The sequence below is a fragment of the Hypomesus transpacificus genome, chromosome 12, assembly GCF_021917145.1.
Source record: "Hypomesus transpacificus isolate Combined female chromosome 12, fHypTra1, whole genome shotgun sequence".
Taxonomy (NCBI): domain Eukaryota; kingdom Metazoa; phylum Chordata; class Actinopteri; order Osmeriformes; family Osmeridae; genus Hypomesus; species Hypomesus transpacificus.
In genome coordinates this window covers 7317991-7379290 of record NC_061071.1, presented here as the reverse complement: position 1 = coordinate 7379290, position 61300 = coordinate 7317991, and the positions used below count along the sequence as shown (strand labels likewise).

Here is a 61300-nt window from a genome sequence, read left to right as displayed (position 1 = left end):
AGAGAGAGAGAGAGAGAGAGAGAGAGAGAGGGAGAGAGGGAGAGAGAAAGAGGTGGTTGAAGAGAGAGGAAGAAAGAGCCCCCCCCAAAACCACGCATCGCAAAACCCTGCCGCCTCTGCAGCGACGAGGCAGACGAGGCAGACGAGGCAGACGAGGCCAGGTTAGCGGCGTGCAGAGAGCGTGGGAGGAGGAGGGAGTGAGGGGGCGGGCCAGCGAGATGGGGTATGTGGGAACTCATCTTGGAGAACTGCACACGGCAAATGCTAATACGAGAGCGGGGGGTGGGGGTGGGGGGGGGGGCGGGGTGAAGGCAGAAACAAACCGCGTTGTTGTTGATTTATTCGCAGCTTCATTAAGGCCACACAGATAGTGTAGTGTTGCACAACCGATGCTGCGCGTCGTACCATTTATAACCACCACACACCAAGGCCAAGGCTCAGGGGCTTGAACAGAAGTCAGCCGTTTTCCGGTGCTTTCCATCTGACAGGGTCTGGACCTTCCAGCCACCACACATTGACCAATCATCGGATTAAAATAGAGCTGAATGAATTAGCCTGTCATAAATCTGCATGTTCTGTCTTGACCACAGGAGGTCTGGGCAAGCAAAACAATGACGGATTGATGTGATCGGAGACCGGGGTTGGGACTGATAACATATAAAAACGGATTTGTATCGTGCTGTCTGTGGTGTTTCTGGGCCCATCGGTCAATCATCAAATCGATACAACGTAATTGTAAATCAACTTGTCGCGTACGACCGATTTATTTAAATCCGGCATGCGCCTGACGCAACCTCACATCCTGTTTGTCACAGAGAAGCTGACGTTCCGCGAGGTGCAGTCCCCGCAGGAGTTCCGCATTGGCGAGGTGGCCGAGGTCATCTGTGATGTCATCAGCTCGCCAGTGCCCGTGGTGGCGTGGTATTACCAGAACATGGAAATCACAGAGGAGCACTACAGTAAGTGGACCACGGGAGCACCCATAATCCTTTGTGTGTGAGCCCGGTTTAGACACGACAGCCGCAACCAGACCTTAGCTTTTCCGAGAACCCCAAGTTCAAGTTCAAGTCTTTTAGTCATTTGTCAGGTAAACAAAACAACACTAGGTCAGACTGGGCACTGAAATTCTTAAGACAAGACAACGCAAGCACCTGGCATAACATAACATATAAGTAAACAGAACATAATTTACATCTATGCTGAGCTTAAATAAGTGAAACTTATTGTTCTCTGATTGTTTTTATATACTCAATTCTATACATGGACTAGCATCCGTATGCTAACTTAACACCCACGGTGTAATTAGCTGCTTTAGCACAAAAGACAAATTAAATGTGTTACTTTCATGCCAGATTCCCTCACACAACCTGATCTGACAAACTCCTTTAATGAGCATGGTGTAAAACAGCACATATTATAACCCTATAACCTATTATAACCTAGGTGGAGTACAGTACAATAGTGAAAAATGACAGATCAGTGACAATGTCAATGACCATACAGGAGCCTGATGGCGAAGTACAGTGAGGTACAGTAGTGCAATGTGACTGATAGTGCAACCAGTAGCTGAAAGTGACAGTGTATAAGTGACTAGTGTGCAGTGAATCAATGTCCATATCAATGTCCATGTCAGTGTCTAACCCTCGAATAACGTTAAACATTCGTCTTGGAAAAAACTCTGGTTGGATCAAATTGGAACAGGTAGGTTCACAGCTATGTCTGCTGCGTCTGTATTTGGCTTCAGTGTGCAATTACTGTTCTAACAACAGTGTGTTCGTTGATGCACGATGGCACAGTGCTCCATCAACTGCCTTCTAATTACACTCTAATGAGGCCGGGCTTTCTAATGGAGTTGAGTCAGTAGAGGTCTGTGGTACAGCAGCACTTTGGTACACCGCGTCCACATGAGGGTGCCATCCTGTGTTGTCCAACCCTAGCTGGACGTGTGTGGAGCCTGAGAGCCGCACCGAGCTGCCAGAGCTGGGTTTATTTACTCTGGCAGATGGGTGTGGTCACCTTTGTCACTCAAACAGATTTCCCTCTGCTGGGCCAATCACAATCATTGATCTGACGTGGGGTGGGTTTAATACAAGGGCTGCATAGAGGAACGGCGTTGAAGCACTTTGGTACACAACCAAGATGACGTTTCATAGCTCTGGTTGTTTTTATATACTCAATTCTATACATGGACTAGCATCCGTATGCTAACTTAACACCCACGGTGTAATTAGCCGCTTTAGCTCAAAAGACAAATTAAATGTGTTACTTTCATGCCAGATTCTCTCACACGACCTGATCTGACAAACTCCTTTAATGAGCACGGTGTAAAACAGCACACATCATCGACATCTATTCACAGGTTTTTATATTTACGCCAGCAGAGGGAAAAGGGGGTATACAAGGGCAGGACTGGAGGTGTAACATGGCTCATGTGAAGGCGGGACCAGAGGAGGGCAGAACTGCCACTCGCTGCTTGTTCAGTTGTAGATAACCTCCCATATTCAGTGGATATGTATTATTATGATGTATTATAAGTCACCAAATATGTTTAGAAAACATTGCGTTGACCAGTCAATGTCCTTTTGACCAGTTCCTAAAAATGTGTGGCAGGTGAAGTTCGAGCATGAAGTTGGAGACTTTATTAGACTACTGACTGTACAATGATAGACTACTGATTACGGAGGAAGGCAACTGGGACAGTTGCACAAGTTTAGCAAAAACCTCTTTGATGGACAGATTTTCATAGAGGTAGGCAATGCAGGTTCATTCACGATAACCTACTATGCCAATCAGCAGTTATTTTAATAATTAACATTTCCTCTTTAGCGACCCAAACAAACCCTCATCTAACAGTTGTGCAGACTGTCTGGGCTTATTAGTAAAAAAGAGTAATTTGCGCCCTCTGAACGTTTCATCTTTTTAAATTGAAATTCTAAAGACAATCTTTAATCCAGCTGTAGGAATGATTAAAGATGCAGATACCGGTCTCCTTTTTCCATTATTTTAATCTAATTACGGGACCGGGTTATAAATATCTTTGCTTGATAGAGGGAGAGATAGGGTCCATACCAAACTGTCTGAGGACACCATGTAGGGTGGGAGTGGAAGTCTAATTGCTGGAACGTTTATCAGCGGAGCCCCATGTTATCAGGTGGTGGGCCTCGGTGAAGATTGACAGGAGCACAAGGCTGACTTCATCACGGCGTGGGGGGGGGGGTTGTTTCTCTGTCTCTTTCTCTCGTTCTCTCTCTTTGTCGTTCTCTGTCTCTCTTCCTCTCGCTCTTTCTTTCAATCTTTCTTTCTTTCATTCTTTCACTATACCTATATGTCTCTCTCCCTCCTGAAGGCAGGTTCCAGGTTCTTCCCAACAACAATCTCCAGATCCACAAGGTGACCAAGGCTGACGAGGGGGTGTACCGCTGTGAGGCGCGAGTGGAGGCCCGTGGCGAGATCGACTTTGTGGATATCGCTGTGGTGGTGAACGGTCAGTATGCAGCTAGCCACGACCATGCTAAGCTAAACAACTCTTGTTCTGTCTACCTAGCTACTCTTAGCCTCTGGTAACTCCATTGTCCAACAATGTACTGTGGTGTCCCTCAGCACGCCCTCGATTTATTCATCCTGATATTCGAGTCAGACATAATCAACCACAGCACTGCATGAGAGTCGTCGAATCATTCATTGAATCAAATAGTCCACTCAGTGGCCTGTCCCAAGAGTGAAAAAAAAAAAAAACTGTCTCAGCGTGATTCAAAGAGGCCCTTCCTGCTTCCTGAATTGTAACGAGCTGGTTGGTTGGGATAGTCCTCAGTGTCTGAGGAAGAATTCTCTCATCAGGACAGCCTCATTATCGGGATACTTAGCGCTGGACGCATCTGTCCTCTGTCTTTTTAGTATTATTTCTTTGGTGATGGAATATTTCAATTAAGGTCGGCTCTCGTCTCCGCCGCCCAAAGAAATCGAAGAGTGTCATTTTAATTTGCTCATTTGTCCTCATTTACTGCAGAAGGTGAGTCACATGAGACTGCAGGAGTGATTGAAATGTGATCTCTCAAAGGCCATAAGCACCTGTTTCGCATGGCTGGAAACAATATTGTCCCTGCTCTCTACTTCTTCCCACCTAATGCAATAACGTGGCCGGGGGAAAAAAACATGGATCGCATTCAATTTAGAGCACCACTTATAGTTCTGAGGAAGATCCAATAAGCTTGTTCAATGAGGTGAGACCTATTATTTTGGCAACATGACACTCGCCATGCGCTACAGAGACGCGACCGTTTGTAGTCTTTCCCTCTGAATGTGTGTGTGGTGCGTGAGTGTGTGTGTGTGTGTGTATACGTGCGCGGGGGTACGTGTGTGTGCTGGTATATGGTTTGGGCGGGGCATTGTGGTACTCACCTGGAAGTATATATCCTTAGGGCACACAAGTGTGTGTGTGTGTGCCCTAAGGAGATACACTTTCAGTACCACCACCCCCCTCCCCAGCCACAACTCCCTCATGAGAAGAGCATTCTCATGGGTAACGTAGCCCGTCGTTCGACTAGACACCCTCCTGAAGTGTTTTCCAAGGAGTTGAAGTGCAACACCATGGAGATGCACCCTCATCGAGGTGGGGATGGAACACCCGCAGCCAAGACAGGGCTGCTCACCAACCGAGCTGTGGTCCAAACTCTACCTACTGCATGTATCATGAAGAACTTGTCCACTAGCAGCTGGTTAGTCGTGCTTACTGCTCGCCTGTTGGCACACAGAATGGATTTGTCCGCTGCTCTCAGCATGAACGGTTTGTCATCCCTCCTGAATAATAAACCACCTGTACCTTTCCAATCCACATCTAAGGCATCAATTAAACATAACTACCCAAGACTGCTGTGTGTGAGAAAACCACAGGACTAAAAAAGGACACATATCATTAAGCCTCTGCTTGAGTGCGGTGTGTTACTGTATAATTGAGTTGGGCTCGGGCTCTCTGGACTGAATTAGCATGCAGCCGAGCATCAGGTCTGGCTTTGCCCTTCCCGGAGACCCAGACTGTTGTTATCATCATCAAAGCAGGTGCGCAATGATGATGCGTTAAAGAGTATGGCAGCCGCTGATTGGCCCGCTGGACCTGGAGGGGGTCAGCTCCACAGGGGGTCCTTCCTTTGCAGACTTCTGGAGGCTGGAGAGAGGAAAAGATTGCAGAGGAGGCGAGAGCGAGTCATCTGTGATTACGGCAGCCATCTGCTCCCACGGTTCTCCTTGCTTTCCTCTGACGTGAGCGACCCTCTCGTCTTCTTGCTAATTTGGGTGGAACGGAAGCCTCTGGGGTCCCAAACCCCTCCCCCCCCTCCCCCCCCTCCCCCTCTCGCCCCCCTTTCCCCCCTATCGTCAGATGACCTTGAGACAGTTGAATTAACGGCAATCGACACATGAACACTGACGCCCGTTTACTGGAGCAGGATGTGAGTTGGTGAGTGGTTCTGCGTGACGCCCGGGCGCTTTCCAGCCTCCGCGGCCTTTCTCGCGTGGGCCGTTTTCGGCATCCCTCGTCGACGTCATTTAAACCCTCCTCATCCTCCTCACTCTTTCAAATTCTCCGAAACTGACGGTATGGGAATGCATGCGGCATCATTTTTGGTCTCAATGGTTCCCCTTGCTACTTAGCGCGGTTGCTGATGTCTTTGTTCGAAGTCAAGGCGCCTGGCACAGTCCCCCATTAGCACCGATGTTTCAATGAGCCTCATTGATGTGGGATTCAACTGCGCTGGAGCAGAGGAGAATAAATATCAGCTTGCAGTGAAACTCAATTATGATCATGTGAAGAGAGCTCCGGTTTGTCCTTCTGATCTTTCGCCGCTGAATGGGGGGGGGGGGGGGTTCCTGCTTTCGCGTTGTCAACTGTGATGGCGTCGCCGTTCGCGTCCCCAGAAAGCACAGACGCGTGGAGGGGATGGCGACGTGCAGCGACGTGACTCGTGTCGCTTTTTTCAAAGATACGCGTTGACAGTCTGCGCGACGGCTGCGTGATTGACGGAACCAGAGCAAAGGAGGGGTAGAAAGGGGTCGAGCGGAGAGGGATGGGGGGGGGGGGGGGGGGGGGCGGTGGAGGAGGGGAGGGATGAAGGAATGAAGGGAGAAATGTGAAGGATGGGAGGGTTGGGTGGGGGGGTGGGGGGGGGGGGGGGGGGGGGGCTACAACTGAGAAACGCCGGGAGAGGTTGGAGCCGAGGCCGATAAACATGTTTGTGTTATGGAGCCGTCATCTCGTCAGTGTCCGGGCCATCACGCCCCTGCCGGGGCTGCTCTGCCCTGGGAGGGGGAGAGGCTGACAGCTCGGGGCGATGGGCTGCCAGGGGACACAAGGCTGACTGGGCTCTTTTAACGTCCGCGGAACGGTTTGGGGGGTTTTGCAGCGGTGTTCGATGTGGCCATATCGTGTGGCTTTGTCGTGTGGTGGTTCGTGGAGAAGGGTGGAGGCCGTGCTACCCTGGACACCTCATGAAAGGGTCCTACTCTCGCCTCGGTCTGTTCAAATTCTTTGTGTGTGTTTTTCTCTCTTCCAGTATTTCTCACTCCCTCTCTCAGTCCCTGTTGGCGTTTGTTTGACTGCAGGTGGACGGCAGATGTAATTTATTTGTTAGCAGAGCCACAAACACTCTTTTTCCCCCCTTCAAAACAGACCCACCAAATGAAGAACAATGGAGCTGAATTCCAAACGAACGACGTGGCTTTTGTCTTGCGCTCCCCTGTTGTGTCTGGTTGGCAGGAGGGTTTGAGAAACCAGTCTATTGTTGTTTCATACCACAGTGTTGCTGCTACTCTGTGAAAAGAGTAAAAGATTGATCCTGGCTCCGTCCCCGCCTCTGATTCAGAATCTGACGTTGAATTGGCCTCCTCCTATGACTTTAATGCGACTGTGACTGTGTCTGGCTTTAGCTGTGACTGCCACTGCCTCTAATTGTTCTGATGACTTCAAATGGGACTGTGAATCTGACTGTTCTTAAGAAAGGGGGGTAGGTATAAGTGATTGGTAGACCCTATATACCACTTTGGATACATCACAGAGAAATAATGGTAGAAACCTTGGGGAGAGACATTCAGTGAGGAATTCCCTCCTCCAAACATGGTTGGTGACACAGAGAGATGCTGACCATAGGCTGAACAGTCATCTACACCTATAACATGACCCAACCTCTGACTGCCTCTAACATGACCCAACCTCTGACTGCCTCTAACATGACCCAACCTCTGACTGCCTCTAACATGACCCAACCTCTGACTGCCTCTAACATGACCCAACCTCTGACTGCCTCTAACATGACCCAACCTCTGACTGTGCCTCTAACATGACCCAACCTCTGACTGCCTCTAACATGACCCAACCTCTGACTGCCTCTAACATGACCCAACCTCTGACTGCCTCTAACATGACCCAACCTCTGACTGTGCCTCTAACATGACCCAACCTCTGACTGTGCCTCTAACATGACCCAACCTCTGACTGTGCCTCTAACATGACCCAACCTCTGACTGTGCCTCTAACATGACCCAAGCTCTGACTACCTCTAACATAATGGGAGTCAGGTGGCTGAGCGTGTAGAGCATCGGGCTAGTAATCTGAAGGTTGCCAGTTCGATTCACGCCCGGTGCACATGACGTTGTGTCCTTGGGCAAGGCACTTCACCCTACTTGCCTCGGGGAGAATGTCCCTGTAGTTACTGTAAGTCGCTCTGGATAAGAGCGTCTGCTAGATGACTGAATGTAATGTAATGTAACATGACCCAACCTCTGACTGTGCCACCTGTGCTGTGTTCTCCTCGCAGTCCCGCCCGTGCTGTCGGTGACGCAGCTGTCCTTCAACGCCACGGCCGACTACCAAGAATCTGTGACCTTCACCTGCGACACCTCTGGCTCACCTGACCCTGACGTCACCTGGCACAGGTACGGTACTGCGTGCCATACTCTGAGCCGTCTGTCTTTCGATACATGACAGGAGCGGGTGAAAGGAGTCCGCACATCGGCAGTCTTCACATCGCGCCAGGACCCCGAGATGTTGTTTGCTTCTTTCGTTACTTTCCTGTTTTTAATCGAATGAAAGTAAATGTGTTGAAGTCACTCCATCTAATGAACAACATCTTTCGAAGCACTGAGTACTCCTAATCTGTCAGAGAAGCAGACTTGTCGAGGCATGTCTGGTGTAAGCTTTTTTTTCTTCTAGATTTGACTCTGCCAGTGGATTCAAGATTTAAAATCAGCATATCTTCTTCAACTATTCCGATTTCAATGTGCGACACATCGTTTACAAGCTCACAATTTGCACTTTCATAATCTGTAAACAAACAGAAATTATAACCATGCACTACTTAAGGACCAAAATACCAGCTCTTTTCACATCTCTCCGTACTTCATTCATCTCTGCTCTCTGCATGCTGTCTTGTTCGAATATCTCACCATAAAAAACTCAAAGGCAAAATGACTGTCTGTCAAAGTCTTGTGTTTATGTTTGTTGACAATTTATGTAATCTGTATTGGCATGCCTGTTACTGCATTTGTAATGACATGTTTACATTATAAATACAGTATGTGTGTAAGACAAACATCGAGGAGACGTTCCAGCATGTTCTGCGGAGGGAGGTGGAAACACCAACCACAAGCCTTGTGTCATGTCCCAGCTGTTACATAGAACATCTGTTGTGGCACACTGTACAACATCTCCCATCTAGTCAACAGCTTTCCATTTGCTGTGTGTGAAAGAGTTAATTATATAATTGAATTATGTATTATATGTACCATTAGCACTTGGCTCAAAGACTATCAACATCACGGAATGAAAAAAAAAGATATGGAGCTTGCCTATAGAACGCTGCATATTCAAACTAATCTTTGCAACTTTGAGACAACCGTATCCATAAATAAAAGTGCCATTACTTTCCCAACAGTATATTCTGCTTGCTTAGATGTAACTATTCCACGGTATATGGGAAATGTCACAAAGCTTATGTAAATAGCACACTGAGAGAGAAGTATAAGGAACACATAAGAGTTTGAAAGCTATTTCGATTTTTCTTGTTAGTACTTTTGTTAGTTTTGACTAAATGTAATAGGTTATTTTGTGGCTCATGAACCTGAACTATAATTACCATTGTAATAACAGGTACTAATCTAGATGTGAAGTGCATGTTTATCAGCTGAATGTGGCATGTTTCTTTAGCTTGCTTCTGATGGATTGACTGCCTTGCAAAATCGACTGCCGTGCAGTCAAACTCAATGAATTAATAACTAAAGCAAACATGTATTTTTTATGTTTCATCTTTTACTCTGCCTTTGGCCACTGGGGCTATATTCCAATCATACGTGACAGATGCCACCATTTAGTCCCACAATGACCCGTGTTTCACTGTTTTAGGTTGCTGGGTGTGATCACAAGCAAGATCTAATTATTGTCATTCACACGAGTTGGCTGGCAGTGGAGACTCCAGCCTTAGGTTGTGACACCCAGGTTGAAAATAACTCTGTTAAACACCTTTCTTTTCTCATTTCCTTCCCTTGTGTTTACCAACGCTCGCGTCCTCCCTCAGTCGCCCTCCTACATTTCCTGTTGTGAGTCTTCCTGCATGTGCGGCCCCCGGCCCCTGAATGGGTGAGGTAGGCAGAGTAATATCCTGTGCCTGCCTCCCCTGTTCCTCAGATGAGGCCCTGCTCTTCATTTCCTTCTCCAACCCCACACTGTTTATTACTCTGCTTTGGTGTACCCATTGTAGACTTTCAATTATCCTCCCTATCACTTTCCCCTAAGAGACGGCCCCACAACCTCCGCCGCTATTACACTGTGTTTGTGCGTGCGTGCGAGTGTGCGTGTCGATGAGAGTGTGTGGGAGGTGGGGGGAGGGCGTGTGCGTTCGCACGCCAGTCTGTTCTCAAACGGGGATATGTTGTTAACACACTCTCTTCACAGGTCTCCCCTCCTGCGTCGCGGTATTGCAACGCGTCCTCAATGAGGACTCTCGTTTTGGTCACCGGTGTCACGTCTGCCTGTACTTCTTGTCTCCACAGGAAGGGGCTGCTGCTGGAGCCGTCGGAGCAGTACGTGTTCAGCGTCCAGGAGGGGGGCCGGAGCACTCTGACCATCCGCAACATCCGGCAGGCCGACGGAGGGGTGTACACCTGCAAGGCCAGCAACAAGGCCGGGGCCCAGGAGAAGGAGCTCTTCCTCAAGGTGTTTGGTAAGCTGAGCTATGTCACCCCCTTGATCGCTCCTGTGGCTGAAAATGGCTGCCACAACCCCCAGTGTTGTGTCATATGCGGAATGCTTGTTTCTGAAAATGACTCAAGTATTTTTTCCCACCCATTAAGCGTGACTTTCAGTTCCTATTTGCTTTATATATATTGATATTTTTCTTAAAAAGTTAAGCTGGTTTGTTAAGTTGTTGGCTGACGGACTAAATCTGTTTTGAGTTGTGGCCTGTCAAGGACCAGTATAGAGATGAACACTTAAAATATGTAACTTGGCATGAAGGCAGCTCTGAAATGACTTCTGGCTTCTGATGGTCTATTTATAAACATTGGAAAATAAGATTTATTTTCGAAAGGAAACCCATCCGCAGGTATTCTAATCCAATAACGTAACACGACCAATCTGATATATTTCCAGCACTAAAAGAGATACCTCATTTATTGTGCGCTTCTTGATACACCGCTCGTAAAGGTTTCCATTTATATTTTCATAAAGCTGTCTGCATATTTCATTCCTGATTATTGCAGCAGAACTATTTCCTAAATAGGGAAATGTATGGAGATTTATGCTCTAGTCATCAAGATATTTTCAAAGCACGCGGCAGCGCTTGTTTTTCAAAAATGTTTTTCACATTTAAATGAAGAAGTGAACGGAGGAGTTTTGTTTTGCAAAGCGCAGCCGAGGAAACAGTTGTACGTTAGTTTTATTAGCCTAGACAGCTGAGACACGTGCAATAGGAAAGGGGCGGAAGAAGACGGCTGGGTTGATGTGTGTGTGTGTGTGTGTGTGTGCGGTCCTATTTTCATTCAGCGTACTTACGTACATGCCTGCATGTGTGTGTGTGTGCGCGTGTGTGTAGGTTTTTATGCATGTCCGTGTTCGTGTGCATGTATTTATTCATGTAAACATATTTTGATTCGCGTTGCAGTACCCCTGAGATGTTTAGTTATGCAGATGGCGGTCTAGTAAACCTTGTGGGGTACTAAGTCCCCTGAATATCCACATCGCAGCCTGAGATGGAAACGAACGTCAAGAATGTAGAGACACAATCCCTTATGAACGGTAGGAAGTAGAAGTCTGAAACAGAAGCCTGGCATTGGTGCTTATCCACTGCCAAACTAAAGCACTGTGATAAACAGTTATGATAGGTTGGTCTAACAGTCACAGTTCCCACAAGCCTGAAATGGAGCTTTACTTGAAATACCTGGTTCGGTGCTTCCGTTTCTGCCTGAATCCAATAGTGTGTCCTTAGCTATCATGAACCATAGTAATTGGAGAGGTAAGAGCAGGATGTGACTGTGCGGTGGGAAAATAGTTGACTCCATCAATCATCCGTGAACCAAAGTAACGGTTGGCTCCTTGATCGCTCTGCTAAACATCGGTTTTGACTGACAGCCCACTGGCGCAAATGATAACCCACGCGGCGGGAAATAGCGAAGGTCAAACAAAGCGTTGTGGCTCGGAGCGGCGCACGCCCAACGACGAATCATGACCTGATGTTAGGGATCGGGAGTCAGGCATTGATTATTATTGAGGCCCGTTAAGTAACACCTGCTTTAATGGTCCGTCTAAGGCTCAACTCAAGCAGCAGAGGGGCTGTTAAGTCCTCCTCTGACCATTCAGCTGCCTTAACATGTTTTTGGCTGAAACGCATTATGCCAACAAAGATGTTATTCGGCTTGGAAAGCCATTGGTGTTTGATTCGAGATGGGGGATTCGGTTGTTTGTGCTACTGCTTCCTCGGTGGAGCCATGCTTCATCTCCATGGACGACCCGTGTCCTATGTCGTCGATTGGATGAGGATCCACCTGCCCATTGCTCAGTGAACCCCTGATCTCTCAGCATGAGACCAGACCCGGACACAGCTCAGGGGTAGCGCTCTTACACTGCGAATCAAGAGGTTGCAGGTTCCCAAAACCCCCTGGATAAAAGCATTCGCTACTGTAGTGTATATCAAATATACATACAGCTCATGTACGTGTATGTATTTAACGTGTGTACATAACTACACACACTTTGTTTGTTAGGTCTGGTATACGGCCACAACAGAGAGAGTGACACTTCCCCCGGGAATAGCCAGGCACTCGCTGCATGTTCAGGGATCCCGAAAGCTTTCGAAAGAGTGCGAGCGTTTCTGCCGTGAGTGCTCCTGAATAAATGATTCCGTGGATCTGCCTTGCTGTGGTTTCACCTTCAGGAGGATTTCACTCCGTATCAGACGCCGGGAACATTCTGTCCTGTCGTACGTCCAGCTTGCTGTAGACCCTGCCTCACTTCTTATCTAGAGCCTGCCTCCGTCCCTTCTCCCGCTCCTCCTGTCCCACACGGCTGTGTCATGATGGCTCTCTTTGTTCCTTCTCTCTCCCTCAATCTCTCTCCCTCTCCCTCTCCCTCCCCCTCCCCCCCCCCCCCCCCCCCCCCCTTCCCCCTCCCCCTCCCCCTCTCCCTCTTCCTCTCCCTCTCTCCAGTTCTGCCCCACATCACCCAGCTGAGGAACGTGACGGCTGTGGAGGCCAGCGCCGCCATGATTTCCTGCGTGGCCGAGGGCGAGCCCCTTCCGGAGATCTCGTGGAGGAGAGCCAGCGACGGCAAGACCTTCTCAGATGGAGACAAGGTGCCGCACAACTAACAATGAGTGCCATTTACAGAAAACCGCGAGGACTGCGAACCTCTCCCCGTTCGCAAAGTGTCGGGTGTCGTGATAAATCACGCCGAGCGCATTCCTGTTATTTGACGGGCGCAACCTGTAATATTTCCCTCTCAGGTCACGTGCTGTATTATCTGTCCTTTTCGAAAAGATAGCCATGCAAATGAACAATAAATCGGCGCCAAAGGGACAATAGGAAGCAAGGATTCAGAAAACACAAATGACCCGTGTGTCATATCCTCATGTTTTTCCATCATTGTCTCCTGAACACAAACCTAATGTTCACAGCGAGGCTACATTAACAAAGATTGCTGATGCGTCGCTTTCAAAAAGGTCATTGCAGAGATGAATGAATGTGTGCATTGACTACAGCCTCTTCAGGTTGATAAATCACTCCGCGGAATCAGACTCAACGCGTCCCTACCCTTGCCGTAAATGCAATTATGGAAATGCGAGCGCAAACCAACACACCTAAACATGCGAAAACAAACCAAATCCGAGGCTTCCAGCAGCTCGATGTGATGGATGGTGCAGATCATTGAAAGCGTCGAGAGTTAGCTCTCTCTCTCAATTGCGATGCACATCTGCATATCCAGTTTGCGCACTGCGTCCCTTTCTCCAGGTGCGTTAAGCTTAACAGCACTTGCCTCGTACCGAGGTAATGTTGTGTGAATGTTATTTATTTTGATTTTTTTTACCAGGCAGCTAGAGTGTTTTAGCCCACACCGGAGAACACAAAAGCTCAGTGTGCTGCCTGGAAGTAAGTGATGAAGAGCGGGCCGACTATTCTGGTTTCGTCGCTTTGTGTCCCCAAGCCACAGGCAAGGCGACGTGACCGAAGGGCTGCAGCTTTCATTCAAACACGCTAAATAAGGATTTCAAGCGAACAGGCATAACCAAGGAAAAAAGGAACAGCCGAAGCTTTAGATAAGAATGGGGGGGGGTGGGGGACGACACACGTGTATTCAGCAGCGTGATACAAGACTCACCTTCCAGAGAAAGAGCTCCTTCTCTTTGTTTCCATCTCCTCCTCTCTCTCTCTCTCTCTCTTTACTTTTCTATTGATTTCTTTTCAATCTAATTTCCTCTCTATCACAATCTTTATGTCTCTCCTCTCCTCACTCTCCGTGTCTCTCTTTCTGTCACCTCTTACTCTCTTTTCTGTCTCCATCTTTCCGTCCCCTTCTCTTTCACTCTCTCTGTAACGGTGTGAAAACCGTGAAACTCGCTCTTCTGGTATGTAGCAGGCCACCCGCGTCAACGAAGAGCTAGCTTTTCTTTGGGGTAGTTGGTAGTGGTCGCGCTTGGCAAGTCAGAGGTCGTGCGTTCGAGCCCATTGAGTGGCGAACGACACCTTGTCGTGACGGAGCGTGGCTACGTCGGTTACATACCGTCACATCTCCCTCTCTTTCCTTGAGTCTGTCCGTCTCTGCTGTGCTGTCCCCATGTGCCAGTGGATGGGGACAGACAGGAACAGGAACTCACCTCTCTTCTCCTCTCTCTAAAGCAATCCATCCTGGGAATTACGAGATCAAGACTGGAGGAGAATACACTTAGTTAGAGGCAACCCACCACAACCCCCCCCCCCCCTCCCCCTAAAAGAAAAAACTATCAACCATCTACCCACCCACACACATGTACTGTACATGATAAATAAGTCAATATATACAGATTTAAATGTCCTATGCTGATCTGTACCCACCCTCCCCATGTAGGTAGTTATTCTTCTCTCAATAAATTGACTCCTTAATTCTAATCTAATATAATCAATTGTTAAAGGCCCATTATCCAGTAACTTAAATGAGCTCAGGCGCGCCCACACACTGAAATGTTTAAACATCCTTTTACACAAATTAAGAACAACTGTGTCAAGATTAAAGCAATTCATTCCAATTTCCGAGGTAAGACACGTTGTGTCCTGAGGACGGTTGGCAGTGAGAGCTAATGTGACTAGAGTGAAGAGGGGAGATGGGTTGACACAGGGACATTAGCAGGGGCCTGAGAGGGCATCGATTAGCAAGGCAGATCTATGGAAGGGGCGTGCGGACTGTCAGATCCACACAGAGGGGAGAGGGAGGGAGGGAGGGAGGAGCGGGGGTTGCCTGCAAAAAAAGTCCTAGCTGTGACAAAAACTTTGAGTTAAGCTCGGCTGAAGACCCCCGAAAGAGCAAAGCGTGATTATGACTCACCTGCTAGAATGTTCCACAAACTCATTGACTGTCCTCAATGATGTTTTCATACTTCATTATGCATGATGGTTGATTAGAGGGATGATTGCTAGTCCCAGTCTAATTGACCCTTGGCTTTCTATTGATACCATCTGTCTTCAGACTTATCTAATTAGGCTCAATCAATTGCTGGTCAATTACATTAATCATCACCGTCAATTCAATGAACACATTATGTTGGTGGTTCTGGAGGTTGATTAAAAAGGTCAACACACACAAGAGAAGCTTCACGCTGAGGGAAAAGTATGTAATCAGTTTTCTACCCTTTCTTTTGTATGCGTGTGTGTGTGTGTGTGTGCGTGTGTGCAGAGCCAAGACGGGCGCGTGGAGGTGAGGGGCCGTCACGGAAAGTCCATGTTGACCATCAGCGGGGTCAAGCTGTCCGACCTGGGCCGCTTCGACTGCGAAGCCCTCAGCAGGATCGGAGGGCACCAGAAAAGCATGTTCCTAGACATAGAGTGTGAGTATGACTTACGAGCAAGCAGCAAACCCATCCTCCACACACACGTGCACACACACACACAGTGCATATGTGCCCTGTCAAGTCACACCAGCAAAGAATACCGAAGGAGCTAAGAAATTCTGAAAACTGTTTTTCTTTCTACTTACCCTAATGAAAACAGAGTTCCATGCCCCGTAGAAATACTAATTAGGGAGAGGATATCCTGCTTCCTCATTTATTCCCTCTCCCCTCCCACAGTTCCTGGTGGACAAACCAGTTCCTGAAGTACATGTAGTTAATGAGCCTCAAACTGCAAGCCCAACTCCGCAGTTCCTTTTGCTTAATGGCCAACCGTACTGGACCCACCCTCATTATCTCTCTGGGTTTGTTTACCAATAGAAAAGGTCACGTCGCTGCCTCAACCAATCAGGCCAAAGCGAAACAAGCGCGATCATCGGCAGCCATGCTGGCCAGATGACGCACGCTTTAGGAAGCCGCGACGATGTAATAACCTCGAGAGTGGCGCGTCCACCGGCCTCGGCGCCGACCTCACGCCCCGTCACACCTGGGCACGTCGCGACCCGGGCTGTGGGTGGCTAAGCCCACCATCGCCCAGGCCGCTAATGAACTCATTTATGAAGTGGGAGTGTCAGGACGGCCAAAGATGCATGTTGGGCCGCGCGACAGAGCCGGGCATCAATCTCTTTAATGGAACCCCGCGAGCCGGCCATCAAACACCCATAATACCTCTGTGGCCACGAGGCCTGAGCAGTCCAGGAAGCAACCGTTCATTACTTGTGCCCGCAAATGAGCCAGCCTTTTTACTCCAGCTGGTGGTGCTGGTGGCGGTGGTGGTGGTGGGGGGGGGGGTGGTAATGGAGATCTCTCTCAGCATGAGGTGCCTACAATTAAGTCAGAGCTTTGCCTTTTTTCTTTTCCACCCTTTCTCTGGGAGGCTGCATCCCGGCATTAATGAAGCTCTTTCTCTCTCTTGGTCTCTCTGGGATCAAGGATATCAGGCCAAACAAGACATTTCCTTTTTACTTTGATCATCCGACTGGGCTCCACCTCAGATAGGAGTTTTTAATTTGGCTTCCCAATTTCTGTATCGCGAGCAATTTGTCTTCGGCATTATCTAATTAGCTCTGCTGGGTCGCTCGGTGGGGTGTTTAGCATAAAAATACATTTCCAAAAGGTCAAATGAGTTACCATCTCATTGTCTGTAGATGCGCCCAAGTTCCTGACAAATCACACCATCTTTTACTCCTGGGAGGGCAACCCAGTCAACATCAGCTGTGACGTCATGTCGAACCCTCCGGCCACCATGCTGTGGAGGAGAGAGCGCTTCACCATCTCTTCAGAGGGCACTGGCAACATCCGGATCCACACTGCCGAGGGCAGGTCCTTACTGGAGGTGGGTACATGTGGACGTCCTGATTGGTTGTGCTGAACGCGTCAGCTCTCGAGCACTTTAGAGTTGTTGTGTTGAATTCCCTGTTATAACTGTCTGTGCGCCCATCTCCTCGGACGCTGCAGTTGCACTTGTCTTTTACTGTTGCTGTTTTTATCGCTTCTCCTACTTTATTGTGGTTGCTTTTTTTGGCCATAATTTTTTTATTATAATTTGCTTTTTAAAGCCTACTGTGTGGCTATGGCCTTGCCTTTTCCAAAGACGTTCATTGTCCAGAATGACCTGTGTTATACAATGCATGATATGTGAGAACCAATAAATCTCTTTGACTGGACTTTGAAAAGGTTCACGTACCAACTAGTTCTGCAGATGCTGCTATGCACGCAGGCTCACAGAAAGGGACTCACTGGACTTGTGTTTGGTGGTTGACTGGACTGACTGCTTTCCTGCAGGTCACCCCTGTATCAGACCGGGACTTCGGTCGCTACAACTGCACTGCCAGAAACAACATCGGAGCCAAATACCAGGAGTTCATTTTGGCTCAGGCAGGTAGGACACAATGCTATTCCACTCCTCTCCCAGTCCCAGAAGATGACCTATTCCTCAGAAACCTCCTAAAACACATCATCAACGATGGAATAAGAAAAAAAGGGGTTGAACCAAAAATATCCAGCGGGCTATCATGATTTCGAGTAGGTAGGTCTGAATTCTTTTGATTGGAGAAAGCGCTGCAAGGATCATTCCACCCACTCAGAGCCCTGCGTTTTGCACTCACTCTCCTTTGTTGTGGATAACTGCCCCATTTCCCTTTTTCTTTCTCTCTGGCGATGAATTCAACCAGTGCTTGCGGACCCCCTATTTAGCCTAACCTAATCTCAAATAGTGCTTGCTGATTTACCATAGAGCGTGCTATTTACTAAAGTATCCCCTAATTTACGGTAGCACTAGCTAACACGGTACACAGTAGCACAGTCCAATTCGCTTTAGTGCCGATTCAATTACTCCATCTCCCACCGTCCACGTACTGTAGAAGTGGAACAGTTGTGGAAACGCTGACTTCAGAGGTAAAATACCCGTTGCTCCCTGCCAAAAGCACCCAAAGACATTCATATTGCATGGGATGGGTACAGCACAGTGGTAGAGCATGTGATTAAACATGTAAAGGTTGCAGGGTCGCCTCCCCCACGTTTGTCGTTTTGGATGAAAGCCTACTCGCCGAACTGAACATGTTATTCGTTGGATGTATGTAAAGTTCGCCCACTTTTTCAAGTCAGCGCCTATCAATAACTTGGTACCCCTCTCCATGACTAAACAGAGATTGGGGAGTCAGAGCGTGTGATGTGAGAGAGGAAGTCTCCGCTTTTTAAAACCCATTGCTTCCCCTCCAGCTGGGCCTGATTTGTCTTCAAAGCTGATCATTAAAAGCCAGAGAAGCTGCCGGCTAGTGTCTGCCTGTGCAGCCAGTTTCCCAGCTCCGTGCTCAAACTGGATCCTCCACCAGTTCCCAGGGAAACTGAGCTCGGGAGCTTACTCACTCGACACAAGCGAGCGGTGTTTACATCCCTCTGATGATGCGGATGAAGCAGAATACCACTCCGGAACTCTTATGACGCCATGTCTTACTCCGCTATACCTTTAGATCTTACACACCGGATATAAAGTTTCACCAGCAATTCTCTAGTTTGGGAAAGGACTGGCGGTTAGGTCCTGCTGTTGTACACCGTGCCACACTGAGAGAACTAATATGTTCCTGTTGTTCTAAGAAAGGGCTCCGTAGGACGGAGTGGGCCTCATTTGATTTGCCCGTGCCCCACCGTGTGACTCTGTCACATGAAAGGAAGTGTTTGTGCGATAACGAGGTGGCCGCTGATAAACACAATGGCCGCCGTCCTTTCAACAGCGCCCCCGTGTGAGATAATATATGTGCTAGCGTCTCCAAACCACAGGGAAGGTTCCCATGGAGATATTCAAAGATAGTCTCTGGGCCCGTTGATCAAAGAGAGCGATATTACAGACCGGTATATTTCCCGGATCTCAGTTGTTTTGTTTAAATGGGATGTATTGTATCTCCACCAACGCTGCTGTTGTTTTCCCAGACGTGCCGTCAAACCCGTACTCGGTGCGGCTCTCTGCCGTGTCCCAGCGGGTTGCCACGGTGACCTTCATGAAGCCAGACTCCCATGGGGGCGTCCCCATCGGTCACTACCTGGTCCACTACAAGGAGACCGGCTCCCAGGACTGGAGGGGCGTCAAGTCCCACGGTGTTCAGAGTGAGTGCCATGACGCCATCTCGTTTGTGTCATTATCATCCTCACTCGATATCATTCGAGTACCCATGGAAGGAAAGCAAGACAGGCTCATCCCTACCCAACAGCATTTGGGTCCCTAGCTAAACACTTGTTTACACTTAAAAATGCTCACCAGCTACCCCAGTGGATTTCATCACGATAGGCCACTTTAAAAGGGAGAAAAAAAAACTATCCCTGTGGTGTATTCCCTGTCCTGTGGAGTTTGCTGGCGTATGAGGAAGGTTAAGTCAAGGTTCAATCCTTCCCTGTTAGGCTCTGCCCAGCATAGTCAGGTTAGGATACTTGATCTAGGTTTTAAGTGTTTCTGTAAGTAACCTCAAACTCCCCCCTCCCCCCCCCCCCACACACACACACACACAAACACATTGATTGGTCCACGGCTCCTAATCGCCTCTGATCCTGTTGTACCCTCTCTCCTCAACGATCTTACCCATCCTCCTCGCTGCTACATGGGTCACAAGCTCTGAGCATTGGCGGAGGACAGGGAGAGAGGGGGAGATCAAGAGAGAGGGGGGAGGCAGAGTGAGAGGAGACAAGAGAGAAGGATTTTGCACACAAAAAAGGAGGGAGGGAAGCAGAGAGGGAGGCAGAGAGGCAGGGAGGCAGGGAGGGAGGGAGGAGACTGAGCAGGGAACACAGTCTTCTGAGTTCCCTCCTTGGCTCCATGATTCCAAATTGATTTGTGAGGGTCTCAGGGGAGAGTGAGCGTGATGTGAGGGACTTTGAAAAGGGGAAACTCAGAAGGACAAACGGCCGACGATAAGGAGGGCTGAAAAACCTGAAAGGCTTATCGCTAATATCCCTCTTTTTAGAGTCAATTACAAAACAGAGATGGAGCGGCACAAATGTTAAGCAGCCAGATTCACTGAGGTGGAGGGAGAGAGAGTGAAGGAAGGAATAAGACAGGCATTAATACAACAACAAAAAACAAGTGATTTCAAGCAAATGTATTTATTAAGTTAATCAACATTCACTTAGCTTAGATTTTTGTTTATATACCCATAACGCATAAACACTTCTCTGTCTCAAGGTGACCATTCATGTTCTGAGATAGAGAATGCTCTTCATGACCAGTCTGAAAGTGAAATGTATTTAATTATAGAAGCTACTACAGACCTCAGTCGCAATGGAGAAAATTCACCACATTACCATTGAGTATAATGAGTTGTCTCCCTCCTTTCATTTAAATGGCCTTCACAGATATTGAAGGTCTGTTGAAACCGTGGCAAAACATTAGGCTAATAGCTACTCACTACCATTTAGCTAACATCCCCCCATTAAAGAACTGCAAGTCAACCAGTAGCCTACCAGTCTGTGTACAAAAGAAGCCCAGGCTAGCAAAACAACAACTGTTTCCTCAAGTTCAGAGAGTCCTTAACTTTGAAGGAACGTCCTTAAGGGCTTTCGTTGGGGTCAACCTCAAACGCTATGTAAATGTCTATCCAAGCAACTCCCAATTTCCATAAAGTAGAGAACTGTGATTTGAGACGATGTGGTCCTCAGATCCTTAGTGTGCTCTGATCACATCCACACCCTGCTGCGATGCCATACATTGTGTCCTTTCATCTGCTGCTCTAACTGATGACGGCACTGTTATTGCTACTGCAAATAGCTTACAATAGAACAGCAAACATGAATACAAAATGTCAGATAGAGTTAGCGATTAGTTGGCAAGCGCGTCTCTTGCACCCAGTCGTGTTTGGGGTATGCAGAAAGGGGGGGGGGGGTTCATGGATGTGGCTTCAAATGCTCGCTGAAAATCCACCGTGGGAGTAGCAGCAGTGAAGAAAGGAACATTTCAAACCCCAGCTAGTGGAAGAGAAAATGAGGAGGGTGGTCCTCCCACTAGCTTAACAACGGTGGATTTGGACACAATGCAGTAGCACATGAGTACAGAGGAGCTCGATGTAAAAGAGAGTGCTCTATGGAGACCAGAGCTGTCCAGGCATTCCATTGACGGCCCGACACAATGGGTTTTCATTAGCGGCGGTATTGACTTCTGCAAGAAGCAGAGTTTTAAGGGTGTTATAAGCTGTGTTGCAGGGGAGGCTTTTAACATGCTTGCTGGATGCGTTTACCTTGGGGAACGGACCAATGCTGAATAAGTGAAGCATAATAGAGAAGAATAGGAATTGGAAGAATTGGACTTGGCGTCTCACGTGAATTCTCTCACTCACACACACACACACACACACACACACAAACAGTGCTCGGAGTTGTGCCGTGAATGCAGGTGTGAGTTCTTCTTTTTTTTGTTCTACTTCCAAGCAAAAGGGCTTCTTTGCCCGTGTGTCTCCATCAGCGACACTAATCCTCTTGACACTTCCTGGTTCCCTCCCTAGTGACGGTGTTGCTAACGAGCCTGGAGCCCAACACCACGTACGAGGTGCGTGTCGCCGCCGTCAACGGCAAGGGCCAGGGAGAGTTCAGCCACACGGAAACCTTCCAGACTCTGCCCATACGTAAGCATGGCTTCACCCCTCTCCCATCCTCTCCTTCCCTCACCTCAGCCTGTACCCTCTTCCATGAGATGAAACCATTTGTTTTCTGTCTTCCCTCCCCCCTGTCTCCCCCCCGCCCCACCCCTCCACCCACAGGAGAGCCCAGCCCCCCGGCAGTGCACGGCCAGAGGGGGGTGGGCAAGGTGTACCGGCTGGGGCTGGTCAAGCAGGACGACGGGGGCATGCCCATCGTGGAGTACATCGTCAAGTATAAAACGGTGAGGAGCGCAGGCTGCATGCGGCGGGCGCCATGATGGAACAGCAGAGGGAACAGCCAGTAGGGGCTCTTCCTTAAACGCTCTGGCTGTCTCTCTCAGGGTCTTTGTCTGGAGGAAGTGTGTGAGGGCTTTTCATCCGTCTACCGGCTCTGTGGAGTGTGTGTGGGCAGGGTGCCAATTACACTTGGAAAATGACTCTGTGTCGAGGACTTTGTTGATATATATTTGTTATTATATTATATATAAAATGTTCTTTTGTGGTGGAAATGTGCCATGTGTGGTGGGCAGGGCTTTGATGTGAGTTGTTTTTTTTTTGTTAGAGAAAGTGGGGGGTAAGAAATGCCTTTCAAAAAGAAAAGAAAACATAGCTACATATTCATTTGTTTATGAACACAAATAGCCATACCGCACAGACGAAAACAGACAATAGACCCCCCTCACACACACACACACACACGCACACAAGCCACATGAGTAACGGCATTTGAATAGATGGGAGCCTTCTGTCTCCTCAATACTAATATGACTGAGCAGGCATATCTCTGTGCCATAGAAAGCCAGACAGAGATTTGAAATAATGCTGTGGCAGATGAAAGTGCTTTGTGGAGGGAAGGTCAGGGTCTATCAGCCAGTCCTTTGAAGGCCAAACATGACCGAGCACTGGAAGAAAAGGACAATCCTTCACGCCTCACTAATCCTACAGCCTCCTCGTCCGAGATGACCCTGACGCAAGCGCGCGCGCAGTATCGACACACTCCCTCTGACACACACGCCCTTCTGTATCGGCGCCAAAAATACACAGTAAGCAACCCACACACCACCATACAACACACGGACAGACATCAACCGCATGGACAGGCTTTTCCCTTTCAAACCAGAACTCCATGACATGGAAAATGGAACCATGCACCGTTTGCCAAAAACCCATTCCACACTAGCCTGTGTGTTCTTCTGACATTTGGCGGGAAGGGCTTTGGAGGCTAAACGGTTGAATATGCATTTGGCATGCTGTCAAAGCACAGGCCCCCAACTGTGACACTTCAATTTCCTCCTCTGTGTTATTCTGTGATGAGATAAAAACCTGTTTAAAAAAGACAGGAGACGTGGGGAATGAAGGGATGGGGAGGGAAAAGGAAGGGGAAGGTGAGGGGATGAGTGGGAGGTGAGACAGGAGGGGAATGTGAGGGGAGGAGCGAGGGAGGGGGTGAGAACGGAAGGGTTGGTGAGGAGGGAGGGAAGGAAGTTAAGGTGAAGAGGAGGGGGGGGGGTCATTCCGTGTCCTCCCCTGCCTGTCTGACCCTCTCTCTCCCTCCCTCCGCAGGACAAGGAGGAGCAGTGGATGACCAAGCTGGTCCCAGGGCTCAGCGACTTTGCCCTGCTCCAGCCTCTGCAGTGGAACACCCGCTACGAAGTGGAGATCACCGCCCGCAACGTCAAAGGCCTCTCAGAACCCACCTTCTACCAGTTCTTCATGCCTCAGAAACCCGACATCACAGGTACACACACGTCTTAGTTCTGCAGCCTCCCCTGCACTGGCAGGAAGGTGTCTAGACCTCGACCCTGGTCCTCAGGGACCCCCTTGCCTTGGGTGTGTTACAGGTTTCCCACATCCCAACACGCCTGATTCAAATGAACGGGTTGTTACCCGGCTTCTGCCGAGCTAGATAACGACCCATTCGTTTGAATAAGGTGTGTTGGAGCCGGGAAACATCGAAAACATTCTGGGTAGGGGGTCCCAGAGGACCAGGGTGGAGAGGGCGGTCTAGGAGGGAGGGTAGTGTAAAGAGGTTCACTGTTTGAATGTTAACCTCTGTGTTCTCCGTCTGAATCCACTTCTGAATCATTGGTTGAGCCATTTTGGGGGGGATGGGGCGAGTTGAAAACACACACACACACACACTGCTATGCACACTTACGGACATACACGTGCACACCGTCTTGTATAATCCACCTACTGATCTACATCCTCTGAATTTTGATGCCCACACTCCATCTCCTGAAAGTTAGTCAAGGAGTGGGGCAAGGAAGCAGGATCAAATAGGGTGAGCGTTGATTCACCGATGCTGTTTGAAGAGTGTATCTCAAGCCATCAGCAGCCCTCCTGCATGTGGACTGAGGGAGACCGTGTCGGAGCGGAGAGGAATGTGATACTTATCTTATCCAACCACCCCAGGCCAGATTTGAAATGGGGCCACACCACACCTCCACCCCCCCCCTCCCCTCACACACACACACACACACACACACGTAACTAATTTGATGTGGTCGGACCCCGAAATGTTTACACGTGGCACCACACACTACCTCAGAATAGAAGCACGCAATCCCCCCCCCCCCCCCCCCCCCCCCCCCCGGACAGTGTGTTTTTCTCCAACGTAGCCCTGTCCTGGATTCTCTCCAGTCCCCCCGTAGTGTTAGTTTACCACTTGCACTCATCCGTGAACAAAAACAAGAAAGCAAAAATCTCGTTCCGTCGTTTCCATGCGACCCTCTCTCTCTCCCTCCCTGTCTCTCTCTCTCTCTCTCTCCCTCTCTCCCTCTCTTTCTCTCAGAGGCGGTAACCGTTCGTTTATTCTGCCTCAGATGGAGCCACTGTGTGCCTCTGTCATTACCGTGCTGGCTAAATCGCCCGTGAGTGTGTGCGCTGCTTTTCAAATGGAAAACAAGAGTGGGAACACGGCGCTAACGGCAGGGTCACTTCGATTGGCTGTCCCCTCTCGTTAGGGACCTCTGGTGCATGTTGGGAGGGAGGCCGGCCGGGTGGATGGAGGGAGGGAGGGAGACGGAAGGCAATGGAAGGGGTGAAAAGATAGCATCTCTGTTTCTGGGTCTGCTTTTGGGGATAACGCGGGGGGCTTTTCACCCGTGAAATCTCAGATCTAGGCGGGTGGAATACCTCACTGGTGGTGGATACTGGCAAAACCTGTCTCTCCCTGCTTTAATATACTCTACCCGTCATGCATATAGATGCCTTTCTTTCTCTCTTGCGCTCTCTCATTCTCTCTCTCTCTCTCTCTCTCTCTCTCTCTCTCTCTCTCTCTCTCTCTCTCTCTCTATCTCTCTCTTTCTCGTGCACACAAACACACACTCACAGCCTTTGTCAATTGAATAGAGGTGGGTACCTGCTGTCGCTCACTAAACAATCTCTCTATCCAATTCCCTCGCCATACATTATGCATTCAACAGTGGCTTTTATTGCTTTATTTTTCCTTTCCCACTTTTTCCTTTCTGTTTTTCTTGCCACGGACAACCTCCAAACCCCTTAACCCTGCCCTTCTTCCCCATAAACCTCTCCTGAAAAATGGCATTGATTGCCACCCTGTCCAGGGTCTCTTTTCAATTTACTCTCCTTCCCTCTATCCAGCTTAAATCATACAGATCCCCTGGATTTTTCCCCCTCCTAAATCACTGCGACCTCCCTCTTCCTGTCTCCATCTCCCTCCTTCTCTCTCTACCTCCTCCCAGTTTATACCTTTTGGACTGATTCACTGAACGCTTTTCTCTGTGTTGTGAAACCACCTGGTCATCTGAGCTCATTTGAGAACGGTGTCTTTCGCGGAGTTTCCGTTTCCCTTTTACGGCACAAATGTGCTGTTTGAAATGTCTTGCTAATGTTGGAATACAGACATGTTGGAGGCAGGAATGCATATTCAGACACCAAGTAACACTTGAGCAGAAAGCCTACCTGGAAAGGTTCCTCAGCAAATTGGGGGTTGTTTTGTTTTTTTACTGTCGTCCACTTGAGCAATTACTGCCTTCATAAATTTGGCGTACTTTCAAAAACAATAACAAGACGAGGCAACGTTTTGTACGATGATTCCTCACCACAGCCAGCAGAGATCGTTAAAATCAAGCTGTCTAGTTGAGGAGCTCACTTATTCAGTACTGTAAGTCTACCAAAGCCAGCCTCCACACAACTTTACCAAGACGAGGATAAGATATCATGCATGCACCCTATTTTGAATAAGACATTTACGCCAGACAAATGCAAAAAACGAGACAGGTAGTCCTAGATCCAGCCAATTCCCGGCCAATCAACACAACACCGTTTTCAGTCACACTGATTACAGGTAATCGGTGGCGCTGTCTCACTCAGACACGTCTCACTACCCTATGTTCTCCCTGGGCTCCCGGGTGCCTCACCGTCTCCTGTCCTCCCCTCAGCCCTGTCTACTCTCACACGTCTTTTATCGCCGAGCGCAGCAATCAACTCGGCGGAGACGCAAAAATGGCCGCCCATTTCGTTCCACAATCCTGATGGCCGAGAGGGTACTTTGCTCTTTGAAAGCTAGTTTGGTCCGTAATGCTTCGTTTGGGCTCACCATTTAAGAGGGATTGAAAGGCAGTTCCGGTGGCCGTTTGGGGAGACCGTCGAGGTGTGGAGCGACTGAGAGAGGCGCATCCAGAGGCTGTTAGGGAGAGCGACTGCATGGTCTGGCATGTGTCGGACGCCTCCATGACCCCTGAACTCTGGCAACGAAGGCACACGGCTGTTGGAGCCGTATGTGTTCAGAGAAAAACTAAACTCCAAGTCCCAGTTATGAGACTTATTCGAGTCTCAATTTACAAGGCGGGCCAATGTTGAGTAGACGTCGACTGGATGGTGGATGGCTATGAGCGCATTGTTACGAATGCTATCGATATCACGCCTTTATCAAAAGGCCTTACTATGAGGCGTAGCACACAAATTGAGCAGTCGGCTTTCATGCCAGATATCGATTTCAGAAACTTCACGTGGACGTCATTTGCGTGAATGCTTTAGACTTGGTGCGCTTTACACTTGACCATAACACTGCCTTTCAAAAACAACGACTCTTCTCAACAGCGTCTGACACAAGTCAATACAGTGTATGTAGACACCTCAAGGCTGCTAATGTTTCTATAGTATTATGAATAATCTACATTCAATTATTTGGCACCTCTTTTCTGGAATCATTTGTAGAGTACTTTTAAATTGCAATGCCTTTTGTGTGGTACTTGCTTTTGTTGCATGTTTGAGCTGTTATAAATTGACTGTAAAAAAATTGAAATATCTATTTTGAAGAGACCTGCACTTCAATGAGACATCCTGCCTGCAATCACCTTACATTACCTTGCTGTTTGTTTTTGCCACTCAGTAAATTATTTAGTCCCACACAATTTCCATGGCTGGGGATTGAAAACTGCAATTGTACATGTTTTATACATTTTATTCATTCAGCCGACACTTTTATCTAAACCAACGTACAAATAGTGCACATAGAAAGTAGATAAAGGGTATAAGGAAATGATAAGCGAAGAACCCACCTCTTGGAATCCATTTCCATTTACGAATGACCCAAAGGATTGGTGGTTATCTCAGTCGGATGTAATTTTCCATGTCCTTAAAGCTGGCTTTAAGAAAACTTTAATCATGTTAATGGCATCTAATAGACCCTTATTAAGGGAAAATCGACAGACCGGTCTCCCCATCGCTCTCCCCATCGCTCTCTCCAATCCTCTCTCCATTCTTCCTCTCCAGGCTGATTACCTCGGTTTTAATGGACGTGCTAGTGTGCCCGTGGTGTCCTCAAACACCACCAGCAGCACTTCACTAACCAACTCACTTAAGATTGTTCGCCTCCCCCACATCCACCAACACCTACGTTCATCCCTACACGCTTATCTAGAATGCATTAGCACCTGCTCACTTCCCAATCAGCAAACCTGGTTCAGACATCATTAATCGAGTGACTACTCTCAGATATAATCGAGTGAGCGTCAATCAGAGCTCAGGCCTAATGAGTAGATGCTGTCAGAGCGAGGTGCATTCTTTATCTCCAGGATATGTTGGATGGCCTGCATTAGCAGGTAAAAAAAAAAAAAACTGCTAATGGGAATATAAATCAACAAACAATCAGAAGATAGTTTTTTTTCAGGTTGAATGCGACAAGGCAATAATATGAATGATAGTATACATTTGTTTTTGTTTTTTTACCTGCAGTAGAAACAAAATCAGAGTACAGTATTCAATCTGGTTGCAGGAAGAGGTCTGTGGTTAACTCTGTTCTCGGAGGGACTTCAAATCCCTTCAGATATGATTAGACATCTTTATCTTCTCATAGTCACTGCGGTGCATCCAAAGGTCTAAAACATTCACCTCCTGCTAATGAAGTTTATGTCAAAGGGAGAGTTGGAAGTTTTGTTATTGAAGCCATGTCATGGTAATACATTGAATTCATTTGAATACTCAAGGAGGCCTGTGTAGCCAGGGGCAATTAATTGACAGTGCAGAACAAGAAAGAGAACATGGTTTTTCCCAGCGCGCCCTGGCTCCCTGTTCACTCAGTCATCTGCAGAGACCTTGAGAGTTTGATACAGTCATTGCATATGCAGCACACTGAAACCTTATTACACCACTACCATCATTTGAACATTGAGATGCCTAATGGACATTTACTCCATGTTCCCGTCAGAAACGCATTTCATTCAGTTTGGCTGGATTCTTTTTCATTTCACCTTATTGCTTGGCAAATTGGAAATTGGAGGTGTGGAAAGAAGAGAAGCGATGTGTATGTCCCCCTGGCTTGCTCGCAGTCCTTCTCATTTAAAATGTGTTGCTTCCCATCCTTTGATTCCCTCCAATAATGCGGAGATCAAACCAGACCGGTAATGGAATGCAAGGCAAGGAGCTGCCGTGCTCAGGCTAACGGAGGGATGGTTTCGTGTTACGGTCCATGTGCCACTGTACAAAAAAGCCAAAGAGGTAATGAAATCTCTGTCTCAGAATGGCGTTTTTTGTTGTATCCTTCATGTAGCTGGGAGAGGCCTCACATTGTCTAGTGTATTTTTCCGTCCTTTCATTTAGGGTCAAAGATTTAAGTGAAAGTTGATTTTTGTTCCCGTGTTTGCATAATCTAGGGAGACATATTCATAGAAAAGAGGACCAGGATGGACAAACAATACACAGAAAGTTGTGTACGATGTGAGTCTTCTGAAATAGCTGTTGTCGTTCAGCGATTACTGAGAGTCCGACTGAACTGCGCAATCACATTATTGTTTTTGTTTTTATCTATCGATCGTTTATGCCCTTTCTTTATGTGCAAATTGCTCACAAGGTCTTCACTGGAATTCATGTCCCCCAGTCTGTCCTCCCAAGGCAGTTGGGCTGTAATTGAATAGTGACATTTTATGTGAATGGTTATAAGGCAATTAAATTTTAGAGTGCATTGTGAGTGCTGTGGTTTATTAGGCATTGAACAGATTTATTCATTGCATTATCAATGGTTATCAGAATAAGCACAACACAGTAATTGATGTAACACTAACCCCACAGAAAAGTGATCATGATGATTCTTCCTTTTTCTTTGTGGTTTGTCGTGTCCTTTGTCCTTTTAAGTTATTGTTCCGAAAAAAGTGTTATTATTGTTGTAGTTAATATGATTGCAAACACATAATACTAATTTGATGAAAAGAAAGCTGAGAAAGGTCAAACAACTGATTATTGTACTCCTTCCTTTGAGACAAGCAAGGTGTTTACGCTCATCTAAGCTCATGTGTCTTGAACAGAATTCAGATTTAAACGTGTGATAACAGCCCTGTGGCCCTCTCAGGAAATATTGATCGAATCCAAAAGGCTGCCGCCTCAAATCCCACGGAGGCCACAGGAAAAACACAAGCTCTGTTCATTTGAATTCCTAGCCACAAGGCGCTCTCTCTCTCTCTGTCCTGGTCTCTCTCTCTCCCCCTCTCCCTCTCTCTCTCTCTCTCTCTCTCTCTCTCTCTCTCTCTCTCTCCCTGTCTCTCTTCCTCTCTCTCTCTCTCTCTCTCTCTCTCTCTCTCTCTCTCTCTCTCTCTCTCTCTCTCTCTCTCTCTCTCTCTCTCTCTCTCTCTCTCTCTCTCTCTCTCTCTCTCTCTCTCTCTCCCTCTCTCTCTCTCTGTCTCCGACAGATCGTCATGCTACCGCCAAAGTAGAGGTGTCTCGTTAGCCAGGATGCCTCTCTGTGCCGATTGCTTCAGCCTTGAGGTTAGGTTAGCCAGAGGGCTGGGCACAGTTGGCCCGAGGACGGTGTGCCCGTGAATTTACCTCGGACCTGTCTGGGAGACGCTGTGTGTGATTAAGTCCAACCCCAAGGTCACCACTCGCAATCCTCTTTCCAGTGGACACAAACAGGTACCAAGCCTGGGGTGTGCTCATAATGAGCTTTCATACCGCAGTGGCATTCAGTGAACAAAGTGCTGTGTTTGGGGTAATTGGCTCTTGTGAGATGTTTTGGGAGCGAAATGATTTGGATCCCTTTTGTTTTGGTCTTCAAGGCAAGTTTCTCACACGTCATGTTTGTCATGTGTACGGACTGTACGTGGTGAGCTCGCCGTACTGTACTGCATGTATGTATGTCCTGTCTTTCCAGCCCCAGTGACTACTCCCAGCCAACGAGTCGACACCTAACGACCACCCTTGCTCGAAAAGCACACTGAAACCCTCTCTATTCCGGTGAGTCCTGGCCTGCCCTGACTGACCGTGCTGTGTGTGTGTGTCTGTCCTGCCTTAGCAGAATCCCTGTTCAGCGGTCTGGGCTTGGGGCCAGTGGTGGGGCTGGGCCTGGCCGGCCTTCTCCTGGTGCTGGTCCTGATCGACGTCAGCTGCTTCTTCCTGCGCCAGTGCGGCCTGCTCATGTGCATCACCCGCCGGCTGTGCAGCAAGAAGACGGCCACCAGCGGCAAGAGCAAGGAGATGGAGGAGGGGAAGGCCGCCTACCTGTGAGTGACCTTTCACCTTTCGTCTTCAGGCCGAGCGCCCTTCACACGGCGTTGGGCCACAGTTAGTCTGGGTTCTGTGACGGTAGTCGGCGAGTCACGCATTTCGAAGAACCCGCTGACGTCCATATCGGTCTCAGTGCGGGGGTTCGTAAATGAGCGGCCTTGAGACTATTGACATGCACTGAATGTCACTTCATTGATGAAGAAACCTCCAGTTTCTGTTTCATTCTGTTCCCGTTAATCACGCACCAATAATTCATGCTTCACTCCACACTATGCACTCTTTCAAATATATTTTAAGCCAATTTTTTTGTCACTGTTTCGGTGAGTGCGTGTGTGTGACTGTGTCTTGACATGCATCTGTGTTTGTGAGTGTCAGTTTGAAGGTGTACCACATGCTTATCTGTGTTTCAGCCCGCCTAAGCATGCCATTAAAAAGATTTCTTAAGAAAACCCAGATAACAGTGTTTATTGCACCAGCACAGTGATTTTCAGCGTCCTGAAGTTGCTTTCAAAATGAGCAGTCACGTAAGGTGCTGCTGATCAGCATAGCCAGGACATCGCTAGGCTGTGACTAGTCAACTGTATGTCTGGGGAGGGGAGAGGAGAGGAGGGGGGAGAGCAGAGGAGGGGAGGGGGATATTCTGCTGAGTCACTGAGCTTAATGGAGTGTGGGTGTGTGAGTGAGTGAGTGAGTGTGCAGTACTTGCGTGTGACTGGATACAGAGAAGGCAGGCTGAGTCAGATTCAAGTCTTTTCAAGAACGTCAGCTATTTGTATTTGGAACCTCAAGAGATTTTGAGTCTTCTATCGGTTTTCATACATCATGTAAATGTTCCACTTCTCATTACAATAAATGTCAAATATAAAGAGTGTTATTACAAAAGTAAGTGAACAATTACATTCAGACCGAGTTTTAGTTTTTACTATAGAGTTGACACAGGGCTGTCAGACGTGTCAGTACAGTAAACCTTGCTCCAAACTGTACATAATGCCATCCCCTAACTCTACTTTATATTGTCACCAAGTAATTAATTGGCTGATTAAATATTCATTGGTTTCATTTATGCACCATTTCAGCATTATTGGTAACTAACCAGAACACAAATTTGCATTAGTAATCTATAAAATTGTTCATTTAGTTACATATTTGATGTAATTTAGCCTGGCATTATTCGTTTAATATTGAGGAGGAATGTGCTCATGTGGAAAGGTGCTTTGTGTCTTCTTAATGAATTCCAAGAATATTAGAATAAGAATACCAGTATTTTGTGCTCATCTGGGAGGCATATACTGTTTGGCCGCAAATTTAATTGGGAATATAATGAATTCAGGAACTTGAAGTACTATGCCTTTTTAAATTGCTATTGCCAAAAACCACACGGCAAGCACTATACATAATTTAATTGAATATTTTCTCATCTTGCAGTTGCATTTAAAGTGATAAGACTGCAATAATTTTAAAAAAGCACAATTACCAAATTTAACAATAATTTACAATAATCACCTATGTGTGATTACGTCGACCAGAACCAATCCGGTTCCTCCTTTCCCTGATGTGCTGTCACTCTCATGGCTGTGAGTATGGCAGACTTATTAGCGCTTAATGACACAATCATGAACAAGTGCTCAAATAGTTTGTTAACTGTAAACTGTTGTGAGATGGATGTGTTTATAGATGGGTGTCTAACTTGTCTTCCAAACCTGTGTAAAAACCTCATACAGCATGATGTACAAAGTCTTTCTTTATCTAGTCATAGTCGAAGGTTTGAACTCTAGGCCGCGAAGCCCCTCTCCACCATATTCTCCTCCAAAGCTTTGTTGTGGATGTCCTCATTGCTGTAACTAACACTACAAAAGGGAAGCTTGGGCACGCACAAGCACGCACACACACTGACCTTCACTGATTGCCACCTCTCTGTGTGTTAAACATGACTACTACTGATAGCAAAACGGCACGCGGAAAGCTTGCTTTGTGTCGCAAAGTCCATCATGCCTGTGTGTATGCGAATGGGTGTGTGTGTGTGTGTGTGCGTACGTACGCGTGTGAGAGCAGGGGCGATGGGTCTAAGGATCCCATCGTTGAGATGAGGACAGAAGAGGAAAGAGGGACTAACCTGGACGAGGGGAGTCCAGTGAATGAACCCAATGAGACCACTCCTCTCACAGAACCAGAGTAAGAACCTGCACGGCCAGATACGCAGGGTTCGAAGCCTGGTCCCTCCTGAAAGCACACCCAGACAGTGTCTCGGCCCTTGGGTCAAGCAGGGGCAAGGGCAGGGCCCGTATACAATATATCCACAGTCAAAATCTGCTGTTGCACTCAGTTCTTCTGCCAGTTGGACGCTCAATATGCGCTCGATAAATGAACACAAGGGGCTCAATAAGTAATTACGTCAGGTGGATTTGTACAGTGGGACAGGGGGTCATTCTGTCACTCAAGTTAGCCAACATGGGATTCAGTCGGCTAACTTAAATGTTCAGGGTCAAGTGGCCAACACAAGCATTGATATGGCTGAGAAGCATTGAGTTGGCTAACACGTGTGTTTGCGGTGGCTAACACTGCGATTGATGTGGCTGACACAAACGTTAAGGTGGCTAACGCAAATGTTGAGGCAGCTAACACATGGTGCCCAGATGTCAGGTGACTAGTTAACACCACTGTTCTGGTGGATAACGTCCTTGTTCAGATTCCTAACACTAACGTTTAGGTTGCTAACAGCACATCTTTAGGTGAGGTGACTGTGTGTGTGGTGTAGAAGGTCCTGGATGTTGTCTTACCCCCAAAGAGGCTCTCTGTCCAGGCATGTGTTGGTAGGCTTGCTGGTGTTGACATTGTGTTAACTTTGGTATCGGTGGTACGAGGAGCCTGTAGATGATCTATTCTTGTTTATGAATCCATTTTCCTGCTGTTTCCCTGTTCGTCACCATGGAAACATCCACTTACCACAACACCTTACAATCTCATAGCTCATCTTAATGAGTACTTCAGGTAATTAAATAAACTGGAACAGTGCATGCTGTTATTTGGAACACCTTTGAATCTTCTGCAGTCTGTCATAGCATAGAAAAAGCATCCTAAGCCCATTTTCAACGTTTTTCATCCTTTTTTCCCTGAAAATGTTCACCAAAAGGGCAAAACTGTAACCCAAAATTGAACCGACTACGTTAAGATGTGTCCGCATACCGAATGATGAAGTGTTAGCGTTCATCATTTCAGATTATTCAGACTGATGCCAAGGCACATTACGTTGATGGTACAAGCCGATTTCTCTCTCCATTTTGACCCCACAGGAAGTTACCCCTGAAGGAAGAGAACGGGAAGGAGACCCTGAAGCCGGATATGATCGAGATCAAAGTTCACAGCGAGAACAGTCTCCACACAAAGCAGGAGGACAGCAAAGCGTAACGAGATCCAACGCCCTGCGCCGTCCACCAGAACATTCCGAGCTCCCTCGCCCCGAGACCCAAACCCAGAAAAACAAACACACACCCCGACGAGGAAAAAAAGAGGAGTACAAAAGAAAAATACTTCGGTTTGTAATTATGGTTCTGTAAATATAAAATATGAGAGGGCAAAATGTAGGCACGCAGAGAGACGCGTGCTCGGGCCCATTGATTGGTAAAGGCTCTCCGTATCAAGGATGGCTCCTGTTCAATACACTTATTGATCAGTGGTTGTATATTGGTTTTGGTGTTTTGGTTGGTTTCACGTTTTTCTTTGTTGTTGTTTTCCCTTGGCTGTGGCTTTTCTAGTGCTTCTGTCTTGATTTGACACCTCACTTAGGAATTGTTTCCTCTCATCATTGGTACACACACACACACACACATGTTGTAGACAAACACACACCTACATGGAAGAAAGTACTGTACCAATTCCCGTTCCAAAGGTCCCTGCTATGACTAAGCTCTCCCATCACCTCCACAGACTAACCTATCGTCCCTGTGGTCGAGTGTATAAACCACCTTGCCGGGGCCAGCACACACGCCAGTCCATCATACAAACTGTGTGTGTGTGCTTGGCTATGACTACCCATTTATCTCCTAGCGGCTCCGAGCTAGCACCAAACCTAAACCGAGCCATGTCGAGAGACAGCACCATGCGAAGCAAGGAGCCACAAAGTTTGACACACAGTGACGCTCAATTAGCAGCTGGTTCAAGGGCTTCTGAGCGGGCCTTTCCATGTTGTCCTTCCCTCGTTCTCATTTTGCGATGATAAACGTCTGAAAATCAAACAAAGTGGAATCATCGTCCTGATGTTCAGCTTTGTCTCCAGCCGAGAGCATGTGGTGAAGAGTCTGCGCCGTCACTGCAAAAAAAAGCTATTTTCTGTGTAAATACAGTTTGCATATCTGATCAAAGGAATTTGATTTTGACTGTCAATCTGCCACTGCTCTTTCAGTTCTATAACATGGTTTTCAGTTCCCAAGCACTGAGGAGAACAAGAAGAGGGCTATACTGCATCAGGCAAATGGAAGATCAAAAATTGGCAACCATGCCAATTTGTCTAAATTGTCCTGGAAAAGAAGATCATTAGATAATAGAATTGAATTGTAAACAGGGTTCCAGGGTGGGGGCGTGTGGGGGGAGGGGGGCTGGAGGGGTCAAAGACGCTTCAGAAGTCTACAAGGACCCCTCTGATCATTTAGTTTTTATTATTTTGCGGTCCCCTCCCACAAAACTGCTTTTTTTCAGTAGGGCTTGATGTAATTTTTAGAAGTGAAAATCAGGCTAATCTTAAGTTATTGTTGAAATTCCACTTATAAGATTTCATAATATAAAAAAGTGGAAAAGATATGATTAAGATAGCAAAATAGTCTTCAGACGTTTTGATAATGACATTTTAGTGGACCCTCCAAGAGTCATTGGTCATTTCAAACCCTGATGGTAAGACCACAAAACTGAGACAACTCAAATATTTAGCCTCTTTATAGGGATTGTATAAATATGCTTTTCAAAATTCTGGAAGACACTTGTTAAAACGGTTGATGGATATACCAATATTGTGCAGTGTTGAGAATTGCTGAGCTCTGAAGGCTGGCTTGTGTTGACGCCGTGGGTTTGAGCACTGTTTCCCACGTCCTTGTGAGGTTTTGACTGTGATGAGGGTTCAGTGTTTCCTTCTTTTCTCGTTTCTTGTTTTCCCTCAGATGTCGACGATGAACAAGAGTGAACATTACGTTGTTCCTTTATTTGTACAGCAAACTAACCGGGAAACATATTCAGTTTTTCAATGATTTGCCTCCTGTTCCATCTCCAAGGACATGTTTTGTCAGGACAAAAAAATAATTGATGTGCATCCAAATGAAATGTGAACATTGAATGTGGTCGTCATACAGTTTTGTGAGTAGTTATTGAAGATGAAAAAAGCAACCACTAGTACTCAGTGTGCTCAAGTCAACGTCAAGACTTTCAGGCTCATGACTGGTCTCATTTCAAGTCATCAGTTTTGCCATCAACCAGCAACGTCCAGATTTGGATCTCCTCAAGAATAGAGAGATCTAAACACAAAAGTATTTTTTGTGATGAAATTATGATTAATGTTGACTATTAATGATGTATAATGTTCAAATGACCAAAACCGTCTATCCTGTTGTTTTGCGTCCCACACGTAAAAGGCAGAGATTTACAACCTGATTTAGTACCTGATTTGGAATGGAAAATGTTTTTGTCTGTTAATTTTCTTTACTCTGATGTCGTCATGTTATTGTAAATAGGTGACAAAAAAAAAGATATTTTACAAAGCTCTTATGTAAATATAACCAGGAGGTCTGTCGTTTTTCAAATCAAACTGGCTTGGCTGTCTTGTGAAAGCTCTCCGGATGAATAGCTTATTTTGTTTAGCTCTGTTTTTCAGAGTTCAGTGACAGTGTAACATGGCTTCTTACTCTTCTTTTGCCATTCTCATCAGAAAACATCAAGACAAGATTTCCCAGAGCTTCAGCAGAAGCTATTAAGACGTTAGCATGCCTCTTTCTTTTCCTACTACCCCCTTGCTGTGGAAAACACCCAGTCCCACTTTGCTTTAATTGTGTCTGACTACCACTGGTCTAAGACCACGGCAATCTCAGTTACCAAACGAATCTTCACAGTGCCAAGGTTAGAGATTCAAACTGCTGGGGATATTGATGATTGACTCTGATTGAAGAAACAGAAAGTTTGGAATGCTGGGAAACGGAGTTCATTCACCCGAGTCACACATCTTAACGTGTGTGTGTGTGTGTGTGCGTGCGTGTGCTTCGATTCTGAATACTCAGACGAAAAACCAGATGATGGAAGTTTATGTTGGTTATCTATAGCCTGCATGTCTGAGATTTCCCCTCTGTACTGCTTCTCAGGCTCTATTGGTTTTTATCCCCCACCCTCATAAAACTGGCTTTGTTTGTGACAAGCCCTGGTACCTACCCCCCCCCCCCCCCCCCCCCCCCCCCCCCCCACACACACACCCCCCCCCCCCACCCCTCCATCCCCAAGCCGCAGCCCCAGAGTTGCTCTGTATTCTGTTACGACCACTGTAAATAAGGAGCACTGTCTGGCGGCCATGAGATTTGTACATGTTCTTTTATATCTGAATATCAGTCTACTCCCCCCCCCTTCTCCTACTTCACTCTGCTCTCACTTTACATCTCTCTCTCTCTCTGTCTCTCTCTGTCTCTCTCCCTCTCTGTCTCTTTCACCCTCTCTCTCTGACATCCTCAGCCCTGCTCTGTCTCCTTGCAGGGAGTAGTACAGCTGTGTGTTTGAGCTCAGTATGTTGGTCCTCCGGTAACCCCTAGCCACCCTCTCCACCTCCCAGACTAAGTGTGCTTACACAGGGGGCTGGAGCCTGTCCAGGTCTCCTAGTGCCTGGGAAGCACCTACCAACCACCTGCCTTTCTGTCTCAGCTGTAAATAAACATGTCCTGGTATAAGATGACGTGTGTTGCAGCTACTTCTTCACGGGTCATTTCCTGTCTCGTCTGAAATGGGTTCGTTTTGTTGTCTGCCGTATGTGCATTTCTAACCTTTATAACAGTAATCCTGACTCCCTCCTTGTCAGTCAAACATTTACCATGGGTTTCTGAAAGCAATATGATGAAGGAAACTTTTGAGTCAAGTCTGCTGCAAAATGAAAACTTTTGTAATGGGAGAACTGAAATGCTTTAAATTTAGTTTGCCCTCCGAGTGAAAAAATACTTGTTAAGGTCATTCCTGAAATCAAATCTGATTTGAGAAAGAACAAGGCTGCTTCTTTAGCAAGCTTTCTATTTCAAAAACGTTTTTAAGTAAAGATGATAGCCAAAGAAAGATTCAAAATAGGAATCCTTTTTTTCCGGCTGTGTTGCTCGACTGAACTGCCCCCTCTTCAAAACTCATTTGAAGTTTGAGATAACAGTTCATGCTGCTCTCTCACTCTTTCTCTCGCCACAGTGAGAGGCTCGGGGCTGATCGCCTGATTGGCTCCAAGGGTTCTTCTATGTTAATGAGGTAGTCAAGGGGGAGGCCATTACTACATCAAAGAGATGGCCATCTCTTAACAGCTTATCAGCCACAACAAGCTCCGAAAGAGGCCTCGTTTGAAAAGGCACTTCCGTATCGGAGATCTCTCCTGGGCTGCAGGGGTCAGCATCATTACCCAGTGTTCATCAGTGGTTCCTAAATACATCTCAATGAGTGAATGAGACACTATTCTTGGACCATGTAGTACCCGACGTGGAGCGTTTTGACTGTCCACTCAATGCTGTGCGCACAGACACAAGTCCAGCTGCACGAACACACGTGTGTGCTCGCTCGCACACACACAATGAGAAGTCGTTTTCCCCATGCGCAGTGGTAAAGTCCTCCTCTGCAGGAACAGATGCCTCGGTAAGCCTTCAGGTACATTTCCTCCTAATCTTCCTGTTTGCAGAATCTCCCATGGTGCCGTGTGCTGACAGAACTTTAATCCTTACAATAGGGAACTTTGGGAAAAGAAATCTGTAAAAAGAATATTTCGTATCATTGTTGCCCACACGCCCACATACGCGCACGCATCGTCTCACACACACACACACACACCCTGCTATACAAAACTTTGCCTATGCGTACAGAGGCGTCCCTGTAAAAGTCTCCGCCACATGAGAAAATCCTCTGGTAAGCCTTTTGGCAGGTGCAACTTCCGCTCCTTAATCTTCACGGTTTCAGAATCTCTCATGATGCTGAGCAAGGTATCCAGGGGCTTGTCTTCCCCTCGATAGCGAGGAAGGGGGCTAGGGGTGGGGGGGAAGGGAAGGGGGCTCGGGGTGCAGGTGGAGGGATGTGGGGAGACGGGGGGTGGGGGGGGGGTCCTGGAGGGGCACGTGCGATAACTACTTGCTAATCAAGTAGCGAATAAGTATGTGTGTGTAATCAGGTAGAAGGGTAGCGCCTCTGCTGAGCTTGCCTGCCTGTCTGCCTGTTGCCTGGCTGCCTGCCTGTCTTACTGACTGCCTGCAGCCTGCCTAGGGCTCTGGCTGACAGACAGCCGGCCAGGCCCTCTGGTAGGATCTCTCGGTGGCGATCAGGCTGGTTGGAAAAGAAGGAATGACAGGGACGCGCGAACACCAAAGTCCTCTGAGAGGAGGAGCAAGAACAAAATTATTTCTCTCCCCCAGAAACAGATTAGAGCCAGAAGTTTCGAAAGATTGACACTGCAGCAGTTTCTGTGAACCCCAACTATATGCAATGAGAAAAACACATAAAAGGCATGCTGGGCACATGTCTGAAAACGTACTGTAACTCACTCTTCCGCTGTCCCTGAAAGCCTCTATTCAACCTTTTCATCACTGAAATACAATGCCTTGTAAACATATGTCGTGTCACTCAGCGTCGTGAAAAGGTTGGTTGTTGAGGAGAGAATGTCACAGCATGTCAGGCAAGTATTTGTTTGCTCTTCGTCTCTCCTCTCTTTCTCTCTCACTCTCTTAGAAATTAGTTCACAAGGAGGTCATGCTATCTCCTTGTAGCATTTAAATTGCTTATTACTTCGTCTTTTGGGAAAGGAAGAGACCTGTATGAGCAACACCTGTGAGCAACAACAAAAATGGCTGTAGACGTCTTTCAATCCTTTACTTGGCAACTAAGTCAAGTAAATCTGACAGATTTCAGGTTGGTTTGTTATTACGGACCCCTATGTTTTTAGAAATTGCCTTTTGATTATACCTTGCTGTGTGCTTCTTTTCATATTTTGAAAAGCAAGTAAAAAAAAGAAATGCATGAATAGATCATAGCTATTTCATAGATACACACCTTTCATCTCTGTGGGACGCCTCATATTTCTAACCACACACCCGTGCACAAGCCAAAAAACAGGACAATTAGGTGTCACTAACATCAACCATATAATTTCCATCTATTCCTCAAAAAGATAGCAAACACAACATTGGCAAGGGAGTGTTCTGTAGAATCTTTAACAATGTGCACTCCATCTATGGATGTCTGACCTGATGTTGGAAGAAGGATCGTTGAAATATCCTCATAATAATGAATTCCGTTAACAGATGCTGTTATCAGCAGCTTCAGTACAGAGAGACATTTGAACCTGCGACCTCTTGATCTGCAGTCGAGTGCTCGATCCACTGAGCTGCACTCTCCCCTTCTTCAAACACTTTAGAGTCTGATATCATGGTCAGTGCTGTTCTCCTCAATTAGTCTAATACCTGTGAGCTTTTCCTCAGCTTGAGCAAATTCATATTGGATTTTTATTAAAACTCATAGCAACAGTACTAGAAGTGCCTCCAGGGTAGGTTTAAAAAATCAATTTCCTAAACACCCACAATTACCTCCTAATGTTCTCATCGTATTGTGTTACCGTTGAAGGTGATTACAAATGAACAAGGAGCAAACTTTGCCTCCTTTCTGAACAAGGTTTGCACTCTCCGTCAGACTCTGGTTGCTACCCCCCCCCCCCCCCTGTGTGAAGGGGTGGGGTCAGCCAGTGCAGGAGAACATTGGGATGTTTATGAGAGCACAAGCAAGGCTGTCAGCCAGCCCTCTGGGCTAGTCTTGCAGCGAGGACAGGTCTATCATCGGGAGCCAAAATAGAGCTGTACATTTGGATATGAATATGAATAAAAATCATCCAGCCTCTGCTCCTTAATGAGGCAGGGAGAGCTACCAGCAGACAGAGTTAATTAATTACAGGATGACATTTATGGATAATAACCTTCTGGTGGATATCAGGGCTAATCCACATGCAAGGAGCATGAGAGCAGGACAAACTCAGCTCGGAGGAAACAGCTATATTCGGTTCGTTGATGGAGGTGAAGACACACTGTCAGACAGCCCAGCTCGCAGGTCATACTTTGGATAGAATTGTACACATCTCTGGAACCACCATGGATGGCAGAGTTCCAGTCTGTTTACGTACCTAACGTTTTATTTCTCTGAGTCATTCCTCTTCCTAAAACACATGAAAGGCAAAGGGTGAACCAGGAGTTTGATTTACAGTGATAAGTTCTGGATCCGGATACTTTCAGTGATGTCAATAATTGAGGCAGCGTTGTTGTTGTGTTGTATTTCATTTTGCACTTTTAAAAGGTCACGCTCCTTAAAGGTTGAAGTAATCAATGATTTCAATCAGTAGATATTAATATAATTGTATCCCTATATTCATTACTGTAGTTCATAAGGTCAGTGGAAAGAGATTTAGAGGAACGACTGCCTGTATAGGGGTGCTTTGAATGGTATATGTCATTGGCCAAGCTACAGACAAATATTGCGGTGAAATGACTTTGTTACAATGTCTATAAATGACCTTGGCTAAATGATGATTGATATTGCCTCCTTTATCTCATTGTCTTTCTCCTCTACAGAATCAATCACTTACGTTAGCATGAAATATGTTCTCCATTCCACATCGCAGTACTTTATAGGTGAAACATACCAATATATGAATCAAACTGTCCAACACAGAACAGAATCTCTGTGATGGAGGAGAAGAGACCCATCACCGTGGCTACTGCGAGGAGTCGTCCACTGTAACCTAATCAGCCAATCAACCCCACGGGCCTTTTGCCGAGGGCAGTAGGACAACCAGGATACAGGTTACAGGGTTACAGTGCAGCCAGAAAACAGCCAATCCACACAGCTGGAGACTGTCTCTCCTACCAATGGTGAATAGCGTGTCAGATGCACCCCAACAGAGTGCAGTAAGTGGATTAGGAGTCAGCATCAGTGTTTGTAAACCTTCATGGGCCATGATAAGGACTTCACACCATGAGAGGATGAGTCAATCCTGTTAGGCTTGGCCTCGGGGATTGGGGGTGTGGATGTGGGATGGGGGGGCAGAGGGGAGAGGGGAGGAGCGGGGGGCAGGCTTTGGATTCAGGGCATGGGGGAGAAGGAGGATTGGAGAGAAAGGGGGATAGGAGGTGGGGGCACTTTGGGGGCATCACCAGGGGCATTAATCCTTGCCACAGGGTTTCCCTGGAGGGTCAATCTCTTTCCTCCCTCTATCTCCCTCGCTCTCCAGCTGTTCAGACTGCAGCCCCGTCCAGGTGACTCCATGATTCGACAGTAACTGTGTTGTGACTTTGAAAGTATCCACAATGTGATATGGGAGCGATGTTGGCTGAGGCAACGTGAATGGGAATATCGACAGCACATGAAACAGCGAGCAGCTTACTGTACATGCATTATACATGGCGGGGAGAAGCTCACTCACCTGCTCGACTCCAGTTCACCTTGCACTCCATCTGTCACAGATCTCATTGGCCAGCATGACAGGTCTGTTTGTGATGCATGTTCCATCTAACCCCCACGCACCCCCACCCCCCTCCCGCCCCCTCTCCCCACCTGCCCCACAACCAGCCCCCTCTCCCCACCTGCTCGCCCCGCCTGTCATCCACTCACTCCCTCCCCCACCCCCCCATCCCCCCACACCCACCCACCAGATGAGGCCTGTCACCTTTCGCGACTGCCGAAGGTGAAATGACATTTGAGAGACGCTGCCAAATGAGAGTGCAGTCCCCACTCATGCGCTCCTGTCAGAAGTGATCATAGTTATTTCAGTCAGCAGTCCAGGAAGGTTCCCGACGGTTCACCCCTACACTGCATTAAGTTAGCCCAGGTAGGAGACCTCTGCTTGGCCCGCTGGGCAAATCTGATTAGGGCAGCTCTAATAGCCCATTGTGGGAAAGCACTGGGGTGTACAGTATCAGGTGACGACACAGTCAGGAATTCTCCTCTGTCATTCCATCTATCAGTCTATCTCTCTCTCTCTCTCTCTCTCTCTCTCTCTCTCTCTACTTCCCCTCCCTCCCTCGCTCATTGCAGGACATGTTTATGGAGTAACAGACTGTCACCTTGGGGTGTGATTGGAAGCAATATGGAGTACTCAACAGACTGCAAAATTAAGTTTGCTTGTATTCATTTCAGGGCTCCTTAACAGAGAGACTGCTGTGTGATAAAAACACACGATGTCTGGTCCCATAAACAATGTGGACCAGACTGCGTGTGTGGAGTGATTTAATACAACTGCATTGTTGTTTCGAAAAGTTACTGCCTCGGCCTTGAGACATTTAGAACTATCATTGACATCCGTTTTTGTCATTGATGGTTGAAATCAAAATAATCATGAGTACCCCTGAGTTGGTTTTGACATTTCCATCAAACATGTTCAACACACAGTGAGCTTCAGTTGTCAACTTCCAACTTTATCACCGCTTAAAAGCTAGTTGAAACTGTACTGGTTCAAACCTGATGATGGATAATGGTAATGTGCAGCGAATGGGAATTCAGCTTTGACAGGCTATCTACACTGGTGCTACAAGGTGCTATTAAAGAGAATTTTCATTTCCTGTAATTTTACCATTGTGACCCCAGCCAGTGCTCTGAGAGATGTCGCCACGCTCCGAGGGAGGTGCTGAACATGAACAAAAGCAACTGGGATTACCATCTTTACTTTCCGCTTCACTAAAGGACATTCACATGCAACACGGGTAAAGTACTTTGCGCAAGTTGTTTTCCGAATGTGTGCCAATGGTGTCTCTGTTCGCTAGCGTTTAGCAATCCTGTTGCTCATCCCTCAGTTGGTGCTAGCTAATCTGTTGCCTCAGTCAAGGCCTGAGGACATGGAGTGTGATTTCACATGCAATCAGAATTCTCTTCTGGCTCCATCTGTTGCCATGTTCCGAGATGTTTTCCCCAAATTGCACATCACATCGGGGGCATTTGAGAACTGTGCAAAACACAAAGACTCCAAACAGATGGCTGTATCTCCCAGAGAGTGTGAGATTGATCTAAAACAGAGTGAAATGCATTTATTCCACAGTAGCCTGATTTGTTAACCGTTAAATGACATTTTGGGAGAGAAAAAACGTACCGTGGGACTGTAAAAGACCAGGAACTGAGAGCTGACTGGCTGTCAGTGGGATGCAGACACGTAAGGCCATGTTACTCCTTTTGATTTGAATCATGAAGGGAATTATGCAAATGCATAACAAGTTTGCTAAGGATTATCGTCACAGTCGCCAGGTGAGAGAGAGTGAGGGCAGGTGAGTGTGAATAACAGCCATCACGATAGAGTGCCCTTGGACAGAATTTTAATGGGTCGGCTTTGTACAGCCGCGTATTGTCTCTCTCCCCCCCCCCTCCCATTATTTACATTTCTCTCCATCTTACTGCATCTCTCTCTCTCTTTGTCTCTGTTACTCGCTTCCTCCATTACTCCTCCGCCATCTCTCCTGTTCTTCCCCTCTCTCTCAGTGTAGGCAAGAACACCTGGTGCTGCCGTGGTTACCGGATCAACGGAGAACATCTGCTTCTGTCAGCTGTGCGCCGACCCGAGGTGAGCTTGCCGCCACCGCGTCCTTCCCTGTTCCCCTCCCTCCCTCCCGCTCCGCTGGCCTCGCGCGAGCGACACCGTCCTCCTCCCACCGTCTCTCCCCTGCTCTCCCAGTCCTCAACGCCTCCTCCAGCCCCCTCGGTCAGCCGGCGGGGCGCTAACCCCAGCCCTGGGTCGCTCGCCAGCAGAGCTAATGTGACACTGACAGCTGGTCATCAGCGCCCCCAACCAGCCACTCACCAGCTGGGTGTGCATGTAAAGGGGTTGCCCCGGTCGATCCGCAGGGGTGTGGGCATGGATCTCCGCGGAGCTATCTGGGGCGGGCGTCTGTCAACACGGATGAGAGGGCGAGGGAAGGGCCTGTGTGACATGAGGGCCCTTTTGACAGGGGAGCAGAGAGGAACCGCGGGCTGTCAGGGGCGGGCTCTCGAAACCCCGGCCTGATCCGTCTGCATGGAGGGAGGTTTTTGTCTCTCAGCAACTGCCAGACCCAAGGTACTGTACAAGGTTGATATAATTGGGCCACATCGAATCTCCCGTGCTGTTTAAATATAGTATAGCTGGTGTGGCTCCGCAAGGCAACACAATTTAGTATGGCTACGTGTGGGGCACGTCGTGTCTCCAAACTTTGTCTAGTTTGGAAGTTTGGAATTAAAAAACCTTAATGACACTCTTCCTTTGGGCGATGATGAAGACAAAAAGGCAACAGTTTTGGGGCTGTGGAGCCAGGAGTACACAGCTCTCTGAACAATCAGCAACAACAAAAGCAAAGCAGACCCTCACTGCCGCTAACTGCTAATAAGGGGGTTCGGTGTAATTGATTTTCCCTTCATTCCTTTCCCAATTTACACTCATGTGATAGGGTTGCTATCCTAGGGCTCTCAGCCAATCTAGCATTTCGGCTTCAACTAGATGAGCTTTTCCCTACCAACATTCCCGACGAGGCTTCAAAACTCCTGATGATTCACCTCCCTTTCTCTCCAGTCAGCAGATGTGCTTCATGTGGAAATAACAGCGCACCTTCGAGAAATAGCACAACCAGAAGAGATATCTGGGAGGTCATTTCAACACTGTTGTTTCTATAGCTCTTGAAGGCAACGGCTTCCGGAAGGCGGCTTCACGACCGAATGCTTGACCAGACGTGTGACTAAAATCGAGAGTAGTTCTGAATACTAAAACGATGATTATTACTTTGGACGCTTTTTATGTGTTGAAAGAATGCTTTGTGTGTCTGTTGTCGGCGTCATTATCCTGAGCGGTACATTCACCATCTGTCAAGTCGTTATGAAATGATCAGAAGACTTTGAACCTTTTCATGTCACAATCCAGTGATCATTAATCAGATGAAATGGGTTAAATATTCAATTAGCTAACCGTTTCACAAAGTGATCCTTCTAATTGTTTTTTCGAAGAGTGCAATGGGAAATGGGAAAGCCACAAACGTCTCTCAGTTCCATGATATCTTATCACTCTTCTCCCAGTACAGTATGTTAAAGTCTGGAGCAGCTCGTTCAGCAGAGGAACTGAACGTAGCAATGAATGACAAAGACCAGCTGCCTGCTTAAATCTGTGTGAATTGTGCTCACGTTCGTTGATTGCATGGCAAGAGATAAGGACTCCCAACTTATCTCAAAGCTGCCACACACATAAACAAGCCCAGTTGCACACATGCATCGCCGGGGCTGTGGACACCGCCGCACGTCAACTCTGCTAACAGGACATTTATCTTGGTGTCACATGAGTGGTTTGCTTTCAACAAAAAAATCTGATACTGGTAGGCTGGACTGACTTCAAACCGCCAACTTTCTCTCTCCATTTCTCTCCCTCTCTCTCTTTATTCCTCTCTCGCTCTCCTTCGCTCTGAACACATTTGAATATAAATCAACTGTGTGAGCTTGTTTTTGCCTGCCCGTGCAACGGTGTGCGCGCGAGTTCGAGTGGAAATGAGCAACACGACAAATGATTTCCTCTTTTCTTTCTGAAGGTCAGGGCGCTGCAGAGTTGTGGGATGAGGGCCTCTGTGGCGCGAGGTTTAAAGGTCAAATCAAAGCACTTTATTTCCACTGTCCTTTGGTAGCAGACTTTGGGAGAGAGCCAGACGTGCTCCCAACACCAGCGCTGCCTGCTCCATGCCTCCAGACCATCTGCTCCGCCCATCACCCCCCACCCCTCCACACACCCCCCCCCCCCCCCCAATCCCTCCACCACACCCCAACCCCTCAAGCCCCCTACCCCCTCCCTGCCCCACCTTCTTTATTGGATTTCATCTTCTTCATATAAATGTCACCCCGAGCCCAATTGAATTATACAAACTTCAATATAAAAAGAGTATAAAAAACAGGTAAACACAGCTGCTACAAGTATTCACAGTAATATTACAAGTATGCAAAGTAATGAGACAAGCATATACATTAGTAATACAGTAATTGTACAAGTTGCACAAGATCAGCCGTAATGTATGTTCAGCAATGGCTGATTTGATAAATATTTAGATAGAGAGAGAGAGAGAGAGAGAGAGAGAGAGAGAGAGAGAGAGAGAGAGAGAGAGAGAGAGAGAGAGAGAGAGAGGAAGCCACGATAGAGAGAGAGAGAGAGAGAGAGAGAGAGAGAGAGAGAGAGAGAGAGAGAGAGAGAGAGAGAGAGAGAGAGAGAGAGAGAGAGAGAGAGAGAGAAGAGAGAGAGAGAGAGAGAGAGAGAGAGAGAAAGAGAGAGGAAAGCCACAGAGAGAGAGAGAAAGACATGCAGGAAAGGGCCTGGGCTGGAATCGAACCCAGGCCCCAGCTTCAAGGCCTCAGCTCTCACCTGGTGAGCCACAGGGAGGCGAGGTGGGGGGGAACCAGGTTGGAAATGTTCAAATAGCTTATAGTCGAATATATGTATTTCTTTAACATATGAAGTAACATCTCCTACACTTCCTGATCTTCATACTTCAACAGTTCACTAACACAGGGGGAGTTCGTGTTCTGGATCATATACGTGCTTTGAAATCATCCCCAAGTTCAGAGTTTAACTGCTTCCTCTTGTGCTCAATCCAATTGCACATCAACGACTAACACAAAGATAAGCGCAGGGAATTCCCCAGACGTCCTTCCGAGATGAAACAGGAACATTAATGGGAGACGTCTGTTTCAGGTGGGCTTCTCTCGGGAGCTCCTTATTCCCGCTGACCTCCAAAGGAAGGGTCAACAGGCAGTTTGGAACCCTGCCGCTTTGTACCAAACAACCCACACACACACACACACACACTCATACACACATACCTGCACTACCGCCAGTAGCAGGAAACTGATTTAATGGGCATCCTCCCTCCCACTGATTCCATTTCGAGTGGTTCCCTTTCGAACCAGTTATGCGCAGACTTTGTTTATAGTTCAAAACCTAATGAATGTTTAAGTTGGCCAACCGATGATTCATTATTGATGCAGTCAAAAGGTAGCATGACAAGGGCCAATTAAGGTGTCAGCATGGGTCAGTGCGATTTGTGCTTTAAGTGCCCAACTCGACACTCAGCCTGTTAGACGTTGGCCCTTTCAAACACCAGAAGACAACCTCTCTGTGACAAAGCCGTCTGATAATTTCACCTCCTCTCGTGGGAATTGCCATTCAATTTCCGTCCTCGTCAACCTTTCCCGAACTGTTCTCTCTAATGCTGGTACATAGTGTTAGGACAGCGTTTACCTGTGGAACGATGATGCTGGAGACTGAGACAGAGAGGCCAATTATAGGATACTTCAAAAGGGCGTTGGATGGCAAACAAGAAGCAGGCTCACGCTGTTTATGCCTAGCGCGGAGTTCCACCTCCTCGCCACATGGGGTGCCACTAATCATGGCCTTTCAAAGGTTTGCTTTCACTCCGAGATGAATTCTCACCAGGTGACTTTTCTTCAAAGGTACCTTCACTTCTTTTAAAAGCAGACAACTTTCCTTACTGGCCATGGAGCAAGTGTTTCTTACCTTTCTCCAGGCGTTCTGGGTTCCCGCCTTCCTGCCCTCTCTCTCTCTCTCTTTCTCTCTCTCTCTCTCTGTCTCTCTCTTTCTCTGTCTCTCTCTCTCTCTCTCTCTCTCTCTCTGTCTCTCTCTGTCTCTTTCTCTCTGTCAGTCTGTTAGAGACCAGCATAAAATACCTCTATCTGTGGGATGCAATTCAGTGAAGAAGTCTTCATATGCAGCTATCGCTGAGGTTGCACTTTCCTTCTGCTTGGTAAGAGATAGTGAGGCTGAGGGGTATTGGCTTAGATCTGACTCAAGCAGGGAATCATCTCCTTTGCATAGCCTCCCTCACACCATGTTTGAAGAGGGTTTGTTGCCTCCTATTGATGGTTTGGCATTGGTGGTGTCAATGTCTCCTCCGCAGACTGATGATCCACATATTCCGATGACTAAAGCACCCTTAGGGCCAAAACGTATCGAGATGATTGACAGCACGAAAGCCAGACTTCACACGAGACAACGTTGTTTTCGTCGCTAATTCCTCAAATTTCGTTTTCGAGGCCTGAGAATGTGGCGAGGCGTCTGCGCTGGGGTTTTTGGTTTTTGTCGGTTCCTGAAAAGATGGCAAAAGCACCATTGCCCATAACTATCATGGAGGAGCCATTTTGTCTTCCTTTGTCCTTAGGCGGTGCCTGGGTGAGCTCCGAGAGTCTCCCACCCTGACCCTTCACTCCCACACCCCCCCCTAGAACTTTACCAAGGCCTGTTACGGAGATGAAGAGCCGTTACCATGGCAACTGTGCAGGTGGGTTATGGCTGGTCGAAGTGAGTTTAACCTTGAGTAGCCTTCTTAAGAGTGAGGAGGAGTCGAGCTGGGAAACAGAGAGACTATCCATCTCTCTCTCACAAACGTTACTCCTTCTCTTCCCCCCCCTCTTCAAACTCAATGACTCAATCAATACATCTTTTCAAATAGAATTGCTTCTGAGCACAGCCCACCCGAAAGCAAAACAGCTAATATTGAAAATACAAAATACAAAGGGCGCTGCAGGAGAGCCTTTGAAGGTTTCTCCATGAGGTTCTCTGGAGAATTCTTGCAGAATATAGACTTTTTATGTAGTTGAAATGGAAGCACTGGATCACAGGAGACCAAATTAATGATATTGCCTGACACAGATTGTGCTTGGGCTTTTGCAAAACATCAGCAAAACCCTTTTACAAGATCATTACGTTACATCGTAACTTTGTCCTTTAATCTCGAAGCAGGTTTCTGGATGCCTTCCACCTGTATCTGCACAGTGCTGTGTGGAACCTTCCATAGACATGACGAGGCCTGTGGGCATGCATGTTCAACCTGGAATCACGTCGCACGGGTTTATCTCAAGAAAAACAGATGACCAAGGCGTAACAGAGGTGTAATAGCCGTTAGCGCAAATTTGCCACATTTAATTCTCATTTAGTCATATTGCCCGAGTTGACACCAGTTGTATGGTAGGACTTCCCAATTGGATCACGTGAATCCACTGAACTGCTTTCTTTACTGAAAACCAATTCCGCCAAATCCTCCTTTATTGCTATCCATTCAGTTTTCATTATGGCTCAGTTGGGATTTTGACGACTTGGAAGCAGTGGACTCCATGTTGTGGTGTAAAGCAGCCCCCTGTGCGTCCTCTCTCATGTCTAAAGACAGCTAATCTCCCCTTCCTGGGAGGAGAGAGACAGTATTACCGAAGACTCTCTCGGCCTGTGTTGCGATGGTGGGGCCAGAGAGAGACCCGAGTGGATGCTAAGCCGCTCTGTGTTCTATTAGCAAAAATGGCCGATCCTATTACAGGCGGTGGTAATCTGGCCAGGGCCAGACAGGGGCGTGAGGACACCCCTTCCACCCCCAGCAGATCCTTCTTGACTGGGCCAGAGGCTGGTACAGGACTGCTTAGGATCCAGCCCCCGGTCTGAAAAGTGCCCTCGGACTACGACGGTCCACACCTTTGGTCCACCTGACGATGAACGAGGGCGTGCCGCGTCCATCTGTGGTTTGGATTTTATTTTATTTTTTGGGTCCGGAAAAGGAAAACACGGGCAGCAAGCTCTGTCCTGTTCCAGGCTGTTGCTTTCATTCAACCATTGCAGCCTATCAATTAGCCACGCACTAGGCCAGTCCGGGGAAAGGTTGGTGAATGCTCCTGACAAGCTCTTCCCAGATGTGTTCTGTGTTCTCTCCCGTGAACGACCAAAGCCGGAGCCGTGGACCTGTGTAACGCAGTGTGGAAGCCAACCCCGCTATCATCCGCCTGATCGGCTCCCCCTCCAGACCGGAGTCCAAACGACACATGAAACAGGGAAGTGAAATGGGATGCAAATTCGAGCCGATGTGGTCGCTTGAGCAGATCACTGTCATCGTCGGATGAAAGTCGGTGAATGAACAAGACAGCAGTGGATGGGATTGAACGGGAAACTGAAAGAGGCGCGAAAAACCTTGCCGGATCTAGATTGTTTAGCCTCCTGTAAAACTCATATTAGTCAGCTCAACAAACTGGTTAATGAAATAGAGGTCCAATACACACATATCCGTAAACAGTGCTACATGTAACTGCTGCCAGGGACCTCCCCATCACTGCTAAAGGCACTGTGGTCCCAACCCGCAGCAGGGACTATTTCTGTCATGCTTGCATTGGAGGCTGGAGATCCCACTGGGAAGCTGTGTCTAACTCTGTCTTGGCTTCACAGAACATGAATTAGGGAGATTTCTTATTTCATTTACGCTGAATTGGATGAAGAGTCAGTGGGTTTCCGACATGTGACATACCCCGAAAGAAACGCAGCATTCCAAATTGTTTACACTGTGATGACAACACCCACATGCACCCACCTACACGCACGTACAGTACTAACACACACACACACACACCTCTCTCAAAGCACTTGGCGCCTTATCAAAGCCGTAGAGACTAATGTGGAAGGTTTCGCTTTTTTGTTTGGCTGACGTGTGGAAAGGACTGATCCTTCAAGTCACAGTCACGGCCGCAGTGTGACAATCCAATATGATGGCAGATTGAGCCCCAGGCTTCCAACCCTCTGGAAGCAGCTATCTATATATTGGCCTATGACACAGAGGGCAATGCGAAGCAGTAATACGCCATGATGCCTTTGACACCATAGCACTGCCACTCTATCAAATCAGCCGAGTCCCTTTATCCAGATTAAACCCACGAAAGGGAACAAAGGCCTCCTCGTCATCGTGTTACTGTAAAAGGCAATATCCCCTGTATACGTTTGAGCTAACCCTTCAGTGCCTGCGTTGATTAGCGAAAACGACGGTAGAAAAAACCGCCCCGAGACAACCACAGGTCTGCCGTGGCTCTGGGTGTACGGCGAACGCCATGTGGGTCTGTTCGACGCCCTTCCTTTCGCAGGGACAGGGGAGAACACAACGGCGCCCTCCGCCCATCCTCGGCGTTCACCGATCGCTGACACATCAATCAGATCGACTCGGTGTCCACGGAGAGAGGCGTCGGGAGAGTGCCTGAGAGGGAGGGCGAGAAAGAGGGAGAGGGGGAGGGAGGGAAATGACTGGAGAGAGAGGGAGGGAGAGAGAGGGAGAGGTGGAGGGAGAAGGACAGAGGAGAGGGGGGGAGGGGGAGGAAGAGGGGGAGGACGAGGGAGGGAGGAAGAGAGAGGGAGAGAAAGAACAGGAGAGAGAGGATGAGAGAGATGGAGACAGAGAAGAGGTGGGAGAGAGAGGGAGGGCGAGAGAGAGAGAGAGAGAGAGAGAGAGAGAGAGAGAGAGAGAGAGAGAGAGAGAGACAGAGAGAGAGAGAGAGAGAGAGAGAGAGAGAGAGACAGAGAGAGAGAGAGAGAGAGAGAGAGAGAGAGAGGGGGAGTGCTGAAGAGAGACAGAATGAGGGCTGGAAAGAGAGGGATGGCGAGGGCTGGAGAGATAGACAGCCAGAGGGAGAAAGATAGAGAGCCAAATCCAGAAGGAAGACAGACGCCTATCACACAACAGGCCTCTTTCAGCGACACGAGATGATGAGTATCGTGCACTGAGACCGCTACCATACAGCAGAAGCCATGTGTAAACCCATCACCCACTGAAGGACGGGTGGCAAACCACACATAACCCGAAATCCCAGACGTTCACGCCTCACTTCCTGAAAGATGGCCGCCACAGCGGTGGGACGCCAGACTCAGGGTACGGTCAGGGGATCAATCCTTTCTAAAGGGGAGTTTGACTTTCACATTGTGGAGTTGTTGAACCACATCCTGTGAAACTGTAAATATATTTCTCAAAGCGTTCTCATCAGATGAGATTGAGGCTACGACATTCCTGATTTCCATGAAATGTTTACGAAATGACAAATCTCCCGCTTGCACTTCGGCGGGTCTGTTATCTGCGATTCGACTCCTAACCTTGTCGCGAGAGATTTCAGAGATGACACGATGCCTCGCTCAAACGCCTTCGGAGGAAATGGAGTCGTAGCCATCGCCTTAATGGCAACCCAAATGTTCCTCCAGCTGCTTAGCGGAGCTGATCAAATTCACTCAAACCCCAATCAGGGGGTGAAGGTACGTGTGTGTGGGCCCCTCGCAGCCACCTGTACATACGTATCCATGTGTTCCCCCAGGCTAATGAAGATCCAGATGTCCTGTAATGAAAGCGGACGGTGCTAATGAATGGTGCTGCAGGCCAGGCTTCACAGTTGGCAGTGCCACATGTGCCAGTTTGGATCAGCCTGGCTAGGTCTATTGACTTTACTCTGAGGCATGCTGCAGATGCCCCTCCGCTTGCCACAGTCCTTTCAGAGAGAGCCCCTTTCATTGAGCGGGAACGTGGGCTAGCGAAGGGCCTGCCCGTTTGGGGGGGGGGGGGGAGCTTTTCAGCTACCTCCACCCTGCTCAGGATTGGGAACACTGCCCAGCCCCTTGTAGATTAATGAGGAGTTATTTTACTGTGGAGGGAAACACACTCCCCACACACACCCAAACACACTCGCACACCCACAAACACACGCACGCACGCACACAGACAAACAAACCCACTGAATTGCATTAACAAGCGTGGATGCTAGCAGCCATAAACTCCTGCGCATAATGGCCACTGAAAACAGATAAACTGTTCACACAATAAAAAGCATGCACACACACACACTCCTTCAAACATGCACACACACACACTCCTTCAAACATGCACACACACACCAGTCTCTAACTTGAACACACTGTCCTTTCCAGCTAGCCCACAGCACCTCCTGTTGGGAAAAGGCATACTGTAACTAATCCACCGCCCTCATAAGTATGTGCCTGGCCTCAGAATCTGTCGCTCTGACGTCCACTAGCCTGGCCTGCCATCGTCAGCCCTAATCCATCTGTGGTCTTCAGGGAAGCCTCGCTTGCCAGCTGGAACCTTCCTGAGCCCCAGCAGAAGCTACTAGAACAAGAGCTCCAGCCAATATACAGTCGTCGAAAGTCTTTTTTTGGGTTGTAATACATGAGTTTACACTTACATATTCTCTCATTGGTGGGTTATTTCCCTGTCCTTTTCTCTCTCCCTTCACTGCCGTCTCTCGAGGCCGGTTAAGAGCGCATGTTGACGAATGTTTTCTCCGATGAATCGGATGTCTGGGCGACTGCTCTTTGATGTAGTTGGGTGAGCGGTGCTCCGTGGAGAGAGGCTAACTTTAATCCCAGACACCAAAGGCAGAAAAGGCCCACCCCCCCCCCGACTTTGATCTCCCTCATGCGAGAATTCAGTAATTTTCCACCGCTATGCCACCGCGGTGGTAATATTGGATTTAAAGAAATCACTCTTATTTTCCTCCTGTCCACTCGTGTACGGCCCGGGGTGTTGTTGCGAGCCACTGGAGCGACCTCACACAGCAGACCCCTTGGAGAAGGAAGCCGGACAGACAGGTATGGGGGAGAGAGAGAGAGAGAGACAGAGAGAGTGAAAGAGAGAGAAAAAGAGAGAGAGAGAGAGAGAGAGAGAGAGAGAGAGAGAGAGAGAGAGAAAAAGAGAGAAAAAGAGAGAAAAAGAGAGAAAAAGAGAGAAAAAGAGAGAAAAAGAGAGAAAAAGAGAGAAAAAGAGAGAGAGAGGTACACATCCGTAGGTGTCGAATCTCCTTTTTGCGCCATAAAGATGATAACTGCAAAGGGCACAGGGGTGTTTACCCACTGTGGGGGTCATCAGATTGCATGGGCTTACACGGTTTGACACTCAACACCTGGTTGTTGATACCAATTCCTTCTCAACGTTGTTGTGAGCGTGTCTAAAGGTGTATTATCACTCCCAGGCAAGCCCTTGGATTAGATCCTTTCAGATCATTTGGTAATGTTATGAAAAAGCTCTTCACCGCCAGCTCTAAACATCTTCTTGCTCCTTCTCTGTTTGCCGGTATACCGACCATGTGATGTGTTGATTCACCAAAGTTTGCTTGTGTTTACCGGAACTTTTCTATCAATCCCAACAGCCTCTGGGATTTAAGTGTCTCCAGTCTGCTGAAGGCTTGATTAGCTCTCTGGCAGCCCGGTCTGCCGGTAAGTACAGTCACAAGGACAAGAGAGCCGGCTGCTTGGCTGACTCCCCTCCGAAAGGAGAGGCCGATCGCCTCGGCACCTCAAGGTAACCCCGCTGATGCACAAGCTCATCCTTGAGCATCCCACGCTTCTATTATGGGATGCCTCGGCCCCTACGACTGCGGCCTCGAGGCGGGACCGTCCGTGGCCGTCGGCCTCCGCCCGCCTCACGGACAGAGAGCCTTCACCAGTGCGGGCGTCCGCTCCGACGCTCGGCTCGGTAAAGAGCCAAGGCTGCCACCCGCAGCTCGTGTGTCGTGTGATTACTTTCATCCCTCTCGCTCTTGAAACGAATCGCTCCCGAATGCCCGATGCTACCAGACACTCGTCACATCGCGAAGGCCGTCTCGGCCCCCGACCGCTGCCCACGACGACGGGCCGAGGATCGTTTGAGACGCGAGGGTCTGACCTAACCCGGCCAGGTGTTTGTGTGTGTGTTTGTGACGGTCTCAACCCGCCGTGCGTGTGCATATGTGTGTGTGACGGTCCGACCGACCCCGGCCTGATGCGTGTGTGCGGTGGAGCCGGGTTCTCCCTTTCGGGGGGGAGCAGGTCTCCGGGTCAGTGCGTGGTCGTCCCTCACCGGGAGGGGTGGGGGGGTTAATAGGGTTTGGACACAGAGTCGACGTGCCGTGCTGCTCCTCTGGCTCCAGCTCCTGTAATGTTCGCGCGCTCACCCGGCGTAACGCCGTCTGTCAGCAGGGTCAAGGACGAGGCGTGGGGGCTGGGGGAGGGAACAGGAGGCGGCAAGATGGATGGGGGGGGGGGGGGGAGGATTGAGAAGGGGAGGGGGATCGGTCGAGAGGAAGAGGGAGGAAGGGAGACGCGCAGAGAGGGAGAGAGGAAAGGCGTGAACGAGGTCAGGAGAGAGGCAAAGGAGATTCATTTCCCTGGGCCGGAATCCATATCAGAGCAGTCTGTAGGTGTTGAGGCTTTTTTTTGAGGCTGCCACGCAACATTGACCTGATATCTGTGTACCCAACAGAAACCTTGTGGCGCTTTTAAACCCAACGGACAAATCTCCTCATTCCAGAGGAGAGATGGAGACAAACACACTGAGACGCCCCAAATATTGACCATACATCCCGAATCCTTAGTGATTGCAAATATATAACACTGCATCTGTTTGTGTCCATGCTTTCCAGAACCATCTAATCTGAAGAGAACAGGTAAAGAAACCTAAGCCCGATATGAGAAATCATTTAGGTAGGCAGGTAGGATCAGGTCAGACGCCCTCCAAGGTGGGTTGTGGGCAGGCAGGGAGGGAGGGAGGGAGACCCAGTGGGGTCCACCTCTCTAAGCAGGCAAGCCCATGGGCAGGAGCTCTCTGAGTTCAGGCAGCCTTTGTCTATTGTGATGTGATTCTCCACAGAAATGACACATGGCTGCCTTTCCCATTGGCTGCGCGTCCTAGACTCGCCGTCCCTGGTTGTTGATCATATTGTCAACGGAGCGTTTGTTTTGTTTCATCAGGACGCCCGGTGGATAGGACGGGCCACGCTTTGTGCGTCGACAAACCAAAAGTGACAGCTTTTGGGATTGTTTTGGACTAAGTTGGGGAATAACATAACTGGTCCGTGTTTCAGTGAGCTGCGCACGTTCCCACCCTGCCTGGTAACTGTTGAGCTGCGCTGGATCCTCGGAGCACCTTGCTCTTCCTCATCCATCATAGCGGAGGGTTAGATCCAGGCCGCTCTCCGAAAGATGGATGAGTCCGCTTCCATGGTGCCTTCTGAGACAGTAAGGTACAGTCCTGCTCAGTGGAAATACTTTTGCTAGACAAATATGGCTTACACACACACACACACGGGGTCACGCAGGCATGCACACATATGCACGCGTGTGGTAGCACGTACGGACACACACATGCACACAAACGGGAACTCTGCATGCACACGCACACACAAGCAATAACGAGCTCACGCCGATCCCCCCCTTACGCTGACACACACACACGCGGCACGGAAACCTCTCAACCCTGACTCATTAGGCAAACAACTCCCTAAATTAAACATGTTTACTACAGATGTACAGTACATGTTGTGAAATTACACTCATTAAAAAAAACCCTCGAGTCACAACGCTATTTCTAGCATAGAAACGCGTATACGGCGAGCACAAGACAATCTCTAGAAATTGAGCTCATGTTTCGGGTTTCCCGTTTTCCAAATCCAATCATTTGTCATGACGGGATTGAAGGGGAAAAAGAGCCAATTGGTTTGTGTGCAGCAGGTGGTTGAGTTCATTTCCCTCTCTGTCAGTTGGAGAGAGGCCTCCTGCAGGGAGCGGAGCACAGCCTCTGACAGAAGTCAGCGAGGAGCGGCCGGATGCACCGTGTCGTCCCTCTCCTCCCCATACTAATCAGTCGTGCTTTTGTACTCGCATTGTTAGGATGAGCTGGCCCACGTCCCGAACGAGCGCGCGCTCTCTCTCTCTTTCTCTCTCCCTCCGTTCTCTCCGTCGCCCTCTTTCTCTCTGTGACTCCGTCTCCTTGTCTCTCTCTCTCTCTCCGCGTCTCTGTCTCTGTCTCTCTCTTTGCAGCCCGCCCGCCCACTCCCCAATTCCCTGATCTTTTCAATTCTTTTCACCGCCAAATGTTCTCTTCCCCTCTCCTACTTCGACTCTGTTGCAGCACTCCATCTTGGCCCCTCTCTCCGCCCCGTCTTTCTCGGGGATCCCTTGCTCTCTCTCTCTCTCTGGATCTGGATCTCTATGGATCCATCTCCCTCTTTCTCTCTCTCTCCCTCTCGCTCCATCTCTGGCGGCCTGTGATCTCCATCTCTCTCTCTCTCTCTCTCCCTCTCTCTCTATCTCTCTCTCTCTCTCTCTCTCTCTCTCTCTCTCTCTCTCTCTCTCTCGCCCACTCTCACTCACAGACTCCTCCTCTCCCTCTCCCCCCCTCCCTCGCTTCAAAAACCTTTTAATTCACCCCCCCCCTCCCCCCCCCCGCTCCTTTCACCCTCTCCTCCTCCTCTCTCCCGTTAGTGGAGGAGGCGGCGCTGATGTAAACACACAGCGAGTCCGACGGGTTCTTTTATGACCACCCTCCTCGGGGGGCCCCGCCCCCTTTGCTGCTTCCCGTCGCTCCCTGACGACCGCGGAAGCAGCCTTCACTCCCCATAAGGCTGCTGCCTGCCTGCCTGACTGCCCACCAGTTCTCCTCCCACCGTCACGTCAATGGGATGCCGGTGAGCGTACTGAGAGTGTTGGAGTGTTGTCGTGGCGCTCCGTTATGGAAATAGAAGGGGATGCGGCCGCGAATGGAGGAGAGGCTCTGTGGTACCCAACGAGTGACGGCGGGCTGGGAAGATGGGAATAAACAACACATGTCTGGTACCGGCCCGTCAGGCAAACAGGGGTGTGAGGTGATGTGAGAGTGTCATTTGAGGATGGCTCCACCCCCCCCCCCCCCCCCCCCCCCCACAGCTCTGTCCCCTGGGATGGCAGGTGACTGTCAGAGCCGAGCTCATCACCCCGGGAGCGTGTCTGCATTCCTCTGCAGGTGACAGCACAGATCCACCGCCAGTTATCCAATCTGTTACATCTCATTTCTGCCCATCTCCGGGGATGATGGGCATTCTACCCCCTCTCTATTTCCGTTTCTCTGTTCGCGTGAGTCTGTGTTTGTGTGCGCGTGTGTGCGCGCGTGTGTTTGTGTGTTTGTGTCGGGGCGTGAGAGTATGCCTGTGCTTGTTTGTTTGTTTGTGTGCGCGCGCGCGCGCGTGTGTGCGGGAATGCGTCTATGCGTGTTCATACGTGCAGGTGTGTGTACCCCGCGTGCGTGTGCGTTGCAAGCTTGTTTCAAACGCCGTCTGCACAATGACATTTTCTTTCATGCCTCATGCTCAAGGTCTACGTTGGTGTTGATATTGTTGATTCGTTTGTAGCGCACGCCGGCTCTCTCCTCCCTGTTTTCGAGCGACCTTTCTCTTCAAAGTGTACGTTCTGCGTCCTGATCAAAGTGTTCCGGCCCCGTGCGCATGGCCTCCAACCACACTCGTGTCACTTTCTCAACTTAGACAGACACGGGACCTTCAAAACTTTGCTCTCTTCTTGGAATCTTTGCGAGGCGAAGACAAGCGACGTGGACTTTGTTGGTGTCGATCACGACAGCGGCACGGTGTAATGTTGGCTTTTGGCACTTGTTTGATGTGTTAAGTCGGACCATGTTCCAAGCAGATCACCAAGGGATACACTAGGGCAGAGACGCGTTGGTGGTCGCTGTCCGTGGTGCTGAACAGTCTCGCCTTGACGTCTAGCTATGCAAAACTGTGTGTGAACACCTGTTTGGAAATCCGGCTTCATTCCACAGCAAACACGAGACGAGGCAGTCTGAGAGGAGTAAGCCCAGTAAGGGTTTAACGGCACGTCAACTAAACCAGAGCGTCAACATGTCATCATCTCCAAACACTTGAGTTTGATCTCCAAAAATCTCATCACCGATCTTCATGATAAACAAACAATCTCTGTTTGGCTACTTGGTAGCATCGGGCCAGTTCCGTTCCAGCCTGCGTCATTTCGCCATCTGGATTGTTTGCGGTGATTAAGGCTGTCCGTGGTCAATGTCAGGAGGTATAGATTTTCTCTGTAGGATTGGGCGACCCCATCACAGGAGCTGGCGTGCCAGAGAGGCATCAGAGAGGCATTGTGTAGCCCTGAAGGGAGACACGGAGGATAGAGATGAGCTTGAAAGGTTGAGGTATTGAATCTGTATCCTGACAGATGAATGACCTTTCTTGCTCTTGTTGTTGGTGGGTGGGTGGGGGGGGGGGGGAAGGGTGGAGGGGGTGGGCACTGAGATGGATTCAGCCCACCCAAGTCCCTCACACACACATGCTCACACACACGCGTCTCACGCACAGGGGATTCAAGTCCTGTTCACGGCACACCGCCATGAGTGCTCTCTGATGATTAACTTTTGTTTAAAGACAAAACAAATCTGTGATTCGTACACCACACACGTGGTATTATTGCCATATATATACCTAGATATATGTAGGATATATGTACACAGGATATATATCTATAAACAAAAATAAATGAGCCAAGGGGCTGAGTGATCATGTGAAGGCTAATGTGATGGGAATACCAATGACTTTCCTCTCACGATCTTCCCCTCACCTTGGTCTCTTTCATTCAAAAAATGACACTCTCTCTCCCTCTCTCTCTCTCTCTCCCTCTCTCTCCCTCTCTCTCTCTCTCTCCCCCTCTCTCTCTCTCTCTCTCTCTCTCTCTCTCTCTCTCTCTCTCCCCTCTCTCTCTCTCTCTCTCTCTCTCTCTGCCCCTCCCTCTCACTCCCCCATGTCACCCCAGCCCTCCCCTCTCTCCTCCCCAGCCTCACAAGGTGAGACTCACAAATCACCTCTTCACATGTCGGCCTCTCCAGCTGACGAGAGGAGCCTGTGGATGGTGGAGGCGGGGGGGGGGGGGAACACAGCTGAGTGGGTCTGTGTGGGAGTGCATGGCTGTCCCCCCATCTCTTCTCACCCATAACATTTCTTTCGGCGGGGGGACTGGGGAGGGAATCTGTTTCCCGTGTGCATTCCAGGTGTGTGGGTATTTGAGCGTGGAACAGGGGTTCGGAGAGACAGCCCGCGTTGGGTTACAGTTGCAGTCTACAGGGCCTTTTTAGTTTGCTGCTGTCGCCAAGTGGTGAAGATCATGAAGACAAAACGACGGCAGCATAGCAACTCGGCTCTCCATTCGTCATTCTGCGCATTGACGGTTACAGAGGGAATGACGCCGGGCCTATCTGCGCTCCATTACTCTACCTGAGCAATGAGCCTTATTGGGCAGCTTCCATTGATTTCTCTTTAGTCATGCTTTGGGATGACTCATGGTGTCACACATCCAGCTCAATATATTCAAAGCCATCTGTCCAAAACCAGTCCCGGACTTATTCTTTTCAATAGAAGAGCTCCATTAAATGTGTTTTTGGTCTAGAACTCTCTGTCTGGGTCACAGTTTCGGAATTCTTCCGTTCGGATACTTTTGCAGGATGAAGGCACGTCCCTGAATGTTTATAAACCAACACACTGAGGTGTCTGGTGTCCCCAGAACGACCCGACACCCCCATGGTGACCCGTTCCACTCTCCATCTCAGCTCTCGCTCTCCACTCGCACCTCCACGGCCCTCAGTCTTGCCGGTTCACAGAAAGCAGAGGGGCCAAATGCAGAGGGAAGTTAAAATACAGGGGGCAGGCAGATTGACAAATTGTCTCGTAGGGGAAAGAAGTGAAGACGGATCGAGAAGGAGAGAGCAGGTCAAAAGGGGGTAAGGAGACGGGCGGGTGAGAAAACAGGCCCTGTCTCGTCCTCCTTAT

General features: G+C 48.3%; 1 protein-coding gene across 1 annotated transcript; it reads left to right on the top strand.

The window, feature by feature from the left end:
• The first annotated feature begins 778 nt into the window (after window positions 1–778).
• On the top strand, window positions 779–35254 carry zgc:152904 (uncharacterized protein LOC767777 homolog). Its single transcript, XM_047031389.1, has 15 exons — window positions 779–959; window positions 3347–3484; window positions 7806–7923; window positions 10036–10205; window positions 12685–12830; window positions 15401–15551; window positions 16760–16947; window positions 17397–17493; window positions 19041–19214; window positions 21596–21715; window positions 21851–21972; window positions 23294–23468; window positions 30483–30690; window positions 32747–32866; window positions 33985–35254. Exons 1-15 carry the CDS (start codon window positions 779–781, stop codon window positions 34097–34099), a joined length of 2223 nt encoding a protein of 740 aa, XP_046887345.1. The 3' UTR covers window positions 34100–35254.
• The last annotated feature ends 26046 nt before the right edge of the window (window positions 35255–61300 follow it).

Bases quoted from the DNA above. Each gene is read 5' to 3' on its own strand.
- zgc:152904 (XM_047031389.1), top strand. From the start codon at position 779: ATGCGCCTGACGCAACCTCACATCCTGTTTGTCACAGAGAAGCTGACG. The intron at 16,948-17,396 runs GTGGGTACATGT...GCTTTCCTGCAG, and splicing joins AGGGCAGGTCCTTACTGGAG to GTCACCCCTGTATCAGACCG. The intron at 19,215-21,595 runs GTGAGTGCCATG...TTCCCTCCCTAG, and splicing joins CAAGTCCCACGGTGTTCAGA to TGACGGTGTTGCTAACGAGC.